This window comes from Talpa occidentalis, unplaced genomic scaffold (genome assembly GCF_014898055.3).
Source record: "Talpa occidentalis isolate TD23 unplaced genomic scaffold, MPIMG_talOcc4v2.1 talOcc4.4, whole genome shotgun sequence".
Taxonomy (NCBI): domain Eukaryota; kingdom Metazoa; phylum Chordata; class Mammalia; order Eulipotyphla; family Talpidae; genus Talpa; species Talpa occidentalis.
This window is the reverse complement of record NW_023604295.1, coordinates 25,260,643-25,332,731: the sequence shown is the minus strand read 5'-3', so window position 1 is coordinate 25,332,731 and position 72,089 is coordinate 25,260,643.

Sequence of the window (72,089 nt, the reverse complement as noted above, 5' to 3'; positions counted from 1 at the left end):
AATCATAGGGCAGATCCATTTATAGTATTTTAAGAAATCTCCACAGAGCAGTCCATAGAGGCTGGACCAGTCAACATTCCTCCCAACAGTGAAAGAGGATTCCTTTCTCTCCATACCCTCAACAGCACTTGTAGTTTCTTTTTTTTTTTTAATTTGAGCCATTTTCACAGGTGTAAGGTGGTATCTTGTTGTTTTGATTTGCATTTTCCTGGTGATAAGTGATGATGAACATTTTTTCATGTGCTTGTTGGCCATCTGCCTTTGTTATAAAAGTTCCCATTTAGCTTTTCTGCCCACTTTTTGATTTGGGTTGTTTGTTTTCTTTTTGTTGATTTGTATGAGCTTAGATCTTTGATCTCAGTCCTTTGTCATATATGGTGAGCCATATATATTTTCTCCCATTCTATAAAGTGTCTCTTTGTTCTGGTTACTGTCTCTCACTGTACAGAAGCTTCTCCATTTAATGTAGTTCCAGTTATTAATATTCTCTTTGCTTTCCTTGCTGCTGGGGATGAATCTGCAAAGACATTTCTGAAGTTTAAGTCACAGAGTGTTTTCCCTATGTTTTCTTCCATCTAGATTATGGTTTCAGGTCTTACATCCATGGTGAGTTGATTTTATCCATTTTGAATATATTTTGCATTTTGGGTTGCACTGTGAAATGGTGGTCTAGTTTCATTTTTTTGCATGTTGCAGTCCAATTTTCCCAACACCATTTATTGAAGAGGCTTTCCTTGTTCCAGTGTATAGTCTGGTTGTCATAGATTATTTGTCCATATACATGTGGTTTTATCTCTGGGTTCTCAATTCTATTCCATTGATCTGTGTCTGTTTTGTTCCAATACCATGCTGCTTTAATTATTGTGACTTAAGTTTGAAGTCTGGAATGTAATACTACCATTTCTCCCCTTTTAGCCAGGTGAGATTTGGCTCTTTGGGGTCTTTTGTGTTTCCATATGAATTTGTTCCAATTCTTTGAAGAAGGCAAGAATGAGAATTTTCGAAAAGGAAAAAGTTGGAAACTTATTTCTCTGTCATTCACTTCTTCAAATTTTGGCTACCTTCCACAATATGCCTGCTTTCACTAAGTTTTCAGATACTTGATCTTTATAATTTATCATAAATATTAGTTGTAATCACTAATATAGAGAAAGACTACTCCACGTTGGCCAGGAGCAGAATTCAACGAATTGGTTGCTGTTTTATTTCAAATCTTCCTATGCATTTTTCTTTTTGTCTTATTCTCTCATTTTATTTCCTATTTATTCTCTTTATCTCACTAATTATTTAAAACAAAATTATTTTGTAACTTTATCACAAGGTCCTCTGATATCAAGTTATTTGAAATATTACCTTGCCTGTTTATAGTTTTGTACTGTGAGCTCATCTGCAATGAAAATCTTCTGGAATCCTTTCAAGCTGAACTGCAAACATGGTTCTTTAGAGTGGTTCTGCATGTGCTTCTCCAGTGGTCTCTGGTAACACACTAGCCAGAGATAAATTTATATAAAATTTCTCAGTGTCATGATTTCTAAACCACACAGAAAATGTAATTTGGAGTCAAGGCCAGTGATATATAGTTGGATGTTAATTTGTAAAGAGGATTGGTTTGGTTTTGTCTTTCCCGCAAGAGTTCAGGCAAATACAAACTTTCTTGCCATCTCCCTGGGCCAATAAGCGCTTTGTCTAATTTTTTCCTCACAAGGGATATAGCCAGTTAACAGAGTAGAATAGTGAACAAGTAGAAAGTGGATTTGAAAGCAAGACCCAACAGCCTGTGGATCACCTTAAATATTTTAAGCGGGTCTTACGAACTTGACTTTTCTTACTGTCTTTCTACATTTGCTCCTACCAACCTATCATTTAGGGTATTTTTTTCCCCCTCAAACCAACCAAAGAGTAAATATCCTCTTCCATCAACTGGAATGAATTGCCTACTCTGCTAATTTCACAGTATCACTTGCAATGGGGCTGCTCAGAGTATCAACAGTAACCACCAGGTCCCCAAACCAAGTTGGAAAGACTGACAGACTTGAACTAAAGGGAAACAGAACTTACAAAAAAAAAATCTTTGCTGCTTCACCCTAAACTTCAACCTAGAGGACAAAATAAGCATGTACAAGTTATGGTTTTACTTGTATTTGTGGTTATATATCAAATTTACACATTTATCTCTACTTTCCCCAAAACATACTAAGATGTCATTGACCTTAGATCATTGATCAGCCATTAACAGTTGTTTTGCAATCTTTTTTGGATCCTCTGAAGAGTGGGAGATTAATGGGATAAAATTTTCCATAGATTGCTCAAGATTTCTACACATCATATAGGCAAGCTACTGTCTGTCCTTTGTTCTGAACAATCTTTTCAAGCATTTTTGTACAGGAAAACTTCTACCAGCATCCTTAAAATTGTAGCAGGCTAACCTGTCCACTTGCATATAGAGTAAAATCTCAAGACCTTCAGAGTTCTTACCAATTATATGTCTTTTTATGCCTACCCAAACTTTCCATAGTATTTATATCTCCTCCAAAGGTGGGATGTTTGCCATGTCTTTGTATATCATATAAGTACATGCCAATTTAACAGATGTTCTTAGGGTTCAATCCCATACCTGTACTTATTAACACATTTATAAACATTCCACAAGGGTCGCTGGTTTCTTGTTTCATCCTTACAGGTATGCATCTTTCTCTTTGTTATGTATATACTCTACTAATTAACACATTCAACAATGTGTACACTCTATTTATTTCAATAGCTACCAGCAAAAGCAAAACACGTCATATCACTATAGTCTATGACCACTGTATACCTCTATTTCAAGTCTATATAAATCCATTAATAAACCTACTTAAGATTAAGTATACTTTAAGATTAAAGTATACTTTAATCCTACTTTAAGATTAAAGGTATAAATGTCCCATGTAAGACTATCAATAAACACATATTATTTTGCTATTATGAGCTTCCATGAGAGCTAAGGTCGGATACCACTGAGCTATCTATTAGAATTTCCTCATTCCTCAAAAGAACTTAAGTGTAATTCAGTGAGCATTCAGCTAAATTTTTTGTTGGAGACCAATAAAACAAAAGGTTATTTCTCTGTCAAAGGCTGAAAGGGACCAGGGACCATATTTAATCTGTTGATATAAAGTACCATTGTGTTCGCCATGTTTTGGCTGGATTTTAAGTTACTTGGTTGTATTTGGATACTAAATTGTTAGATTTCAGAACTGACTCTTGATTGGGTCTACTTGGTCTAGCAACACATTAAAATAATGAACAGGAAATAAGTTACATAAATTACCCGGCCAACTTATTTTTCTTTTGTATTGTTTTCATGCTATCAAATCTATTCTAGTTACTATAGAGGCATAATAAATTACTCTCCAAACTCAGTGGCATAAGTCAGCAATGAATCATGCTCACTGATACTGTGGATCAGGAAATTGGATGAGGCACAGTTGGGACAGCTGGTCTCTGCTCTGTGATAGCTGGGGCCTCAGAGAGAAGTCTCAAAGCCTGGGAGCTGGAATTATCTGAACACATCTTCATTCATGTCTGGTATTTGTTGGTGACTGTCAGCTGGAGGTCTTGGGTGTTCTACACATTGACCTCTCCATGTGAGATACTTTATGCTTCCTCACAGCATGGTAGCTGAGTTCTAAGGGCAAGTGTCCTGAGAGAGGAACAGATGGAAGCTGTAACCTTTTCATGACCTCGACTTGGGAGTCACACATTCCTTCTGCTTCTTCTATTGATCAGAGAAGTCAAGGTTTCCCAGATTCAAGCAGAGACAACAGAGATCTCACCATTCAGTGGGAAGATGTCAGTCACAATTTAAGAAATGCATGTGGGATTGAGATATGTATATTGGTGTGGCCATCTTTGGAAAATACAATCTGCCAGAGTAGGTATTTGTGGTGAATTCTCACAATAATCCTACAAAGCAGATGCTTTCATATTCTCATCATACAGATGGAAAATGGAATTCAGGCACATTAAACAACTTGGCCAAGATAATGCAGTCATTGATGAGCCAGTGCCCGCCCTCAACACACGTCATGCTTAGACACCTGATTGTAAGAAGACTCATTAGAAAAGTTACCCACATTCCAGCTTTATTTAAGCAAAGATTCCCTCCTCCCATAAATAAGGAGGATTTCCAGTCTCACCTGGAGTCACTGTTTTCAGGATCCTGCTGACCTTTCTAGTTGACCTGGCCAAGATCTCTGAGGTATTGATGTCTAATATCAGGAGCAAGACTTAAAGACCTGCTGTCTTTAAAATTTCCTTATTTCAACTTCTCCTGGAATTGTATTGGCAGTAAGATCAGAAAGAAGGTGACACAGCACAGTGAGTAACATCAATAAGTTTTGGAGGCTTATAAGCACAGGCTTAAATCCTAGCTCTCCACTTCAGTTTTGATGCCGTAATCATGTTAATTTTACTAGGTCTCAGTTTCTTGACTACAAATGGGGTCAAGAATATGCTTTAGAACCCAGTACAGGAAGAGCAGTTAGCAGAAATAAGCAAAATATCACTGATACCCATCCCCATTCTATGGCCTCCCTAAGGACCTTCATCTAATTGTAACAAGTTATCAGGTTGAGTTGCATAGACGTTCATAAGCGAAGTCAGCATGCCAAGTGCCCACCTTAGGCTTCCTCTTCTGATGCAGACCCCTCTTGATGTAAGGCCTCACGAAGTCACCTCTGGTGACTCATCACTACTTTAGTTACAGATGCATCCCCATGAAATGTTTTTTCCTAATGAGATAGAGCAGCAATCCCTCAGAATGCCTGAGAGGCAGAATATTCAGTTTACCTCTGGGAGGACTACCCTCTCCACCATCCCACCAGAGTCATCTAGAAAAAGTTTTAGCTTTTGCTATAATTTTTTTCTCCAGAGGGCTTGCACATTCGTCTGAAACCAGTAGAGAACATATACCCTCTGCCCTCCACCATAACCGTCACCCCTCCTCATCCAAACTTTCTTTCCACTTTTTTCAGCCAAAAGCAAGAACACATACAACTTGTACAGTCCCTTCGCAGACCTGCCCACAGTTTTACATGCTTGCCTGGCCTGCAATATCACTATGGTTTATGTTTGCTCTCCTCTGCACTTTCTCTCTGGTTTTGTGCCCCAGTTAGCTTCTCTTAACCCTTACGTTTCCTTTCATCCTTTTCTCTTATAAATCATGGCACCTCCAGATAAGAACTAGCTTTATTAAGTTGTTTTCTGTCAGGAGACTATTGTCCTGGTTTGCCTACGGTAACTATTCCAATTTTTATTATTTAGATCCTCACAGTGAAACAAACATATGTAATATTATCAGAAGGGGTCCTTCACTGCTGAGTTCAGGGGGAAATATTTTTTAAAAAAAAAAAAAGGTATATTAAGAAAGATTCAAACACCACAGTGTAGATAATTCACATGCCAATAACAAAAGTTGAATTAAATGTACAGTAAGCTGCTAATAATGCTCAATGGAGAGCGATGGTAACTTACAATCACTCATTGCTAAGAGATTTTCAAACCCTGTAGACAGATGTGGGGGAGGGAAGTGTCTCTTCCCTGCTCCTATTTATGTGTGCTTCCTGTGTCTCTCAGAGCCAGCTCTTCCTTCTAATGCTGAGTCCCTCTCTGTCTGTCTCACACCATCTGGGTTGAAGTGGCCACTGTCCTATATCAAGGCTTTTAGTGCCTATTATTTAATGCCCTCTCTCTATCTATAATTCTCCAACCTCACTTTTAATTCAAACTCTTCAACAGTTTCATTTGTCAGAGCTTGCTTTCTCCAAATACATGCTGCAAACTGCCATCTTTGGCGGCTTGCTGCCATAAATAGCATTCAGTCTATATATCCTGTGCCTCTGCAAAGAAGCCTTGTATAGCCCCAGGCTTCTGGTGGAAGGGAGCTACTTCCAGTTTGGATACTACAAGAAAAGCTCCTCTTGTTTCCCAAATCTCCCATACTTCCTGTGTTTCCATGGCAAACTTCCCTCCTGGACGCAGCTGCTGGGGAGGGTTGGTGAGAAGAGAACTATTTAACTGTTTTGTTCCCAGCACATACATTTTACTCTGCTTTCTTCCATTTCCCCTGCACACTACATTTTTCTTTCTATCTTTATTCCCTTTTTAAATGCCTTCCCCTGCCCCTGCCTCAGTATACATACAATATTTTTCAGTTCTCCATATGTGAGATTATTCACTTACCTCTGAAAATCCTCTTTAAGGGCAAGAAAATATTGGATTCATAGCAGTGATACTAGAAAAGCATATTTTTTTAAAATAATTCCTCCATACATAACCCATCTCAGTTCTATGAGAGGAGTCCCACTGATGCCACCAGATCCTTGAATGCCCCAAACCAGGGCTGCTGATCATCCAAGAAGTGACCTACAGCAGTAAAACCCAGTGCATGTGATGTGGATAGCATCATGGTCATCCAAGCTTAGCCCAAGGTTTATTGCTGCAAGAAATAAGGTGTCAGTGATCATCCTTGAGTCACAAATTGACTTTCAGAAATCCACATCAACACAATAGTGATGAAAGACAAGCCTTGGAAAGAGGGGCTTCACCTAATTTAACACAGGAAGAGGCAGGCCTGGTCCAACAGGGGAGTCTCAGGACATGCCTGGAGGTGGGAGAATTCAAGACATAATATAGAAATGATCCTCGTGGTTTCCTCCTTATCCCATCCCTCCCAATCCCTCCCCCCAAGACCTGGATGTAATCCTAGAATAAGGTTTACACAGGTTGAGAGGAAAGTCAAGTGACGAGGTGCTTTGCTTTAAGACTCAGAACAGGCTACCTCAGAATAGCTGCATCAAAGGCACAGTGATGGTACAATGTAATGGCGGGTAGTGGGGAGAGTGTTCAATTTGGGGTTCCAGAGGTTCCTGTGGCCTCATGTGATATCAAAAATATCTAGAAGTTTCCACATGCCTTGAGAAAGGAAGCAGTCTATATCAGATGTTGCTGGGTGGAGAGTTAAGCAGAGTATCACCGCCGGGCACCATGAGGGAGGCCTACTGGGCTAGAGGACCATGTAGGAGGAATAGCCTGTACTAAAGAATAGAAATGATATCAAATCATCAGCAGAGTGGACAGCCAAACCCATCTCAACCAAGAGATACAGAGCATGAGTCCACCAACTGCCAACTTCAGCTGTTGACAGCAGAGCAAGCCATCTCCAAGAGTAAAAACATAGCAGTGCAGACCGCAGCACAAGTTCGATCCCCAGCCAGGGAGCTACCCACATGGTGCAGCAGACCTCTCCTGTCTCACCCGCAGCTCCCCTCAGCAGTGTATTTCAGTCAGTCTGCCTGTTCTGTTCCCCACCCTGTCTCTGGTGAATCCTCTCACCTCCCGCACCTCTGGCCTGTACCCCAGTTCTTGTATACATAAATAAATCTTTATATATATATAAAAAAAAGATAGCAGGGCAGAAAGCAGAGGAGCCAGGGCAATATGGACATGATTCTGAGCCCCTCTTCTTCCCTGCCATGAGGTCAGTCAGCTTCTATTTACCACTGAGAAAAGGAAAAGGGGAGGAAACGAAATTCTAACTGACTATTCAAAAAATTGCTGTTATTACTTTTGCCAAATTGGGCTAAATTTAGTTTATTCTCCTTGTAGTAGGTAACTTCTAAGATGTCTCCCAAGATGCCTTGTATAATCTACTCCCTTTGGGTATGATTTGGACCTCATGACTTACTTCTAACAAACAGAACACACAAAAAATGTTGGGAGGTGACTTTGGAGATTGTGTTGAAAAAGGACTCTGGTTTTTTATCTACTCACCTCTCTTATTCTCTCCTTTGCTTGCTCTGATGAATCAAACCACCATGTTGTAAGTTGCCCAGTGGAGAGGTCCCCAGGGAAAGGAACTGAGGGAGGTTTCTACCCAACAGCCTGGAAAGAACTGGACAATCAGCCCAACAATTTATGAGAAACTTAATCCTACCACATACAATGGGTGGACTTGGAAGATTGTCTCTCTACCTAGACTGCAGATGAAATCCAGTTAAAGGTATCAATCCATCCCAATTCTCCCAGGGTTTTCCCAGTGTTCCCACTAAAGGTTTCGCATCTCAGAAATCACTCAGTCTTCAACAACCAAAGACAGTTGGTCATCCTAGAACTACCCAAATGCGGCCTATATCTAAGAGATGCTGAGCCAGAGAACCAAACGGTGCCAGACCTTGATTCCTGAACTAGAAATTATAAGATAATAAATATTTGTTGATTTAAGCTGCTAAACTTTGCAGTAACTTGTTATGCAGCAATGGAGAACTAAAACATCCTCATTACCGAACAGATTAAAAGTTCAAAAGAAAAATCAAAACAACTATAGAAAAATAAAGAGGCTGCATTTTCCTTCTCATCTCCAGGTAGTGTGAGTTAAATTAGCAGCCTCACTAGAAGTGCACTATGCTTCTAGACAACTGATTCAAGGAGCATCTTTTCCAAAAGAATGAAAATAAGAATGTCCCTTATCTTCAAGGAATCTAAAAGCATATCAAGAAATCCAATAACTTGACAGATCAAAAATTGCTGTCACAAACTTAATCTCCCTTCTGGAGCATCTATTCATAAATTAAAGGAACTTTTCAACTCATGCAATGAATCTGTCCTGTAGGTAAGACCAGAACCAAGATTTTTCCCTATCTCAGGAAGCAAATATATCATCAAGCCAATATAGAATGGGGGAAAGGGAACTCTTCAGACTTTCTCCCGTCACAGAAAAGTAGGCTTCATTTACCCAATCCACTACACAGAGGTCAGCTCCATATCATGCAGATTAGCACTTACTACTACTTCATGATTACGAAACTACAACACAGCACATTAACATCCTGCATATTGTCAGTGCTTAGTCTCCAACTCTCATAGGCAGTAGTCAAACGATTAATTCCAGACCCAGGAAAACACACCATACAAATACTACAGTTCAATGAGATAAAAAATAACAATAGCCATAGCTATTATGGCTCCAGAAGACTTGTACGTACTTGAAGGTAATTCTTTCAGTTCAACTCTGAAACACATCTAGGGCTGAAAGAATTCGTATTCTCATTTTACAAATGAGAAAAATCAAAACTAGGAAGATTTAAATGATTTTTCCAAAGTCACTGCCCTGGGATTTCAACCCAGACATTTCCCAATAGCAAAGACTATTCTTTTCCCTCCCCTCAGCAGAGAGAAAGTGGAAATATTCATGAAATATCCAGAATCCTACTTTCAATGGGAAATGCTCTAGTAAGCACTGTGGAAGGCAAAGAGGACCTATAAAGTATATTTATGGAAACAGTTATGCATTACTGGGGAGTTTCCACCAAATCCTGGAGTCCCTGAAACATAATAATGACCATTTAGCTCCAGACGTAGAATAAGTTTTTAGTTGACGTATCATATGAATAGAAAAATCCAGAATTAACTGAAAAACACACGGCAAAATTACATTCTGGCAAGCACCCTGAAGAAGGCTAATGTTCAACTCAGCTCAACATACAATGATTGTGACTACTTCAGATAAGCTATGGAGATACGCTATTCCAGAATTGTGCTCTCTGATACAGTAGCCATAGTCACACACGGGTATTTAAACTAATTAAAACTAAGTAAATTTAAAAGATAGTTCCCATCATTCTAGCAACATTTCAAGGCACCCAATAACCATAGGGGGCTAGCGGTTAGACAAAGAACATTGTCATTATCACAAAGAGTTCTACTAAATAATGGGTCTCCCTGGTGGTGCAGGGGTTAAAGACACAGCGCTATCAATCAAGCTATCACCAGGCACTGCAACATGAGTTCTATCCCGGGGCAGGGAGCTGACCCACATGGTGCAGCAGACATCTCCTGTCTTGCCTGTTGCTCCCCTCAGTCTATTTCAGTAGATCCACCTGTTCTGCTCCCCACTCTGTCTCTGGTGAATCCTCTCAACCCCTCCCCACCTCTGGCCTACTCCCCAGTTCTTGTATGCATAAATAAATCTTTAAGAGAGAGAGAGAGTTCTACTAAATAAGGCAATTAGATTTCTGAGAAGAAATAACCAAGCACTTCCAAAGTGGCTCTGATGGAGGGAACATTCTACTCCACACATACTCAAAAATATAGGAAAGACTGGTCAAGCTCTCCAATTGTGCCTTATGACAAGTAACACTGAACTTGTACAATCACTCCACATAGGAACAAGCTATAGAGCTTTCTTGCATCCCTTAAAGATGCATTATGTCATGCCTTCTTTTTTTCTCATCTTACCAACATTCCATGGGATTGCCACACTAGAAGTAACATAAGAAACTAGATATCCCGTAGGGAAAGCGTATTTCCTGTGCACAACCACCTAGAGAATGTACCAATCACCACAGCAGCCACAGAATAGTAACCTCTGAGAAAGGTCTGTCAGATTCCCAGAGCTCAATTGTTGACCCAGTCTCCGTTGGGTGTGCCTGAGAACAGGAGGATCAACGAAGGTGTAGGAGCAAGTAGTAACATGACGTAAGGAACCAGTGATCTGAATAGTGGTGTGTCATAACAGTGAGCTCTCAGGACCTGCCCTTCCAAGTTTGGGGCCCTAGCCTCGAGCAGGTCTGGTCTCAGCCGGATGTCAGCAGAGCTATCTGACATACAGCTCAGAGAATTCCCCAGCCACTCACTCACCCACACAGACCCAGCATGATTGTCCATTCAAGGCAAGCTCTTCCCCACCTTTGAAGTGTCTCTGGAGAACTAGACAGAAATTGTCCTGAGAGTGGGTCCAGATCATAAGATAAGGAGGGAAACTTGAAAATCATCCATCCCAGGACCTCCCTGGTGGTGCAAGGGATTAAGACACAACTTATGAAGCTATCTGCAGCCACAGCAGTACGAGTTCGATCCCAGCCAGCCAGGGAGCTATCCACATGATGAGGTAGACCTCTCCTGACTTGCCCACTGCTCCCCTCAGCAGTGTATTTCAGTCAGTCTGCCTGTTCTGTTCCCCACTCTGTCTCTGCTGAATCCTACTAACCCCCCACACCTCTGGCCTGTACCCCAGTTCTTTTAGACATAAATCTTTTTACAAAAAGAAAATCATCCATCCAACACCCTGAATATTATAATAAGTTGAAGGAATTGAGAGACACAGATCACCAGAGTAAAACTCTAAGATTCTGCATCTGTCAAATGGAGGTAATACTGTTTCCATACAGAGATCTCATGGCAGCAACCACACCAGGAAAATTGTCACCACCTTTGTGTTCCTTTGCTCTCCCAGCCACCCTGTCATGAATGATAGCAACACTTACCTGTTCTGCAGGTCTAGTCTTTGATTACTGCCTGTGTTTTAACCAATGAACAACTCATTCCTTTTTGGTCTTTGTAGGGTCAGGAAAGCACAGTGCAGGATCTCAGTGATCTGAGCAGACGGGTAGAGAGTCCTGGAGCCCTCGGTAGCTTTTCAGGCTTTAATGAGCTTTTACCAGGTACACGGCAGGCAGGGGTGCCGGGAGGCCAGGAGGCTTGCAGGCCTCCCAGCCCCAGACGAATCTTCAATCTTTCTGGGCTCTCTGGTGTTCTTGTTCGTCTCTCATTCTGTTGCTCTTCTCTTTCTTCTGTCTCTCTTTTCTCTCTACTGGCGTCCCCATGACACTGCCCTTATAAACTCAGTCTCAACCCAGGTGTACCCACCTATGTATGCCCACACCCCACTCCAGGTGCCCGCCATCAGGCATGCATTCAGGACCGCAGGGATCCATCATTAATGCTAATGGCGGGAGGGCAGAAAAACCTGATAATCACTTACCCTACAGTCATTCTTCACAGGAAATATACTAACAGAAGCCTATAGTAGGTATCGGTGCCAACAGTTCAATCAATTCAATTTGGGAAAAAAGGATCAAGACCTATTGACCCAAATACTGTATCTCATAAAATCCCTGTTTTCATAAAACTGAACAGTCCAGGTCATCCTGCCATTATAGCTTCACTCTTCAGGATCTTAAAATAGTCCCAAATTTCAGTCACAAGAGCTTCAGACATGCATACCTAACCCATAATGAATTATAAATACCTTAATATGGTTTAGGGTAGCGCTACCCTGTAGGGTAAGGTAAAAGTATCAGGCTTTTCTGCCCTCCCGCCATCAGGATAGATGACAGAACCCTGCAGTCCTGAATGCATGCCTGATGGCGGGCACCTGGAGTAGGGTGTGGGCATAGGTAGATGGGATTCACCTGGGCTGAGACTGGGCTTTTAAGGGTGGCGTCATGGGGACGCCAGCAGAAGCAGAGAAGCATGAAGAACCACGAGGGCAGCAAAGATCACCGGAGAGCCCAGACAGAGTGAAGACTTGCTCGGGGCTGGGAGGCCTGACAGTCTCCCTGCCCCCCAGCACCCCTGCCTATTGTGTACCTGGTAAATCCCAATAAAAGCCTGCAAAAGCCACTGAGGGCTCCAGGACTCTCCTTCACCCGTCTGCTCCAGTCATAGAGATCCTGCTTTGGGCCTGTAGGGTAAGGAAAAATGTATCAGGCTTTTCTGCCCTCCCGCCATCAGGAGAGATGATGGATCCTTGCTGTCCTGAATGCATGCCTGGTGGCGGGCACCTGGAGTAGGGTGTGGGCATAGGTAGATGGGATTCACCTGGGCTAAGACGGTGCTCGGGGCTTTTAAGGGCGGCGTCACGGGGATGCCAGCAGAAGCTGAGAAGAACAGAAGCTGAAAGAGAAGCCGAGAAGCAGCAGAAGCCGAGAGGGAAGCAGAGAACACCAGAGAGCCCAGATAGAGTGAAGACTTGCTGGGGGCTGGGAGGCCTGCCAGCCTCCCGGCCCCCCAGCACCCCTGCCTGCTGTGTACCAGGTAAATCCCAATAAAAAACCTGCAAAAACCACTGAGGACTCTGACTCCTCCTTTACCCGGTCTGCTGGATCCTAGAAAACCTGCTCAGTGGTCATTCCTGCCCTTACAGTGCCCATTCCTGCCCTTATACATTATAGCTTCACTCTCCAGGATCTTAAAATAGTCCCAAATTTCAGTCACAAGAGCTTCAGACATGCATATCTAACCCATAATGAATTATAAACACCTTAATAAGGTTTAGGGTACAGCTACCCACATTAAAAACAGGATACCACATAAAATCTGCAGATTTAACTCCCTAGGGGTAGAAAGAGCCCCACTAGAAGAAATTTAGGACCAAAGATAAAATTTAACCTACATTGAAGTTTGTGTAGAGGGCAGGCCTCAGATCTAATGGTGAAAAGATGAAGCTCTTTCAGTAATAACTCACTGGCTCTTTAAATCACAATCTCAAAAAATCAGCCACCAAACTAGGTTATGGATCTGTGGGCACAGCACAGTGAAACATTTAATCAGGGAACAGAAAACTTTCTGGAATAAATAAGTCAAATGAATGCCTAGAAGTGGAAATGTTAACTAACACAGTAAGTTCAGAGCACAGCTGTGGCCAAATGAGTAGAGCTCCTGGCCCAGCGAGAAAAGTCTTTAAACGATACACATTTATACTGTTTTTCCTAAACCCCAACAGTGGACTTTTGCCATGTTAATTCAGAGTTTCTGGGATAAGATAGGGTAAATTAAGAAAGCAAAATGGAATGGCTTTAAAATAGTTCCTAGGTTACTGTGTTGAGGGAACAGGGCTGTAATTTTTTTTTTTCTTTTGGCAAAGGAACAAGCAGATTCTAACATCTTCAGGAGATATGCCTGAGATTTATTTCAATGACCTTATAGTCTGAGTATGATGGCACCAAAAGTACACTGAGTTTATTAGTTAATATCTAATGAATCACATTTTATGTGTGTGTTTTAAGGCAATTCATAAGTTCTTCTGCTTCATTTGGGCCACAGGACATCACGGAACAAACCACAACTTTAGTGCCTGCATCTGCCACTCTGCGCTCATGGGGGTAGAACGAATCCAAGAACCAGGCACAGTGTTGCTTTTGCCAAACTAATCACCACAATTATCCAGCAATATGATAAAGATGTCAAAGTAACAGTCATTACTGACACAGGTTTCAGTTAGAGATTAATCAGTTTAACTGGCTCTGATTAAAACTTTTATTTACAACAACTTACCTTTGTCAAACACAAAGTGCTTCAAATATATTTTCTTGTCAATACCCTATAGGATAGGCACTATTATTCTCCCCATTTTATATTTGATTAGGCATTTTTTTTTTAATTACTCAGTTATTTCTGGAATGGCAGCCTCAGGGCCTCCAGGAGAGAACTGGAATGCCTGTATCAGGGTATGGATCAATTGGGCAAAGGGGGTCAATTTTATGGTGAAGAATAGAATTGGATCTTTAGTGTTTAAATACAGTAGTATATACAGATGTTGATTTAAATAATGCACTTGAAACTTAAATAATGTTGTAATGCAAGGTTACTTCAACAAAAAGGATTATTTTGAGCCTCCCCGGTGGCTCAGGGGGTTCAGTGCAGCACCGTGAAGCTGTCTGCAGCCTCTGCAGTGCCAGTTCAATTCACAGCCAGCCAGGGAGATTCCCACATGGCATGGCAGATCTCTCCTGTCTCTCCCGCTGCTCCCCTCAGCAGTGTATTTCAGTCTGTCTGCCTGTTCTGCTCCCCACTCTGTCTCCGGTGAATCCTCTCACCCTCCCATGACTCTGACCTATACCCCAGCTCTTGTATAAATAAAATAAATCTTTTTTTAAAAGTCAGAGACAGCCTGCTGCTCCCATTTAGGTAAGAAATAATGAGACTGGGGACTTACTGGCGTCCAGTCCACCAGAATGGTTTTCTGCCTTTTTATTTCTCTTGCCAAGTCTTCCCTTTTCTAATATTATTCATAAGTAAATGAATGAAAAAGAAAAGGAGAACATGAAGCTACACTAAATTAGTTCTCAGTTGAATTGCGGGGGAGAAATTACCAGGTCAAATAATCAGCAAACAGTACAAAATTGCAATAAAATATTGAATAGTGGAAAAGAGATTCTAAAATGAGAGATATTCAGCAAAAAGCCAAATCCAGGCTGGAAAATTTGCAGCAGAAGGTCCAATATGAGTTGGGCTTTGCAATGGCTGTGATGGACCCAGGAAGGAGCAAAGGACAAAGGAAGAAGAGATTAGAAGGCATGGGTCAAGGAAGAGGCCAGCCTGAGCAGATGGTGCAGGAAGGAAATAGTTAAGTCCTTTTAGGTTTATTTCCCGAACTTTCAAGCTCAGCAGGAAATCAAAGGGTGCAGAGATTTACCCAAGCATGCATACTGGCAGGTCAGTTAAGAAATTGGTCTGGAGGGCCTCCCCAGTGGCACAGTGGTTGAGCGCTGGGTTGCAAAGCTGCCCACAGCCTCTGCAGCGCCTGTTCGATCCCCGGCTGCTCCCCGGCCACCGGAGGAGGGTCCCACATGGCACGCACACCTCTCCTGCCGCCCGCTGCTCCCCTCAGCAGTGTACTTCGTCAGTCTACCTGCTCTACCCTCCGCTCTGACTCTGGTGAATTCTCTCACCCTCCCACGCTTCTGACTGTATCCAATGCTTGTATAAAATAAAAATAAATAAATCTTTAAAAAAAAAAAAAAGAAATTGGTCTGGAGTCTCCACTACCCAATCTACAATGTTTCCCATGAACTGCTATGCAGATAGCCTGTGCGCCATAATCCTTATTCTATATACGACTGACTGAACACCTCTCATGGGCCAGGTACTCATGATAAAACCTCATCAAGTGCACAAATACCTGTGGAATGAGTAGGCCTGGGGAGGATGCAACAATAGACAAATTGAGCATTAAAAGGACAAAGGAAGGAAAACATCTCTCTTGAGGCAGAAAAGACTTCTGAACAGGGGCATTTGATAAGGGCCTTGCAAAAGGAGTGAACTGTGATAGCTAGAGAGGGTAGGTGAAAGAAACAGGAGGAACATTTGCCTGTATGGATGAAAGGAACTTACATATGCTATTAGAAGGGAAAGACGCCCAACAGAGCTGGAGCCAAGCAAAGATTCAAGATGTGTGAGCTGGGATGGCTGAGCCAACTGGAACATCAAATGATTGGGGTGAGGGGTAACATAAGGAATCTGAACGTAATTGACAAGTCCTGGAAAGAACTTGGACATCACTAGGAGATTATTTAATCTCTAGTTGAAGATGAAAATCTGGCAGCAAATTAAAGAACGAATGTGTGAGAGATGAAATAAAGGTTTTTACTATTCATGAAGGTGATGATGGCATGATGGATGTCTGAAGTCAGGAGATGGTAACAGACAAGGATTCCTGAGGCCTGTTAGAGGTAGATCAGCCAGGCTTGGTAACTGAAAAATAATTACAATTTCTAATAGTAGCGACTTGGTCGATGGGGGTGTAGGTAGGTAGGATGCAGGCATTAAGACCAAAGCTATGAGGAGGTAAATGCTACTTGAACTAGAAAAATAGTAATAATTCTGAACGTATGCAGGTGGCATCTTAAACAAGACTAGGTGATGCTATTTTCTAAAACGTCTGTGTAGCCTGCCATGCCAGGTGGCTCAGCGGGTGATACTAGGGACAGAGAGACCTCCAGGTCACCAGTTCAAAGTCATAGCCCTCAAGTGTCCAAAACTTGTTCACATCCCAGACAGCTGCTCAACGACTTATGTGAAAGGAATTAGAGTTCTCAGTGCAGGTTCTAGCAAGACAGGTGTTCCTCTTTACAACTGACACCTTTGTTGAAAAGAAGAGCACACATTTTGGTTATTCTGTTTTAAACAATTAAACCAATCCTGGTCCTTTGGTTGCCCGCTGAGATGTTTTTGGGCTAATCAGAGTTCTTGTGTCCCAAGAGTATTCAACCATGACATAAGCTGATTTGTTTGAAGTGTTTAAAATTGTTTTAAATCAAAGATAGTATTTGGCAAGCAGAATGATAAAGTAAGCATGTAATATATGCTTGCTTTCTGCTTCTATCCATCCTTCCTTATTCTTTCAGTGGCAGCTCCAAAACGTTACATGCCACTTTACAAGTCTCCATTCCTTTCACTTTTTTATCTACATTTGGATCCAAATGAAAACATTCAGCCTGACGTAATAGATCGCTCTCCCTTTGGAAGGTAGCACAGCAGCACCATGGCCTTTTGAAATATAATCTCTTTTTTAAATATGCTTCATTTCCTTGGAACCCAAATTTCCAAGTGGAGGATAAGAGGCATGAAGTGAGACGCTCAGCCTGTTCCCAAAGGCCTCCAAGGCTGGGGACTCCTGGAACTACAGGAAATCCAGGACCGCCTCAGCCCTGTGTTTGTTTACCCTGTCCCAGTGTGTCCACTGGCCTGTGGCAAACCACCATAAAAGAATGAAGTCTCATAAGAACTGTGCTTGAGTTTGTGCATTCCTTGGTGTCGGCTAAAGCCACAGGAACTTTGGCAGTGTTTTTAAGTTACACCCATTCCCATTGCAATGCAGGTCTGTGAAATCATGCCCTCACTCTGCCAAAAGCCACAGTGATTATCAACAGTGTAAGTAATCAAGTAAAAGCACTTTTCCACAACCCACTGACCAGATTGTCAAGAAAGCAAAATGTAGTACCAAAAGTTGATTGCCATTTGCAAAGATAATTTCTATCTGAATTTATATTATTGTAGAGCAACGGGGTGATGCATGATGTGTGCCTGGCATCTTTGCAGTAAACATTTTAGGTTTAATTTAGAAATCTCTGAGTCATTAGAAAAGTTCTTTCTCATTATGATGAAGAGGCCACCGTGGACTCAGCACTATTACAGTCTGACAAGGGAGAGGGAATAAACAGGCCAGCTACACAGGCAGAAAGAATTTCCACTGGGCTGAATTAATGGGAAGAAATTCAAATTACAGATAGCTGCTTACTATTGAATTGTTAATACAAGCAACATTGTTTTACATAAGCAGCTTGAGTATTTTCAACGTTCTAATATAAAATGATAGGGTCATTGATTTGTTGTTGTTGTTGTTGTTTTAAATGCTTCATTTCTATGAGGGAAATAAGGCTGTACATCGCAGGAAACAGGGCCAAATAGATCAACTGAGCTAGAGCTCCCGCCTCTCACAGATAGCCCCTACGCTGCTTCTTCAATCACGGCTGGCATTGGGATTCAATAACTCAGGCTGGAGAGATGTGCAACCCTATGCCACTGGAAAATCTTATTTAAATTGAATTTTTCACTATTCAACTTTTAATGTCAGAACCAGGAAGATGTCTGGCAAAAAGCATCAGGCCTTACTGGAAATTAATGTAGCATAAATACAATAAACTTAAGCCTTAGGCCTCCTCCCAAGATTAGTAGGTGTGAATCAGTGGTTTGAAACCTGGCTGCATATTAGAGAGACCTAAAGGCTTTTGTAAAATACTGGTGTTTTCTGAAGCGGCATGGCCCTATACCTCTGAATCACATACTGTGCTGTGAAACAATATTACCTCTATAAAATAATACTGATATTTGAGCAGACCCTTTCAGGGACCATTTAATAAAAAATAACAGGTCTCAGTCTGTTTGTGCACCCCTGCCCCCACATAGGTGTCTTAATGTACAATGGGTTGTATCACTGTTTCATGCTCTGCTTTTCTCTGCGAAACTTTGTGAGTTTTACCTAGAATTACTTGCAACTGTCTACACTAAGAGCCAGTGGCTCCAACTCATGTGTCCACTGGAGATACATGGGGAATTATAAGAATGATGATACCTGGGTCTCACCCCCAGGGATTCTGTAGTTCTGTGAGTAGACGAGGACTTTCACTTCCAGGCAATTCCAATGAACCACTGCTTTACAGCTATGAAATTCTTGAGGACTGAGTGTGAGGACATCCACTTTGAGCATTTACAATATAGGACTCTCCTAAAAATTAGGCATTAGGCATTCTCCTAAAAATAAGGAATCCCTCCTGTGTCAGAATTATCAGATGCTGATGTCTAGACTGTGCAGAATAAGCACATAAATGAGTGTCTATTTTGAGTAATAAGATGGAGTTGTTTCCATAGAAACAACTGACTAATAATTATAATGGCTAACTGGTTAAGTGATTTCCAAAACCTATTTGGATAATAACTAAAGTAATAAACTTCAAGCTTCTAAAGGCATTTTTTTCTTACCTTTCTTAAAGTCAAAGGTTGGCCCTCAAGTCAATAAAGCCAGATTTTTAAACATGACCATGTCAAGAAGAACACAGAGTGAAGAAACCCAGGGAGCTTGGGTTTTAGAGTCAAACATCGAAATCTGGGTCCTGTGCTCTACTATAAGTAGCCAGCCTCAGCATACAGCCAAAGCTTCCTACCCTTGCTTTCTCCAGAGTAAATTGGAGGCGCTGCTGCCCATCCACAGCACTCTTGTGAGGATTTGCAATGAATCATTTCCCTATCAAAATGCTTTGTTCACACTTAGCTAATACCAAAACCATCATCATAACTACTATTTGAATCATCATTGTCTGAATTGAGGGGAGACCTGTTAACATGATACCAGAGTTAAACCCCTTGGACAGGATGATGATATACAAAGGTAAAGTAAACAAGCCGTCACTGCTGTCATCTCCTTACAATGCTCTTGTGGCAATAGAGCCAATTGCTCTGTTTTCCAGCACATCTGAAGATTTTTTTTTTTTTTTTTTTGGTGTAATGAGCGAAATATTTGGTGGTTCTTCCTGGTACTATTACCCTTCTGGGTCACACTGGTTTCCTTGGGCTTTCCCATGTGTGAATGACTGGCCTGTCGTCTATTTCTGCTTCCATGCAACTACAAAATCTCTGACAAACAAGTCTCTGAGCTTGATAGCACAGAGGACACCACCATCAATCTTATTTCCTCAGCTAATCAAACACGCCCATGTGATGTTCTCAGAACCTTCTGTCCCTCCCCTCCTTGCCAAAGTCAGTAGCCTATAGCTGAGAAAGGTGCAAGTTCATTTGCTCTGATCCCCTTGTTTCATGCTTAGATGTAGTTTAGTAACTACCTCAGCAGATTCTAACTGACTTATGTGTTTTTTGCATACTTGGTACATCTTGGCAACCCTGAGCGAGACATTGTCCTAGATGAGCAAATGGAAATCCAGAAAAGATGGACTTTCCTGCAGTTTCATCATTTCCATGGCTGGCAGACCTGGAATGAGAGTGAAAGCTCCCCTGGTTCCTAGTTCCATTCTGTGTATGAGGCAAGTTTGCTGCTTTCCAGGCTTTTCTCAGACTGAATATAGCACCACCATAGTGAAAGTATCATCCATCTATAACAGAGGTGAAGTGATACTAATTTTTCCCTCAGAGACATTCTACCAAATAAATGTTTCATGGCCAAGGGCATGACTGGCAGCATTCAGCAGTCTAGTCAGGTCCCACACAGTGAAACAAAATAAAGCAGTCGTAGGAGGTTCCCTATCTCCTCCCCTACACTGACACTGCAAAATATATTACAAAGGATTTCCTCATGTGCTTGCTCCGTAGGCCCCCTGTTCAGCATTTCAAGAAGTTCCAGTGCCTGGGTGCAGCACGCACTGGACATCCAGCTCTGAATGGAAAACCAGAGGAGGAGGTGGCATTCCTTTGAGCGACCATTTGCCTTGGGATTGACACCTCAATAAGCTGCTACTGGTGTGAGTGAGAGTGTACCAAAGGCAGAAGATAAGATTGAATAGCAGCTGGTTAGGGGCCTGTTAGCCCTCTGGTCCAGTCTAAGAAACTCTACATAGCGCAGTTGCCTAAAACTGGTACCCGTCCTCTGGTGTTTCAAATATTTTAGAAGGTTCAGGTACTGAAATTTTTTTTTTAATTGTTTGAGTTTTTTAAAAATGTGAAAATATACAGCCAACATATTAAACCCATGCTTTCAAGTCCATTATTGCTTAAGATGAGGCTAAATTTATTTAATTAGAAAAAAATGTTGACTTAAAGAAAAATATTGAACAAATATTGAACAAAGTGTCAGCAGTATGTGACTGGTAAAAATAGTGAAGCAGATACTAAAATGACTGATGTTGATGTTGGCAAACATCAACATACAGGTTATAAGCACCATGGGCTTTGGGTTAGAAGAACTGGGTCTGCTCTCTCATAAATGGGTGAGACTCAGGTCTGTTTCCTCATCTATGAAATGAGGATAATGAGATCAACCTCATAGGACAGAATAAAAGATTCAACTAAAGGAAATACTGTGGGTTAAAGAGCCTGGCCTGCCTACCAAGTGACTATCACTATTATTACAACTGCCTGCATAGATTCAATAAGTTGAATAAAACCAGTCCTATCAATCTAAATTTGCTGATGCCATTTTGAGAAGTATCGCGGTTAGATGCTAAACGAAGGAGGTGAATCAGACCTGTTATCCTGTCATAGTTCCAGGACTGCTGTGACCTCCCTGGGTAGCTTGCTCACAGCTAGCCGAGAGTTCATCGGCTGGTGGGAGGCAGCGCTCCGCAAGAGAGACATAACTGTCACACAGAGGTGCTAATGTGCTCCAGGTATGGATGCTGACACTCTGCAAAGGTGTCTTCTTGAGCAGCATGGATGTGTAACTGCACATTTGTATTCCAGGCACACAGCTGGCAAGTCTGCTCCACCGCTAGGCCAGAAAAGCCTGCATCCCCACCACAATCAGAAACTCGAGGTGTCTCGCTAAGGGCTGCCACAGTCTGTCTAGCCTTGCTGCTCAAGCACGGCATTCTCTGAGGATTTCTTCAAGAACCCTGTGCTGGCAGGCAGCTAAGAAGTGGAGCAGCCATTGACTCCCGAAGAGAAAGTTCTGAACAGATGCATCATCTGCCTATGAAGCTGGGCAGCAAGGCTGATGTCACTGGGAGGAGATTAAGAGCACCCATGTCACTGGGCAGGTCCAGGCTCATGTAGAGTAGCGTCACTTTCTTATCATAAACATCACAAGTCCTCAGTGTCAAAAATTTAGACAATACAAAACAAAAACAAAATTTCCTTAATGCCTCAGCACAACAAAAGGTATTAATGTTTTCACATTTCCTTTCAGACTTTTCTTATGAAATATTTTTACAGCTGTAATTGTGCTATTAATCAGTTAACATTATATCAGAATTTCCCGATATCATTAAGTTTTCAAAGTGCTTTTCCTAATGGCTAGCTCATTGCATCATATAGAAATAGCATAATGTGTTTAACCAACCCCCTATTTATTAGATATTTATATGTTCATCTTTATTATAAATAATTCTGCAGTAAATATCTGTGGGCATGCATCTTTGTCCATATTTCAGATTATTTCCTTAGGAGAGTTTCTATTTCTAGATGTGGAGTTACTGGGCTGCAGAGTGTAAATGTTTCAAGGTTCTCGATATATGCTGTTAAATGGCTTTCAGAAAAGATATCACATACAGGCTTACAACGGGCATATGAGCTCGCCATCTCAAATTCTTACCAGTGTATTTATCCTTTATAATTCTTTGCCAATTTAACAGACCAAAAAAAAAAAAACATGTCTTGTTTTCCTCTGCATTTCCCTATGCTTTCCATTTTGCACATCCTTTAGTCATTTGTTTGGCCTCTTTTGTGAACATTCTGATCATGTCCTTTGCCCTTTTATCCTTTGAATTATTTTTGCTAAGATCTATAATTAACAGTATTCTCACTTCACTTCCACTCTGCTAATTCATTATAACTAATTTTTCCTCCCACTGAAAGAACAGAACATTACCTTTTGTGTCAAGGTAAAAAAAAAAAAAAATGGTTCATCTGTCACTTTATTCCTGTGTAAGTGGAATATATAAACTTTTCTTTGTGGGATGCAATCTGATACTTCAACTTGTTTAGGAAAATATGCAATGGGTTATGCTTATTTTAAATTGCCTTGTGTTTATTGTTCTTTCGGAGTATTTTACTTCATGAATTTTAATTTGGTAGACTGATATAGTTTTGCTTTAAAGTACAAGACTAATTTGGTTTAAAGTACAAGACCTATTTCCCCCCACAATGTTCATAAAAGAAACATCTATAGACAGAGAGCTCAGGTCGAATATCTCTTCCAGGAAGTCTTCTCAGAATTCACCACACAGAATTCCTCTCTCCCTCTCAGGAGGCCAAAACCTGATAGTTTATGCCCCATTGATACTAGCCACTGATATCTACCTTCAATTTAGGGTATATGTATATGTACACATTTCTCTATCAATGGGACTTATTTCTAGAGAACAGGGGCAATGTTTTGCTGATCTGTGTACCCACTTGTGACCCCCCCAATACAATAAATGCTCTGAAAACATCCATTGGATTGAACTGAACTTTAAATCCTTGAGACTACTGGGAATAATAGAACCCACATAGGTTTTTGCATCAGACTGAATCAGCTTGAAATCCGCCTCTGACACGTACCAGCTGTGAGACCTCCCCCTAGCAAGTTAACATAGACTCCTAAATTGCTCTGCCATTTAACATGGTATTAACTGTGGCAGACCCAGGGTCAACTAGTCCAATGCCCATTTCCAACCTATTTCACCCTAGCTTTCCTCCACTATGAAGACGAGAAAGCTAAATGCTCAATTTCCCTCCTTCTTTCAGTTGGAAAGGTCCTAGGTCATAGTTCTTGTCAGTGAAACAAAATCAGAAATAGCTGAGAAGCCTCTAGCACAATGGAAGGTATCTAGGCACTGGATAAAGTGTCTCCCACACCCAGATAAAGTGAGATGTTGATGTGAAGCCCGAAGGTAGAGCACCCACTTTGTAGTCATGAGGTCAAAATATGAAGACCATTGCCAAAGGCTAAGGAAGATGGAGGGAGGAGCCATAAAGAGTCTTGGGTTAGTAACAACCCAGTCAAAAAATGGGCAGAAGAGATAAAAAGACTTCTCCAAAGAGGAAATGCAAATGGTCAACAGACATGTGAAAAAATGTTCAATATCACTCATAATCAGGGAAATGCAAATCAAAACCACAATGAGATACCATTTTACACCAGTAAGAATGGCACATATCAAAAAACCTAGCAACAAATGTTGGCAAGGATGTGGAGAAAAAGGAACTCTCCTACATTACTGGTGGGAGTACAAACTGATCCAACCACTTTGGAAAGCAGAGGTTCCTTAAACTGCTAAAAATGGAGCTTCCATATGATCCAGCAATTCCACTCCTAGGTATCTACACAGAGGACACAAAAACATTCATTCAAAAGGACACCTGCACCCCTATGTTTATTTCAGCACTATGGAAACAACCCACATGCCCAAAAATAGATGATTGGATCAAGAAGATATGGTACATATACACCATGGAACATTACTCAGCAATCAAAAAAGATAAACTCATGCCATTCACAGAAAAATGGATGAAGCTGGAAGGGCTCATGTTCAGTGAGATAAGCCAGAAAGAAAAAGAAAAATATTGGGCCGTTTCACTTATAGGAGGAATGTAGAGGATCTAAATACGGGAGCAGGGGGGAAAAGTTATTAAGTGAAAATCAAAATCAACAAGCAACTATAAATCAGAGACATTCTGCAGCAGGGGAGAAGGGAGTAGGATCAAAACAGGGGTGTGAAGAGCACAAGAGACAATGGTGATGGTACACGGGTGAATTGGTGGTGGGAATTTCACAGGGTCTATAACAAAGATTAGAAAGCATACATTGTAAAAAAATGAAGAACGATGTAAAAAATATATAAAATTTAAAATAATAATAATAACGATAAAAGTCTAGGGTCTTTGGTGGCATCAGTAAAACCAACTAAGCAATTTTTCTTTCTGTACTTTTTTATATAGAAGTAATTTCATTTTGATTTCACTCATATATAGAATATTTAAAAAATAAGAAAAGGAACAGACAAAACTAAATCAAAATATACCCTAAAAATCTGACTGTAGAACTGAGGCTACCACAGGGGGAGGGCCTGTGGTAAAGTGAGGAAGAGGCCCAATGGACTAAGGAGGAGGATTATGGGTGCTTTAATGGTGGATTCGATGTGGCAACACATCAGAAGACGTATCAACCTAGTCCCCTAAACCACATACAGTGTTGTAAGGCAACATAACCTCCATTTAAAAAAACACAATTTAAAAAAAAATTCATCCTGGGTCTCCCTGGTGGCGCAAGGGGTTAAGCACCACACTATGAAGCAATCCACAGCCTCTGCAGCACAAGTTCGATCCCCATCCGGCCAGAGAGAAACCCACATGGCTGAACAGACCTTTCCTGTCTTGCCTGCTGCTCCCCTCAGCAGTGTATTTCAATCAGTCTGCCTGTTCTGCTCCCCTCTCTGTCTCTGGTGAATCCTCTCACCCCCCTGCATCTCTGGCCTGTACCCCAGCTCTTGTATGCATAAATAAATCTTTTTAAAAAATTCATCCACATTTGCTTAAGTCACTGTTTTCATGGTTTATTATTTACCTCCAAGCATATTCCTAAATGACTCCTCTACATTACAGAATTACTATAAACCATAAACATAAATCGTTTATGTCAAATGTTTATCACAGACCCCAATACATGTCAGCACTGGATAAGTGCTTGCTTATTGGTACATGGTAGCATAGCAGATGGCAAGGAGTTCTGGAGCATAAAGCTGTGTGACACTTTGAATAAGACACTGGAGGAGAAAGCAGGGAACAGAACAGGAAGGATTTTGTTGGCCACAATGAGGCTAGAAATCTGTCCTGAGATCAGTGCACCCGGAGCCCATCAAGGAGAATGAAACCAGATTTGCTTACTGGCTCTTGTTCTCAGGGCTACTAGAGGTAGGGAATCTTCTTCCTCAGGGATCCCCTCACCTCAACCCTACCCCACAGGATGGGACATGCTTCAAAGTCTGATTCCACACCTTGTAAGAACAGAACTCCCATGCAAATTGTTCCCAGGCTGGGCTTCTATTAATAGTCCACTCTGACCTTAACACACCAACCTCTGACAGCACTGTCTCACCTGGATGCATTCCCCTTAAAGATACTCCTGATGCTGTGTCCCCAGCATTTCTCCCAGTTGTTAAGGAGGACCTGTCTCATTCCCCTTGGGTACCCACCATGGACATTAATCAGCAGCCCAGAGCTTCATAACATATAAAGCAAAATTATATCACAATCAATAGTCAGAAAATATTAAGGTAAATAGAGTGTAATGGGTTTCCTTCTTATATGATTGTCAGAACTTCTGTAATACTATTGTGACCACACACACACACACACACACACATACACACACACACAGACTACCATTTAATGGTACTTTCCACACTTGTTTGTTTACTCCTATCTCTATACTCCAAGAGAACCTTGCAATTATTTCTGTTACAGTATTTATTATGTTGGTTATAGTTATGGGCTCACCTTCCTTTCTCTCTGAGCAGATTATTAATTCTTCAAGTAGTGTTTGTCCATAAATCTGCTCCAAGTAACTAATCAGGCTATCTTGAGTAAATGTAGGTTTTATGAATGAATGAACAATGACTATCTTGAAGTCCACAGAGACTTGCCTTTATGTCTTTCCAAGGGTGCTATGAATTACTTGTCAGACTGATTACCACTGCAGTTACCAAAGTTCCACAACAAGTACAGGGAACAAGATCAGGATGTCAGGTAACATTTACAGTGCCCCATTACATTTTTGCCTTTAAGGGGAAATAATTTTTTATTTAATGGCTAACAAAGTAGACCAAGAAATATCAGGGATTTTTTAATTGGAATTTCATTTATTTATTTTTATTATTTTTTTATTTTATACATTTTTACATCATTTTTCATTTTTGCACAATGTATGCATTTTCATCGGTTATAGTCCCCATACAATTCCCACCCCCATTGTTTTGATCCTACTCCCTCCTCCCTGCCCTATAGTGTGTCTCTGGCTTATAGTTGCTTGTTGCTTGTTGATTTTGGTTTTTACTTTACTATAATTAGGTTTCTTCCTGATCTATTATTTAGGTTTTCTAAATTCCTACTATGAGTGAGACCATCTGCTAAGCTATGGAAACAACCCAAATGCCCAAAAATAGATGACTGGATCCAGAAGATGTGGTACATATACACAATGGAATATTACTCAGCAATCAAAAAGTTAAACTCATGCAATTTGTAGCAACATGGATGGAGCTGGAAGGGATCATGCTCAGCAAAATAAGCCAGAAAGAAATATCAGTTTTAATACAAAATTATAGCCCTAATAGTCCATCAATATTTTATGTACTTTATGAGTGGTAAGGTTTAGGTTGGCCATGGTCATCCCCTGCAGGCTGGCCTCCCAGAAGATGAGCTGGCCACTCCCATGTATCCATGGATACCAGGCACTATTGAGCACTTAAAGCAATCAGTTCCAGTCAACTGCAACATTTGGACCCCAGTCTCACCTGCTACACCATGGAAGGGGGGAAGGAAGCTTCCCCAACCATGCACACTGTGTTAAGTCATGTTTTAAGTTCACCAGACCATACCAAATTCACCTGGTGGTTTGGACCCCTGTCTCCTAGTCCTGGCTAGGATGGAGCTAATGCTTCCCCAATCATAGGCCCTGGGTTGGCAGGATAAGCATGGAGTCAAAGTCCTGCCAAGTCATTTTGCTATCAAACCCTGATTCTTGAGCATGCCAGGGGCTGGGACTTCCAATTTGTGTAACTGAAAAGTCCACAGTGCCAGAATCTGTTTCCTCTCCCAGACAGGATTCTCCGCCCTGCTGGATGGAAGATTGCTGCCCCCGAGTGCCACGGCAGTGGGGACTGCAGCACCTGGAGATGTGTTATCTGGCCATTTGCCCTCATCTGCCCAATAAAATGTTGTAACAACTTGTTGTTTATTTAGAGAGGAGGAAAATTGGGTTTGTTGGGTTGGCTGATTGTTCCTCTCTGTTTTGGGTGAGAAAAGTGCAAGGAACACTGAGGAACTGGTAGCATCCCTTCCTCTGACAAAGATACTATAGGCTGCAGGGACAATGCACTCAGGTAGCCATCTCACCTGATGAGTCAGGGACTTCATTGACTGCTTCCACATCACATTTAACTTACTCTTGCTAGCGAACCGACATCTCTAACCACCAGGGAAAGCAGACCACAACAGGACACAGCTGAACTGGATTGTCTTTCAGAAATTGACAAATCATGCAGATTAAAACTACAATGATATACCACTCATACCCCTGAGAATGGCACCGATCCAAAAGACCCCCAACAAGAAGTGCTGGAGAGAATTCAGAAAAAAAGGAATCCTATTATACTGTTGGTGGGAATGTGAACTGGTGAAACCATTATAGAAAGCAAGTTAGATATACCTTGAAAAAATTTAAAATTATAGAAATATCATATAATCCCAATCTTGGAAATACATTTACAGAATATGAAATCATCAACCCCCCCCAAAAAAAAAACCCATGTTCTACAATATTCACAGCAGCATTATTTACAATAGCTAGGCCACGGAAGTAGCCTAAAACTTGTTCAGTGGACAAATGGATCAAAAATATGTGGTATCAGGAGATCATGGAATACTGCATAACCAGAGGAAAGGGTGAAACTCTGTCATTTTCAACAAAATGGAGAGAATTTGAAAAAATGATATGCTGCAAAACAAGTCAGAACAATAAAAACAAATGTTGAATATTCACATTTGGCAACAATTTGATGATGTAAAACATTTTCAAAAACTACTGGACAACAACAAACACCCCAAAGAGTCTGAGGGTTAAGAGGGAAGGAGGGGAAGGGACAGGGGATACATGGATGACGGTGAGGGGAAAGCTTTAAACAAAAGAAGACATCAGTGTAGAAAATAGTAACAGTACAAAACACAACAAAGCAAAAACAGACAATCATAAATCAGAGACATCCTGCAGGGGAGGAGGAGGGAGAGGGATCACAGGGAGGGAGGGAGGAGCACAGGGGACTGAGGTGATGGTGCACAGGTGCATTGGGGAAGGAAACTCTATGGGGACTACACCTGAGGGGGTGGGGGGAAGCAAATATTGTTTAAAAGTGAACAATGATGGGGCCTCCCCCGTGGCGCAGCGGTTGAGCGCTGCAGCACAGGTTCCATCCCTGGCCACCGGAGGAGGGTCCCACATGGCGCGCACACCTCTCCTGCCGCCCGCTGCTCCCCTCAGCAGTGTACTTCGGTCCTTCTGCCTGCTCTGCTCCCCGCTCTAGCTCTGGTGAATTCTCTCACCCTCCCGCGCTTCTGACTGTACCCAGTGCTTGTATAAATAAATAAAAATAAATCTTTAAAAAAAAAAAAGTGAACAATGATGTAAAAAATAAAAAAATAAATTAAATAATTTAAAAAATAAAAATAAATTTAAAAAATTAAGAAACTGAAGTGTTTTATTTTTTGTGTGTGTAATATACTTTTATTTATTTTTTTTTAATTTTTTAATAAATTTTACTTTTATATTCCCCATACAATTGCAATCCCCTTATTTTGACCCCAATCCCTCCCCTCCCAGCCCCCACTCCCCCATAGAGTGTCTCTGGTTCATAGTTTTTTGTTGATATTGATTTTCACTTTCTTATAGTTATTCATTTTCCTGGTCCCTTATTTAAGTTTTCTAGATTCCTGCTATGAGTGAGACCATCCAGTATTTTTCTTCTTCTTTCTGGCTTATTTCGCTGAGCATGATCCCTTCCAGCTCCATCCATGTTGCTGCAAATGGCATGTGTTTATCCTTTTTGATTGCTGAGTAATATTCCATTGGGTATATGTACCACATCTTCTTGATCCAGTCATCTATTTTTGGGCATTTGGGCTTTTCCAAAGCTTAGCTATTGTAAATAGTGCTGCTATAAACATAGGGGTGCAGGGGCTCTTTGGAATTGATGTTTCTGTGTCTTTTGGGTAAATACCTAGGAGTGGAATTGCTGGATCATATGGAAGCTCTGTGTTTAGTAGGTCCAGAAATCTCCACACAGCTCGAAACTGAAGTGTTTTAAATGCATAGTGAAATATAAATGTATTCGGTTCTTAAAAATAAATGTTCTCAATAGAAAAAGAAAAAAAAACTGACAAGTCAGGAAAATATCTAAACATTTTTCAGGGAATGAGTTGAATCACTGGAAATGCCAGATTGTACTTCTAGACTTTCTGCTCTTGTTCACAAAGAGAAGGATTGTGCTTTTTTATTCTGAAGACTAATTCGTACCTCAGACTATGAAGGTAGAACCTCTGGGGGCCATATATTCAGTGCCTAAGCAAAATAATACTATTGAGGAAATGAGGTAGCAAAACAATAATTTAAAAAATCATTTATTCAGCATCTGTTGTATTCTAGCTACTGTACTTAATATTACCAAGTGTTATTTAACCCCAAAATACCACTTAGGTATTTCTTTTCCATTTTATGAATGGGCAAACTAAGCTCAGTGAAGCTAAGTTATCAGTTCAAAGTTAAAACAGCAGTGAGCTGAAACATTAAAACTCACAAATGTCTGAATCCAAAACTCCACAAGTCTCTGTGAAATTGTAGCTGCTCATATTAAAAGTCATAGTCAACTTATTATGAAACCTGAGCTTTGGGGAAGTGGGCAAACCACAAAGTACAAATAACTAAATATCAGCCAGAGGCAAAAAAACTAAACTTAATCATTTTCCAGTTGACTTTTCATATTGGAAATTTCTGTATATCCTTTCCATAATTTACATGACCTGTGAATCAAACTGCCTACTTAACCTTTTTTTTTTTCCAGCATGAAATTTTTATCAGTGTTGTCTTTTTTTTTTCCTGGTTGTAATCCTATCCTCCCTATTGGTAAAAACTGATAATGTACATCTAAATAGGAACAGCAGCAAGAAATAAAGAAAGAACAATAGTAAAGGCAACCAGAACATCTACGAAACGAGAGAAACTGGACTTCAAAAGCATGTGAAATATTTAATTAAAAATGAATGAAAACTTCTACTTCAAGATAGATAAACCATCTCTGCTGACGACTCTTGCCAACATAACATGTTTACAACTCAGTGTTCTGGTTCATGCAGTATGTTCAATCTATCTTTCTTCACTCAACAAGCTCTTACACATCCTTTAAAACATAACTCAATTATCGCCCACATTTCTAGATCGGGTGACTTCTACTGCTCTGCATTTCTGTAGCTCCCTAAGCATAACAGGGTCACTGCGATGACCTTCAAGACTTCAGATGCAGAGGTCAGGGCCTAGGTTTTCACTCTCTTTATTCCTTTCCAGGCATCCAACACTCAACAACATGCAGCAAAAACTGGATTGCCCAAAATAATTTTTGCAGTTTTACAAGTAAGTGCAGAGCCTATTTACAATAGGTAAAACCTGGAAACAACCCAAACGCCCAAAAATAGATGACTGGATCAAGATGTGGATGTGGTACATATACACAATGGAATATTATTCAGCAATCAAAAAAGATAAACTCATGCCATTCACAGCTAGAAGGAATTATGCTCAGTGAAATAAGCCAGAAAGAAAAAGAAAAATATCAGATGGTTTCACTTATAGCAGGAATAAAAGGGAAACAAGTAAGACATCAGTGTAAAAATAACAGTACAATACACAACAAAGCAAAAACAGAAATAATAATAAATCAGAGACATCCTGCAGGGGAGGAGGAGGGAGAGGGATCAGAGGGAGAAAGGGAGGAGCACAGGGGACTGAGGTGATGATGGTGCACGGGTGCACTGGTGAAGGAAATTCTATGGGGACTACACCTGAGGGGGTGGGGGGAAGCAAATATTGTTTAAAAATGAACAATGATATAAAAAATTAAAAAATAAACAAGTCCATAGATAAGTGGTATGAAAAGTTGTGATGTAAGATCCTGAATTAGTTAAAGTTTTAATCTATCTGCAGCAAACTACACATTTGCAGATAACAATACCCAACTACAAGAAGGGCCCAACCCCAAATTATGTAAATTAAGGCCAATAACATTGAATCAACTCTCTATCTAATTCCTACCTAAGAGAGTTAATTCTGTTGCCTTTCTGTAGGTCATCAAACAAAAATTCTCAAGTCCTAGAACTTTCTGAAATGATGTCAATGGTTGGTGTCATTCTAACCAGTTAGACATTCAGTCTCTGTCTTTCATTTTAAACAATCCTAAATAATTCTAACCTCACCACTTCCTAACTGGTGTCCTTTTTTCCCAGTTTCTCCTGAAATGTGTTTTTAAGATCTGGGCCTTCTCCATAGCTGAATGATTTTAAGTAACTATTTCACACGACTGAACCTCAGTCTTCTCTGTCTGGCCAACTATAAAGCCTGCCGTCATGGCTTCACGTGAGAACACATAGAAATTCAGAGCGTGCCAAGACAGAGCTTGGCAAGACTTACACTGGGATGATCCAGGCAATAGCATCCAGCTTTGAAGATTCCAAATATGATTCATGTGTGGACCAGGGAGTATTTCATTGTTGAATGGTAAATAAGTCTCTATGGGGTGGTTGAAAATAATGTGTCAAATGTGGAGCAATCATAAAAGAACCAATTTATTATTAAGATAAATAAAGAGTGTGGCTATAAGATTAGATTAGACTCTACTGCAAATCTTACCATACATAAGTAAACATGAAGCAGGAAGGAAACAAAGGACAAGGAATTCAGAAGGGAAGGATCTATTGGTGGGGAATTCCTAGCACTTAACTCTGAGGGGGAGAAGACACTTGGGGGGATCCAGGTAACATGCTAGGGTACCTCCTGAAGCCTGGTTTTGCTGAATCAGTGCACAAGTTACTTCTGAGAACATCCTGTAAGAGTTTCTTTCCCATTAGTTCATTTATTTTCCCGAAGCTGCAGAAGAATGTCAAAACACCAGCAATTATTTCAAGGCCTGAACGTTTCAAATAACAGATCTTGCTGCCACATCCATTCTCTCGAAACATGAATTTTATCACGTCATCCTCTGCTCAAGGACTCACTCTTGCTCTCAGATCAATCAGCTCGTGTTATTGAGCATCCTGTTTAGTGTACAACCCTCTATCACATCCAAGAATCACCAAGTAATTCATTTTTTATTCACTTAAAAAATGCTTATTGTTATAACTGCAAAGTGGTCAGTGCCATGCTGGGCACTTGAGGGGATGCACAGGTGAATAAAGCATGGTCCCTGCCCTAGAGAAACGCAGAATTTCCTGGAGCTGGCAAATGGGTGAACAATAGTTATGATGCACTATGCAAATTCTGTGAGTCTAAAAGAAGGCATGACAGAACAGATGACACATGTCCTGAACTTCCAGGGGTGAGCATGCATTTACCAGAGGACTGAAGAGAAAGGATGCCTCAGGCTGAGGGCACAGCATGTGCTGTGTTGCTCTAAGTAGAACACAGAAGAAATGAGAAAGAGCAGACTATGACTATTATAAGTTGGCATTTTATTATGCGCTAGAGATTATGTAAGTTTTAATAGAGATCAAAAAGGCAGTCTTTGCTCACGTTATCCCACTACTTTCTCCAGGTAAGAATGGAGGCAGAAAAACACAAATCTGGGAGGAAGATCTGAGCCAGAAGAGCCGCTCCACTGACAACTGTATTGTAGCCAGATGAAGGCAGAAATGTTCAGTCTTTTCCAACCCATTCATTAAAAACAGATTCTAGCTGTCTTCCTTCCCACTAATCCAAGGAAAGTCTTACTCTTTAGGAGCACTCTTTGGGGCTTTGGAATGCAGAGTCAAGACAGAGTCCCATAAACTAGGTCAAGAGCACTGAGATAAACAAAGTGCAGGATGAGATCACAAAAATTTGTAGGGATTCACCACCATTGCATTCTAGAAATCCAAGAAAAGAAATTCAATTATTCTAAAACTGATTTCTTGCTGTACATTAATGAGTTGTCTGTTTTGTTCTTTTCTGATTTTTTAATTTAAATACCACCTGAGACTGGGCTCTATGAGCCATGGCTTTATAAGAATCCTACTAGCTATGTTAGAACCACGTTCCCTGTTAAAGAAAGACTTTATTTCAGCCTCTTCACTTTCCTTACAAAATGTTAACATACATATCTGAGAGTTTTTATGATGAAATTTTTTTCATGATTAATGATTAATGTGAAATTCTGATAATCAAAGAGCATGCTTTTCCATTCCTATGCATACCCTTTCATTTTACTGTTTACTCATTCAATTCATGTTTTGATCACATGCTATGGACACACCATCTTAAACTCTCTTCATTTATACAAATCCCACTCATCCTGTTTCAGTCTGCCCAGCATACACTGCCCACCTTTTTGCCCCCATCTTAGATATAATTGACATAACGTTGTATACATTTAATGTGCACAATATTATTTGATACATGTATATATTACAAAATGTTTACCACAATATGGTTAGCTAACCTCACCTACTTAACCATTTTTGATCATTGTTGTTATAAGAACATTTAAAATCTACATGCTTGGGCCTCCCCGGTGGTGCAGCAGTTGAGCACTGGGTTGCGAAGCTGCCTGCGGCCTCTGTGGCGCCAGTTCGATCCCCGGCCACCAGAGGAGGGTCCCACATGGCGCGCAGACCTCTCCTGCCGCCCGCTGCTCCCCTCAGCAGTGTACTTCGGTCCTTCTGCCTGCTCTGCTTCCTGCTCTGGCTCTGGTGAATTCTTTCACCCTCCCGTGCTTCTGACTGTACCCAGTGCATGTATAAACAAAACAAACAAACAAACAAATAAATAAAAACATGCCTTAAAAATAAATAAATAAATAAATAAATAAATGAAATCTACATGCTTAGCAACTTTCAAGTATACAATACACTCTTGTTAACTCTAATCCCCATACTGTACATTAGATTCCCAGAACTAATTCCTCTTGTAGCTGGAAGTTTACTTCCTTTGACCACCATGTCCATATTCCCCCCACCCCACCCCCAGTCTTTAGTAACCACCATTCTACTCTGTTTCCATAAGTTTAGCTTTTTTAGATTCCACGCATAAATGACCCCTTTTTCCTATTCTTAAGTTAAAGATTTCCCTGTTGTCCAAAAATAGGACAGACGTGTTCCACTTTCAGATAGTAGGGGAAACTGCAGCATCTCCAGCACCTCCCCCTACCCACCCCCCATACCCAGAGGTGTGCACACTTGACACAAACTGGGCTATGGTGGTTTCTTCTCATGGCCAAAGCTGCTGCACATGCAGACCCCTCCCCCCTCCCAGGGGGGAGCACTCTTCAGAGTGCTGCTTGGGAATTTTCAAACTTGAGCTGGGAGAGAAGTTTTTACCTCTAAAGTTAAGACTTTAAAGATAGAAACCTAAGAATCTAATTTCAGACGGCACCTTAGAGAATTCTGACAGAATGAAGCCAACCCATAGAAAAAGGAAAACAGATGAAAAAAGAGAAATAGAACCCCTGTTCCACCTAGGAGCTGACTGTAGGAGTGAATAAGTGTAATTCCATTTGCTAAGCTAATTTTAGGTTGCTTTCTCTCAGGCACGTATCAGAATCTGGCTAACACTGAGACTTCACCCAATTCCCTCCCTTCCTATTCTGTGGGCCATCCTGACTTCTCTTATACCTACAGCACTGTTAACTACATTACAAAACTTGCCTCTGATAATGTATGTTCACCATTGTTGTGTGATTCTTTTTCTCCAAACATTCTGTTTCTTAATGCCAGGGTGTGTGCCCAATAAATGAACTGAACTCAACTGAATAGTCTCATGAACTAATAGAGAAGTGGTTTTGGAGAATCATCAGTTGGAAATTCTTCAAAAACTCAGAAATGAATAGAGAGTTTATCTTTCTGCAATAGTGTTCCTGAGAGAAGACAGGAAGATGGTCATGTAAATGTACAATGCAATTCTTCCTGAGTAATCACCAAATGGCGTCAGATCAAAACTTCCATCTCCTAAGTGTGTATGTGTATAAATGCACCCAGACATACCATGTTATAAGGGAGTATTCAAGCTCAGAGTTGCTGAGTCCAACTGAAATTCACTGACACCAAATTCTATCATACAATTTAAACTTAATGTGAATTCAGCAATAGATATAAAGCACTTTAGAAACATGTACCACTTGTGAGCTAGCAATTCTGCTCTGGGTAATTTACCCAAAGACAAGAATTTGAAAATGTTTAGAGATTTAACCATGAGGATTTTCATTAAACATTGAAAAGTTGCAAGAGATTGAAAAGTTTCAGAGCAGCTATTCATGAGGCATTGCTTAGGGAAATTGACACCCTACCAACTTTCATTGATTCCATTGGGATTCCATTTTTTTAAATCCTCTGGCAAACAGATGTTCACACTACTGCAGTGGAAAGTAAGTGGGAAGCAAGAGGGTATGTATATGGAATGGCCCCATTTCTTGAATAAATATACTTAAATTCACCTAGCTATATACATATGTGAACATGAAAAGGCTGGGAGAATATACTTCAAAAAGTTAATTTTGTGTATCTTTGTATTAGAGCATTATATGCTTTACTTTCCCTTTTCTGCTATCTTTGTTTTATTTATGTGTGTATGTGTAATTAGAAGAAAAAATAGAGCTATTTTTTAAATATATAGGAAAATGTTCTTAGAAAATACCTAGTCCAGAACTCCTCATGTTGCAGAGAAGGAAACTGAGGCCAGAGAAGTTGTGCAGCATGCCCAAACTACTACAGTTAGCAAATTGAAAATTTACCACCCAGGCGCAGGACAGAGTTGCTTCCACGAGGCCAGTTAACCACCATTATGGGCATTCCAACTCATTTCATTTAACTCTGCATTGAAAAACAACCTCTGAACACAAGCACAGTTATATATGAGAGCAGCAGCAAACAGAAATGGCACCTTGATTTCATCTCACACATTGGCTTCATTGCTTAAAAAATAGCGCTGACATTACCTTCTGGCATTGTATTATAGGATGGGATTTATTGTGGAACTGGGACCAAATGCTTCAATTAATAGGCAGAACAAAGGTTTAATATTAGTGGAGTCATACTTTTGCAGCTGTTCTAGTTTTCAATTTTTCCAAGCTTAATTTCCTACCTTTGTGATTTTAACAAATGGAAAGATTATGTATGTTCATTTATAATAATTGGCTATATGCTTCCACTAACTTACAAAGATTCAATGATTTTCAGGAATCATAACAGACCATGACCTATAAATTCAATTTCCAATGGTAAAAATCCCCTGGCCAAAGTGGATGTTGATGACGAACTAATGTGCTCTGTAACAATTTGTTTTGAGCACTGAATTGACCTGTAAGTGTTCCAGATACTGCCTGACGAAAATGGGTTTTATTATTTTCCATTAGCAGCTGCTACAGCAAAATGAACGGCCAGTCCACAAGGGAAATAAAAGTGCTTCCCTCTTTGCAGTAGCCTCTGCTGCAAATGTAAACAAAGCCAGCTCCTCCTCCACTTTCCCTCCCTCCACCCTCCCCACACTGAACTTTCCACACCCAAGGGCCATGACTGCAAATCCTAAACCCATGGGATAGAATTAAAGCTTCATGGTATTTACATAAAATATTCACAGAACACCTACTATGTGCTCAGCATTTTCCTGATATTGGAATAAGGGAAAGTGAGGAGACAACACAGGGAAAGTAAAACATTGGAAACAGTGGCCCCAACCTGAAAACTCATTGAGCCGTCCTCATTAAACTATCAAGTGCCTTTGCTGTTAATACTTTATATACATATCTCTCTCATATGCCAGCAGCCTTACGAAACAGTATCACTATCCCTATTCTATGCATGTTAGGAAGAAAAGGAGGGAGAGAAGGACAGAGGGGGTCAAAAAAAAGGGAGAGGAAAGAAACCTAAAGAGGGAAAGGAATGGACACAGCTAATAAATGATAGAGTTTAAAACCCAGGTTTGGCACTGACGTCCATACCCTTAAAGATGCCCTGAATTGATCAAGTCCACAAGCCATAGCTAATGAAAGCTAGTGTGAAGTGTTTGGAAAGCTGAGATTCTAATCCCAGCCCATGCACCTGGGAGCTCCTTTTGATTTGAGACAGCTGTCCAAACCTCAGTTTACCTCTAAAAGGGGATGATAACAGTTTCTTCATATAGATGAACTTTAAATGAGATTTAATGAAATCATATAGATAAAAAAAATTCCTAATACATAGTAGTACCAAAAAATGTCACCTACATTTGCACCATAAAAAGTGCTCTAGAGATGGGGGAGTTGGAATGGTCAAAACGTGTATTTAAAACTAGATTTAAGCACCTGAAAATAGTCCCTGGCTAACTGCCTGACAGCACTGAGCTTGCAAAAAATCTGTTTGGCCATTGTAATGGTCTGCTTTATCCTCGGCTGCTGATTGCATTTATGAGAAGTCATTCAGTGCTATCTGTGTTTCTACAAGTTAACCACAAGCCTCTCACAATCTTAATGAAACAGGCTATAGCTGTGCTCCAGAGCCACAGGGCAGTGCCAACATAGAGGACAGGTCACTGTCTATGGGCTCTCATCCATGCGTTCAACTGCAAGACCACTAAAACTCAGGGAACACCAGCAATGGGATTTATTTAGCAAACAAGGGAAACAAAGAATTTCTAAGACTACAAGTGGCCACTATCGTGCCCCAGATAGTGCCCACAGTGTTCAGAAGTCCCAAACTGTGCAAGATGATGCTGTCCTGTCAGCAGGGGCCTAGAACTCATGCCACACTGGCAAGCAGTGGGCCAGGATCCAACTCGCAGTAACAAATGGAGGTGCTCAGGGGGGCCACTGAGATGACACAGCATCAGCCCACAGGAATAGTCTAAAGGCTGGGCTGGATGGCACCAGAGACTGGACCACACAGCAATGGGGCAACAGCACCAGGAGGCGGTGCCAGATGATCAGAAGCAGTGGAAAGTTCTCAAAGATGACCAGGACACAGAGTGCCAGTCATCTGTCAATACTGCTGGACAGCACTGGCCAGAAATGCTGGTCACCACAGGTCACCAGGACATAGTGTCAGACATACCAGTGTTAACATTTCTTTATGAGCTAGCAGAATGAACCAATAGCACAACAGCTCTTTGAAACACCAGGTTGAGGCCTGTGGTGCTCCTTCAGGCAATGTCGAAGGCAGGTGCAGCAGCCAGGTCTCTGAGATCTTCAGCTTCTCTTTCTTCAGGGGGCTCCTGACCTGCCTTATATGCTCTTTCAGGGTCCCCTTCCCTGCAGGCCTGATTGGACCATTTTTAATCCTAAGCAACTGACTGGACCATTTAGCACTAATCAGCTCATTTCCCATTTTCAATCTGAATAATTAACTAATGAGCTGAGCTTGAACCTGATTGGTTCATTTAGCTCACACCTGATTGGTCCATTGTACCATCCAGGCACCAAATTCTTAGGAACCCAAAGCACTGGAGCTGGCCCAGTGGGCTCCTCCCTACAGCTTGAACCAGGGGCCTTGGGGTTTGCTATTGCTTCCTCTGCTGGAGTTTGCTCTGGCACAGAGCAACCTTGCCACTGCAGCCCCCTTGGGCATGCCCACAGTGTAGCAGGGAAACCACTGCCACCCCCCTCACTGCCAGCCTCTGTAGGGTAAAACGCCCACCACTCACTGCCACACACCAGTTCTGCTGCCCACAAGCAGCTCACTTCGGGGGCCAGGCACCAGCCCAAACCACTGAGGTGGGCCTCCATGTAACCGTCCTACAGCCTCCCACTGCAAGGCAGTGTGGGTGCTGTCCAGAGGCAATGCTTTCCCTGGAGCATTAGGGTCCCAAGTGCTCAGAACTGGCTTGCACTGGGACAGGGGCCATCCACAAAGAGCATGCTCTGTCAGGGGCAAGAACTCCCACCACTGCCACTGCTGCCCCTTCCAGAGCAGCTGGAGAAGCAGGGTGGGAAATCGCCACGGCTGCTGCCAACCGCTTTAGGCTGCCTGCACCAGCCAGCCCTCCATCTGTACTCACTGGGGACCCTGTTGGCACCAACAAAGCCGGCACATCCCGCCTATTAGGTGTCAGGAAAGAGCCAGTTTTGCCCCATGGCTTGTGCTGCTGGGATCCGGTTTCATTTCAGCATTTGCTTCCTGCAAATTAATCCCTTTTCTGGCAAATGCATACTTACAGTCACAGCAGTGAGATACCTGACCATTTAAAGAAATCATTTCTTAAAGAATTTATTTTCTTTCCAGAGAGACAGAGAAAAATCTCTAAGGTGTTAAAAAAAAAAAAAAAAAAAAAAAAAAAAAAAAGGAAGAAGAAAAAGAAATAACACCCTCTCCTCTGCTGGCTTTTTTCCCTCTTGCCTGCTAAACGAAAGTTTGACCCAAAGTGCTTTTCTCTGACCTCTCTTCCCTCACTACTGTCTCCCTTGGTGATCCCATCTAATTCCATGGCTTCAACACCCACCTAGTACATGTGATCCCTAATCTTCCTCTAATCATGACCTCTCTTCCTCAGCTCCTATTCTGCATTCTTAGCTGCTGCCCACCAGCACTACCCAGACACATGGCTGACGCCCAAGCTGAGAACATTTCCAAAGCCTGTGTGTCCCCCTGTGTCCCTGGTTTGCTCAAGGTCCCACCATCTTCCCAATCTAGATCAAAACTAGCAGCCACCTTTACTCTTCCTTCTTTGGTGCCCTCTGTTTACAAGGTTATTGATTTTCTCTGAGCCACTTCACTGACAGCTGCCCCTTCCGCTCCATCATTTCTGCCAAGGTCCCAGTCAAATGCTTATTGTAGCTCATGTGGATTCCCACCATCACCTCCAAACTGACTTTCCTGCCTCTAGTCTCTCTACTCCAATTCATTTTAGACTTTGCTGATGGATTAATATAATTCCTAAAATACAGTTCTGCTCATGTCTTCCCACTACTCAGAAACTGCCATTGTCTACTGACAGAAGAAAACAGGAATTTACGCAAGGTCCTCCAGAGTTCACTTGCTACTAACCTTGCCAGCTCTATGGCCACCCCTCTCCTGCCCATTCTCAGGTTTCAACCAAACAAGGCTATTTGCATTTCAAATAATGTCTTTCATGCTATTTCCTTACCCCAAAGACCCTTCTTCCTAATAAGAGGTTTTTAGAACACTTCTTCACATCTAGGTGCTGCGCAAATATCATTTTCCTCTGATAACTTTTCTGGTATTTGCATCCCTGTAGAAGTGCTTGTTGCACTGGAGCAAGATCTGCCATGATAACGCACCACTTCACCTCCCAGGAAGGATTTGCCAACAGTGTGCTTCCATTTCTTTCTTCCCAGCTTCCATGTCATCTTGTCAGATATTTTACTTCCACGTATGTTACAAAGCCAAAACATAACGATTAGTCTTATTGTAAATATTTTGGACAACTTTTAAAGACACATAAATTTTTTAAAAGTGAGGATTTACATTGAGCACAATGTGACTTCCGGTGCATTTAACCTCAGTCCCGTTTTACCCCACCATGCAGGCACGTCTGTCTGAGGACTACCTGGTGCCCCGTGAGTCATGAGGTGTTCCTGTGTGGCTGCCTGGAACAGGAACAACTCCCAGGCCTGTAGGGCCCTTGAGGACTGGTTCTTCTGCTCCTTTGAGTGGTTGTCTCCCACCCAGAAGATCATCCTCTCACCATATGCACCCTTCAGTATGCAGCTGAAACCTCCGGGAGGGCCTTTGTCAGAGCTCTAGGAGCCTCACTCTGCTCAACTCTCACCTCTGCTGTCACCCAAGCTGCAAATTCCAGCTGCCTTGGCCTCCTCAGACTGAATCAGATCTTCAAGGCCACCGCCAAACTTTGCCTCACTGTCCTCTCACTCTCCAGGCAATCACAGAGCTCACTCCTCACCTGCTTCCCATCTCTCAGGGACCACTGCCCTTTTCATTTTTTGTATTATTTTTTATTGAGATAATTTTGGTTTACAATGCTCTATGTTTCTTAGGAGACTAGGTTCTGACCTCTTTAGATGAACGTTACTGCACCACACCCACCACCAAAACACCCATAATCCTCCCTTTCTTAATTCAGTTTTCAAAACTGGTTTTCTTTTTTCATGTTTGAGCTGTCTTTTCAGTTGTTTCAGGCAGCAGAGTAAATACAATTCCTGTATTCCCTCGTGACCAACAGCAGTAGTTCCATACAACCCCAATTTAAAGATTCCTACCAACTATTATTTGGAGGAAGTTTCTGAGCCAGTTGAATTAATTGACAATTGCAAAAATGATTCAGGTGCAAGGCCTAAGTAGCCTGCCTTATCGACAGTGTCAAAACAAGGGCCAGTCATGCCTGGGAAGTTCACAGTTAAATTTTCACTTGCAATTTTCTCCAAGAAAATAGTTCAAGACCAAAAATAAAGAACTCTGGAGAAATATCTGGAAGAGAATCTTCAATACCAAATCTGTGAGATGAATCCTCTGAATTATCTGAGGAGTGACAGATTCACTTCTTTAATTACAATGGACTTTTACAACCAACTGGTTATCTCAACTCACTTTTCAAACATGAGTATACCAGGCTACCATATTTCCAATGCATATGTTTACCGATAAACCAAAAACCCAGGTCGACATACATATCTATGTAATAAAGGGCCTTCCCTCATCCCTTTCCTAATTCCCTTACTTCGTTTTTTTATTGTTATATTTTGTATTCGCATCTCATTCAAACACTCTAACTCCTTAACTCTTTCCCCAGGTACAGCCTAGGGCTGTCATAGTAAGTGACTTGTACAAACACAGCTTCTCAGGGTGTTCATCTCTTTGGCAAGTTTCAAACCCAAGTAAAACTATGGAAAACCATGTTCTCCTAGTTCTCATCGACTGCTTTCATTCTGTGAATCTAAACAAAAAGTACCGTGATTGGCACTTGGAGGGCTACGAATACACACCAGAGGGATGACAAAGCATAACAAAAAGAGGTAGCCAGCAGGAAAAGACAGCCAACAGGGCTGTACAAATTAAACTGCTCTAGGGCTTAAGAGCAGGGATGAGGAATTTTATAGGTGAGGAATTTGGGACTAAAAATAAAGTTGAGAACCTCCCCAATGGTAACACACAGTCAGCGTCAAAAGTAAGATTCCAGCCCAATTTAGTTGGTGGCCATAGACCGTACAGTCCCCAAACTGGCCATTTCTACTCTAGTTTGTACAATTCCAGATGGTGTCGATTTCCAGAGCCCCCATATGTTTATGAATGACAGTTGTAAAGACTGAATACTTTAGGTGCCCAATATGGATCCTCTGAGGACTTTCAGAATTTTTCTTTTCTTTTTGAGTTTTTGTGGCGGCAGTGGTAGCAGTGGAGATGTGTTCCTGGGAACCTCTGTTTGGGGTAGTAGTCATAGTTCTGACTAAAGGGTACTCATCTGGAGGGACTGCTTCCCAGTTATTTAGCAATTATTCATAAATAATGACATCATCCTAAGATATCACCTGAAGGCTGTCAGACTCAGTCAGGAATGCAGGTCTAAGAACTAGGAGAGAGGAGACGTTTCTACCAAAATTCATTACAGTAGCTGTTTATTCATACTCACTTGATTAGATCCACGCTTCAGTTTTGCTATACAGTTTGTTGACTTTTAAAGAGAGAGGGCAGAAGAAAGAGAGAGTGAAAAGAAATATTCCTAGTTAAGCATTCAGAATAAAAGGGAAAATCCCTAGCATCACAGCCAATTGTCATGGGAGAAATTTTTCTTTCTGATCTATTTTTGGCAGTGAGTTCAACTTCATGCATCATTGTTTTACTTATGGCATGTACAGTAGCCAGAGAGAAACCCGTAATATCTTTTCTGTCTGGTGGGAATCTTATATTCCTATGCACAGTGACAAATGACCTGATCACAACAATTTTTTTTCTCCAGGCATCACAGTGTTTTAAGTATCTCTGAATCTGTGGAACGCATTTAAAAGGCAGAGGACTTTTACAATTTCTAAGACACAGAGACCATGGTACAAATTAATAGAGGGCATGAAACAGTTGGAGCAGCATCATTTTTACAGAGGCTGTCAATGAAAACAAAGTGCTGGAGTGTGAGGCATAGGAAAGAACAAAGGCTACAGACATCCTCTTTCAGGAATTTTTTTTTCCTCTTAAAGTTAGAATAGTACCTCAAATATTTTAGCCAGGGCAGAAAATTAGATTTACTCATGGGAAAAAAATAATTACAAATGGCTTAAGTCAGCTTAACATTTTCACCACATTACCCTTTATTTTCATTTTAACCCTCTGGAAACTCGGTGTTTTGTGGTAGTAGCTTTTGAATCACAGTAATTCAATGTTTCAGTTGTTTTCATCCTTTAGTGGAGATTTTTTCAAAAAACGTGAACTCTTCACAGGAAAATCTCTGCAACATTAGAAACTGACTCACGTTTCCTAGTTTTTCATGAAACAATGACATTTTTTCCCTTTGATGCTCTCATCTAACTCCACAGGAAATTTTACTACCGAGCTGCTTTCATCTCTTTCCTGGTTTGAAGATAAATGATCCTTGGTCTCCTTTAGACCTGCATAAATCACAAAGCAATCTACTAAGAGATGCCTGTGGCAAGCAGCTTCAACCAGAATCAAAAGGACAGTCAGAAATACCCACACTGCTTACACAAGGAGTAACTGAAGCAGAGTAATCCAAATACTGAATTCCCTTTTCTTATACATACAAAGCTTGGCACACTGGGGGTTGTTGAGAAATATGAATTAGCTCCTCTCTGACATAAAGCCCCCATGGCTGCAGTTACAGGCCACTTAAGTTCTCGGCTCTTTCTCAGCAAGAACATGGCCATCTAGAAAACAAATCCTTACAAGAAATAGATTGATCAAGATTCATTTCGTTGGGGGGTTTTAATTATTGTTGATTTCATTTCTTATTACACAGATAACATGAATGGAATACCATGTGGAAAGGGAAAAAAGTTATCACCCATAATCCTGCCATCTAATGAGTTAAAGAATTCCATTTGCCTGTGTACATGCATCATTTTTCAAAGAGCCTATTGGGGCAGAGATAGAATTTTCCATCACACTCTTCTTTTTTTCATTTAACAAAGGTATTTTCTTTGTAGCACAGATAATCTTCCTATTTCCCAAGGGATAAAATTATTTCAGGTGATTGTGCCCTTCATTTACTTAACTTGCATCCTGTTGGACCATGAGATTGTAAATGACAACAACAAAGAAATGGTTCCTAGCCCAAGGCACTGCAGATAAACTGGGTTTGAGTTCTGTCTTCTGGGCCAGGCCCTCCAGCTAATTACTCTTTGTCTCTAGGTCTCCAATTTTTTCTTTATATAGAAATGAGAACAATGCTAACATCTCCTTTAAAAGGTTATTGTGAGAACTCAATGAGACAGAGCATGTAAAATCCATAGGATCTTACCAAGTTCACAGCAAGCAGGCGGTAGATGTTGGCTTTATTAATAACAAAGATCTTCTTTAGCCGGTACAATTATGCTAGATAAAAGAAAATATCCTTTAATTTACTCAAGGGGGTGAAATCTGATCTTCAATTTTTCCCATTGTTACGCAATTTCCCCATCCATATCCTCTCTTCTCGAACACAAGTTAAAAGCCAAAGTGCCTGCCCCAGGGTGCCCTGTACTTTGATCTAATATTGAGATAGGGGTTGGCTGTTGACCTAGTCATCCAGAACTGTAGCACAGAGGAAAGACTTAGATGTTGGCCAAATCCAACTGCCACATTGTGTCAAAAGGAAAGGAGACCTAAAGAATTGATTTGTTCAAAGTTGCAGTGAACTAGACTGGCCCAATGTCTCCCAACTTACTTGCCTTTGTTCATTGCTTCCTTCTGCTGCAAGTCTGGCCCTGTTAACAAAATACTGAAGATATCTACGGGAATCGATGTCATGAACTTAACTTCCTAGCCTCCTTGCTTCTATGATGAGGTCACCTTTCCTGGAAATATCTATAATTTCTTTCATAAGCCCTAAGCCATGTGTGTGGCAATGAGATCAGCACCACCAAAAGTAATGATCCCCTGTTAAAGAGAGTAAGTGAACTTGTTGAGCTCAATTAAACCACATTCAAATCAAGAAAGCCAATTTCTTATACTTCAAAAATTGGAAAACAGAGTGTTCTCTATTTACTCTCTGTTCCTTCCTATCCCCACTTACTTCAATATCTGTGTGTGTATTTACTCTTCCCTTTACTCTGTCACTAGAAGGACCCAAACTGTTCCAACAGATCTTTTCAAATAGTTACATTTAGATCTAAAACAGGAAGGGCTCACTATTTCATAGAATGGAAATCAATTCTCAAGAAAACAATCATAACATACCAAGAAGGTTTCATTAAAAGTATGAATAAGCATCTGATTTCCAGTTTATCAGTACTGTTAATCAGAGAGAAACACACACACACACTTCTTATAAAGTTTGTCACCTAAAGTTATCTTTACAAAAACTCCACACTATCTATTGGCTCTAATCTGTAGATGTCTGTAGCTTTGTTTTTACCCATCAGCATGTTTAAAAAAAAAATTTTTTTAAGACTGTTCTTTTTGACAGGGAAATTTCAAGCTGTCTGAACATAAAATTTGTTCAGGATTTTAAGGAAAGATCGCTTTAGAAGTTTCTAATATCCTACATCTACTAATTCAAATTACCTTAGCTGGGTGTTGTGAAATAGAGAGAAGTAAATAAAAATTGTTGTGCCACTAACCAATTTTAATATGAAAATCATTGCTTCAAAAATGTTAGCAAATACTTGGTTCTCCTGAAGAGGTTAAATGATGTAATAAAATCTTATTTCTCATGATTGCTCTTGAGAAATATGCCCAATATTCTCTACCATGCACTCACATATCAATTGTCATCTCTAACTCATAGACATGGGAGTGAAGCCCTGCCCTGCATATTATAGTTAAATAAAACCTTATTTACCACGCAACCACTGTGTACCCCATACAACAGAGTGACTGTGGAAAATGAAAAGACCTGGACCTGAATCCAAGTTCACAATATACATCATATTTCCTTCTTTAAAAAAAAAATATTTATTTATTTATTCATACAAGAACCGGGGTACAGGCCAGAGGTGCGGGGGTGGGGTGAGTGGACTCACCAGAGACAGAACCGGGAGCAGAACAGGCAGATCGACTGAAATACACTGCTGAGGGGAGCAGCGGATGAGACAGGAAAGGTCTGCCACACCATGTGGGTAGCTCCCCAGCAGGCCGGGATAGAACCCATGCTGCGGAGGCTGCAGACAGCTTCACAGCACTGCGCTCAACCTGTGGAACCACCAGGGAGGCCCCATATTTCCTTTTGATCCTGGTAAATGAAGCCCAGTGAGCTCAGTGAAGGGGCCATTAGGGGTGACAGCCTAAAAACAATCACTGGCTCTTTGCCAGGCTCACGTTAAAAGAGCTGGAGCAGGCCAGGGCAGGACCTCATTTTGAAAAGCCAATTTCCATATCTTTTACTTAAGCAACTCCCACTCGTAGCTACTACTATTTACTGAGCTCTTGCTTTGGGCCACATTGAGGACATTCAGTCTTTACAACAACCCTATAAAGCAGGTATTGTTATTTCCATTTCACAAACATGGAAACGGGATGAGACACTTCAAGTTTTGAAGAATATGCCCAGAACAGATTTTGGGCTAAGGTCAATAAAGGTTCTGCAGGCTAAAGGAAACTTCTGCCACTCCCTTAGCTACCTAGAGGAATAACAGAGTATTACCCAGAATTAGGATTTTTACCAGAATTAACCTTTCTCTCAACAAAACCTATCTACATAGCAGGGCAAATCTAACTACAGAGCACCTGGTCTTTGCCTTATGAGTCATCCCTCCTCATCAGGTGAGTTTCCCTCCTTTCTCCTTAAAATGCCAGGCCCCCTTCCCACTCTTTAGCTCAGGATCTATACCCTCAACTTGTCCCATTGACTTTAGAGCATGCATCCATGCACATGCTCTACACGTATGTAATTAATTTCATGTTTTTTTCTCCTACTCATTTATTTGAAGTTCATTTGATTGCTCAATTCATCTCAGAAGAACCCAAAGAAGTAGGGGAAATTTTTCTCTCCATCCTTACATTGTTTTAATGTTAAATAGTATTTTAAAATGGCAAAGCAGGACTCTGAAATCAGGACTAACACTACGCCAAACTTCCCAGTCAGATGGTAATCACCTACTGTGCCAGTATTTTTACCTAGCACCTCCACCTTTCTGTGCCTCCAAAGTCCTTCTATCCAGGAAAATTGGGCTCATTATAAAGAAACAGAAAGAAAAAGCTTTAAGCCAGAATCTAAACATAGGTTATAACCATCAACAACTTCTCTTTACTATACTATTATTATTGCACGAAGCTATATAACATGAAACATTGTTGCCCAGAGTTGTACTAAAGATATATTGACTAAATATAAAAACAGCCCATTAACTTTTAAGAATTTTCTTCTCCAAATTCCATATGGAATATGCAAATTAATTAAGCTTGCACTATAAACTGAAGATAATCCGTCTTAACCAGCTAAAGAGCCTCTATGTCATCCAATATTCAGAAAACCACCAAATTAAGCACATTTCTGATATAAAAGGGCACATAAACATTTTATTATAAAATAACAGTGCATTCATCCAAATAGCTAAATAAAGATTGCTGCCTGAGTTTCAATATTTTTCAACACAGAAAGATGTGTAGAATTAATGCCAGGTTCCCAGAGCCTTTCATTTCCTTCGCTACCGAAAAGGCTGGTGATAGAATGTCAGGGAACATACTTGCCAACTTGGTTTTAAAAATCTATTCCTTTTAAAACAATATTACTCTTTTCATTTTGCTTAGTAGTTAAGAGGTTATTTTGTTTTTCAACGAACGTGGGTTTATGTCAGCTCTACATTGTCGTCAATTATTTAACCTCTCCAAGCTTCATCTGTAAACTGGGGGCAATAAGGACTTTCTCACAGGGTCATTATAAAAGTCAGTTAAGGTACTGCACTTGGCACAATGCCTGGTACACAGTGGGAAATATTCAATAAAGGGTAACTATTATTTGGAAGTGTGATGGGAAAGAGCAAAAAGTCAGTGGGGATTAAGACCTGGGTTCCTTGGGAGGACAAGGATTGGCTTGATATTTTTAATTTCTTTCAGAGGTACTTTTCAGTATCTCATCCATTATAATCCCATGCACACATTGGAGGCCATTAACACATATGGTTCCGGCTCTTCTAAGCGAATAGGGATGGATTGCTCAATAGGAATGGCTGTGTTTTTATGTTTTAAGTGCTATTTTTCCCTGAGGCTTTCAGCATGCCACTCTATTTCAAAAACAAGTGGCTCACATGTCTAGAAAACCATGTGCTGAGGCTCACTGTCAGGGATTCTGTTTATTCACGTAAAGGTCATCAACTTGGAGACAACCTTATTTTTATTCCAAGCTGGTGTGCCTAACTACAAAGAGTCTGGGTGCTTTATGGTATACTTATTGCCAAACCATCTCAGGGTGAGCTATCTTTTCACCATTAATTCATAGGAGTAACATGAATTGTGGCATGTTACACAGGAAACTCCTTTTGATTCCCTAAATATATTTATATAGTGCCACAGGACATGTAACTGAAATACTGAAGGAAATATTCTTTTTTTCAATATTTTATTTTATATAATTCTTACATCATTTTTCATTTTTGCACAATGTATGCATTTTCATTTTGGTTATATTCCCCATACAATTGCACCCCTCCTTATTTTGACCCTAATCCTTCCCCTCACCACGACCCCCCCCACCCCCACCGCAGTACATCTCTGGCCCATAGTTGCTTGTTGATTTTGATTTTTACTTTGTATTAATTAATCTTTTTCCTGGTCCCTTATTTAAGTTTTCTAAATTCCTGCTATGAGTGAAACCATCCAGTATTTTTCTTTTTCTTTCTGACTTATTTCGCTGTGCATAATCCTGAAGGAAATATTCTTGTGTGTGATTCCATCAGGAAGGACCCGTGATTTTGCATTTGGTCTCTTGATTGCCGTTAAGAAGGTCTCTTTTTGCTTTGCCTTGCAGAGTCTGCCAAACTAATCATTCGGGTGAATAATGACTCCCTGAGGCATGCACCAGCCTGGGTACAAGGAGATTCTGGTGTTCCAGCCAAGCTTGCCACTGCTTTAGTGAGGGAGCTGTAAATTTGCCCAAGCTGTCCCTCAGCCTCAATTTCCCTATTCATAAAACAACAACAAAACCAAAAATTGCATTACCTTTAAGATACTTCATTCCATCTCTATTGGTCTATAATTCCACTACTATCTTTCTTTTTTAAATTTACTTACTTTTCAAGTATTTGATTTCTCTGTTGATGAATAGTATGGAATAGAAATAATAATGATACTGAGAAGATATAATTAGGTTCATATATTATTTTCTATAATTAATATGCAAGAGATTTCAATTTTATTCATACTTACTAATTTCAGGCTTAAAATACCTGTGTATTCAGGAGGAATGTTATACCATTTCTATGGCCTCTTCTTTTATATTAATAAGCTAACACAAAAAAAGAGTACCCATACAGATGACCAGCCTCTTTCTACCATCATAATGTATATTTAGCAAATTAAAGAGCTGGACTTACATTTATATTCTTGAGGTTTTGTCCTCATTTAGGTAAAGCTCATGGGCTAAATCACAGTGGTTATAATAAGAACATGTAAATAAGAACATGCCTTTCAAAATTGTATTTATATTTTCCATTTTCCTTTTTCCAATAAGAAGACTAGGTTTTATTTACACTTTGATTTACTAATATTTCTCTTAAATAATATCTTCTGAAAATATGTATATTGTGTGCTCTGTGTGTGTGTGATGCATGAAGTTTTGCCCCCTACAAACATTAACTTATAGTTAGTCTTTGCTGGTAATGTGTAAATACAGCTATCATTGCTTTTGATTTAAAGAATTTTATACTTTCCCTACTACCTTAAAGAAATAGTCTTTGAAAAAAAAGTTACAGCCTTTACCTTGGTTTCCCTGCATGTCTCTGGAATAATAGGATATAGAAAACAGTTTCAGAAGCAGCACTCTAGAAAATATAGGAAATTCTGAAATAATGGGGAGACACAACTTCTGGGGATGACAGTCCCTCAGATCCAATGGTCATCTGGCCAATTATGAGACATAAAAGTATTGTGGCTGGATAGACACATTGGATCATACAGATTGTAGCTCAAATCCTAGCTCTGACAGTTACTAGTGATATGACACTGGCAATCATTTAATTTTTATAAGTTTCCATTTCTTCTTTGTAAAATAGAGGAAACATTGTCTACTGTACAGGATTCATGCAAAAATTAAATAAGATAATGTATACAACCTGCAGGCACATAATGATCACCCAAGAAATTATGGCAGTTACTGTTATTATTCTTATTATCATTGCTATTTCTATTATTACTGTTATTAAATCAAAAAGAATGTGACCCTGGGGGCGAGTGTGCAACATGGTTTCAACCATAACATTCAGGCAGAAGCACTTTCCCTCAGAGGGTCCTGCTGTGCCCAGGGCAGGGGAATTGAAGCTCAAAGATGTAAAGAAAACTGACAGCATCGAAGACCTCTACAGAGGCATGAGACAGTCTTCCCAGCTCTGCCTGAGGCTGCATGACTGCCAACCATGCTTTTTTCTAGCCTCAGGCATTTATTCCACGTCCATTGCCTTGCAAGCCTTCCTAACTTACTTTTGTCCCTGCAAAGCTAATCATCATAACACTCCAGCTTAGTGACATGTAAGTTAAATAACTCCTATCAGGTCTCTGCCTCTTCTGTTGGAAGAAGAAGGAGGTTTAGGACATGGGAGCCCAATAGAGAATAAGGGCTGAACTCAGCAAGTCACGCACACGCAGACACAATCTCCATTACTTGACTGCAAAATTAATTTAGTAGATTAATGTGCAGTAACTGCTATCCTGAAAGAGAATAGAAAATATCAGTATACTCCACAAAATATTTCATTAAATTTTTCAGTTACATGTATATGTATTATTTGTGTGTATCATGTGTATAAGCTGGATTACAATATAAAACTTTCTTCTTTTCGTCCCAGTTCGGAATTGAAGACCTTGCAGTTCCCTTTTAACTAGCAAGCCATGTCCAGTAACTCCCCAAAATCTGTACAACTGAAATATGAAGTGGCAGGAGTTATTGAGCCTTTGGTTTAGTTGCTCTGTATTTTCCCCATATGAAAAGGAATTAAGAAATCAGCAAACAAATGCATTAAAAGAATATAATTAGGATCTACACTGATGCCCCCAAAAGATGAAAGGTATGCTGGGAATTAGATTATGATATAAAGTGAGCACTCAGATCTGAGCTTGCAACATGCTTTGGACTCTGACCCACTTTTGCACACAGTATTTCATCTGTGGGAAGTGAACCTGACTGTGAAGAGCTGCAGCGGGGAGAGGAAACTCCTGAGGAGAACGGGAGGTTCCGTCCCAGCTAGGACATGCGCAGGAGCTACCCTCACTTAAGCACATACCAAGAAGCCAGAAGCTCTAAGATGGATCTAGGCATCGGTCAAGCTTCCAGAGGCCAGTGGCATTATGTTGTGGGTCAGTGACAGAGCAAGTCCGGTATTCCAAAGACTTCTGAAGACTGTTTTTCACCCTGCTTCTCTTTGGCACAGAATAAGTGACTTCATTCTCCCCTTGACCCAGACAGTAAATTAATTTATGTTGAGAACTCTAACTGCCAAGGTGATCACAGTCCAATGACGGTCGGTGCAGATCACAGTCCAATGATGGTCAGTGCAGAAGCTTAACTAGGAAATTTTTTTTATAATCAGAAAATGCTTTGTTAACATAAAAACAGAGCAAGGGGATAAGCAGGGAAGAATCTTTTGTTCTCCAAGCAGGCACAATAGGCGGGACCAAACAGCCAATGCTGCTGTTACAACTCAGGCCCTCTCTCCCTCTTTTGGTCTCCTTGGCTACCATATTTTATTAGTACTTCAGGAAATGCAAATCAAAACTACAATGAGGTACCATTTTACCCCAGTGAGAATGGCACATATTAAAAAAACTAGCAACAACAAATGTTGGCGAGGATGTGGAGAAAAAGGAACTCTCCTGCAATGCTGGTGGGAGTGCAAACTGGTCCAACCACTATGGAGAGCTGTGTGGAGATTTCTTGACCTACTAAACATAGAGCTTCCATATGATCCAGCAATTCCACTCCTAGGTATTTACACAAAGGACACAGAAACATTAATTCCAAAGAACACCTGCACCTCTATGTTTATAGCAGCACTATTTATAATAGCTAAGCTATGAAAACAAACCAAATGCCCAAAAATAGATGACTGGATCAAGAAGATGTGATACATACACATAATGGAATATTACTCGGCAATCAAAAAGGAAAAACACATGAAGTTTGCAGCAACATAGATGGAGCTAGAAGGGATCATGCTCAGCAAAATAAGTCAGAAAGAAAAAGAAAAATACTGGATGGTCTCACTCATAGCAGGAATTTAGAAAGCCTAAATAAGGGACCAGGAAAAAGATTAATTAATACAAAGTAAAAATCAAAATCAACAAGCAACTATGGGCCAGAGATGCACTGCAGTGGCGGGGGGGGGGGCAGGGAGAGGAAGATTAGGGTCAAAATAAGGGGGGGTGCAATTGTATGGGGAATATAACCAAAATGAAAATGCATACATTGTGAAAAAATGAAAAATGATGTAAGAATTATATAAAATAAAATATTTTTTTAAAAAAAGACATTAGTACTTCAGATAATGAAAATGTGGCCAACTTAATTTAAGTTACCAGAATCCATTGTCATACAGAGAACACACTCAGCCAGCTGGACTATCCTGGAGGTTCCAGAGGCAAGTCCTCTAGACCATTAGCCCCATCAGCATTAATGAACTTTCTATCTCAATCCCCAGAGAAGCACAAAGTTCCAAGGACAACTTACCTTTACCAGTAAGTATAAATTCAAAGCCAAGAAAGAGATCCCCATGTTCAACATCCTCTTTTTATTCTAGTTGGTTTTGTGCATCGGGTTGATATTAAGGTGACTGCTTGCTCATTGTATTATTTACTTGCTATTCTAGGTTATTTTCCATTTAAATGATGTATTAGTAATTTGAACATGTGCCCTGAGAGAGTTTTACAATTGGAACAATTTTTAAATCAAAGAAATAAACACTATAAACAAAGTATAGCTTTTCAAGTAGCTTTCCAAGGCTTGTTGCAATTACTCACAGAATGAGGAATGCAACAGCACTATCATTCTATTGCAAATGAGTCATATATGCTTTGTGGCCATCATTTCAAGAATAAATACATCGCACCTTCCTTTGTATGTCTGTAGTATTGGCGAAATCCTCTACTTCGGGAATTTTAATTACTGATACGATAGCCATCATTTACAAATCAAAACTCTAGACACACTTAACCAGATTAAATTTGTTCTGATTTTATGAATACTTATAAAATGTCTTGTCCGGTCAAATTTTCACATTTATTTCGATGTTAAAATAGACATTTCAAAGTAAAACATTCCCTCTGAAATAATTTCCAGCTCTTCTAAAATTACCTAACAGCATTCACTGGCACTTAAGAAGATTCTGTCTCCCACTCCCACTGCAGTCCATGACCTGTGTATTGCCCCCAGTTTGGCAAGAAGTTATATGCATAAAATTCTCCAGCTTTACAGCAAAAATAACAACACATGCATGCTCACAATAGCATTGAATGCGAGCTAGCATGTACACGTGCCCTCATAAATCTCTGAATTCCTCCAGCTGGTGGCTCAATTTTGGTGACACATATGTTTTTATTGTATTACTGTCCTGAGTCATTCAGTTACTATTTATCAAATACTGGGATTTCTCAATGATTTTATTGATTTGTGGAGACAATGGGTCAGGATATTTGAAATTGAGGCTGTCTCAGAAAAAGAGACATATGGTTCGGGAACAAGGCAGACGTCCCTCCGCAGGGGCGAAGGCAGGACAGAAGGTGTGCCGAGGGCACTGTGTCCTGAGCATCTGAGCATCAGGCAGGCCTGGAGCAGCTGTCAATTCAAAGAGGGAGATTCCAGTCATCACCATCACAATCACATTTCTTGAGTATTTACTGTGTTCTGGTATCATGCCAAGTGCTTTCTGTGAACAATCTTATTTAACACTCATCAGAGCCCTGACAGCAGCCTTTATTAACCCTGTTTTACAGATGAAGGAAACAGCTTAGAGATAACACTTTGAACTGCTGAAATCTGGATCTGAATCCAAGTCTTCTGATTCTGTGAGAACGTGCTCCTAGACCCAAAGGCATGCCCATCCGACCTTTGAGAGCTTGAGAGCTTCTGAGTGCCATTCCTGCCCAAGTCCTCAAGTTGGAGTTGGTAATGTTCCCATCTGTCTCTCAAAGAAACACATCCTCTGGGTTCAAGAACCAAGATAATGTCTGCATTGGGATGGCATTTTTTTTTTTTTTACTTTTTCCTTTAAATAATTCTCATAACTAAAGTAATTTACCATTCCTGACTCCTCACACTTTCCCCCTCAATATGTTCCTTTTTGATTATTTATTATTATCATAATTAACATTTATTGGACACATCACTGCAAAATATGGAGGAAGACAGACTCCCCCACCCTTTTGGCTTATGATCCAAATATTTAGATTGTAAACACAATATTTTTGGCAGGTTAATTCTGTATGAAGAAACAGAGCATTTGCAGGAAATGTCAGATGCTTATTTTATGATCAGTGCAAGGATTAATTTACCCCACACAAAGATTTGGACTTGGCAAGCAAGCCCTGTCTACCTACCCACTTGTGAGGAAGGCAGGAAAAATGCTTCTTTCTTGCCACAATTTTTAGGAAAGGGGCATTTTTATTTGTATTTACTTTTTCTGGAAAGGGGCATTTTTAATCCTCAGTAAAAAGCAGTGGCAAAAAGAGGCAAGGCATTTCGACAAAAGACATTAATAGAAGGCTTTGCTCACCACTCCCTAGAGTAATGGATAAATCCGGGCCAATTCTTTAGTGCTCAATGTTTTTAAAAGACACACAAGAAGTGGCAAAAGTAGTCTACTTTTTCCTCTTTTGCAATCTTCAGAATAAGTCTGGCAGCACATGAAGGAGATAACTCACTCCAGCATGCAGGCGGTAAAACTTTCTGCCCATGTGGCATTTTTCCTTTAGAGATCCAGTCTGAAGCCAGACAAGCAGTGTTTTCCATTTAAAATACTGTGCCAATTTCATATGACATGATATTGAAGACTATGAAATGGAAAAGTACACTAAATACATGGCCTGATAAAATGTTTTACTTAATAGTACTCAGCCACCAAATATATAGTGCCCGTGAAGGTAGGAGAATGTCACATCTCTGGAGTGACATTGTATAACAATAGCAAATTTCCACAGAGAGGACTCTATGTACTTCTTTCACAGTTCAGAAAGCTGGAAGGTTTTATTGGTGATCTATGAGCAGGCAAGAGTGTTAAGTCAAAATGGACCACGAACAGAAAGGAATTTTCTGAAGACCCAATACCTTTATTCTATAGTGAAGTGAAAGATCACATATATCATCTACCACCATGCAACTGATATGTAGCAAAGTTGGCACATGAACACAGATTCTTTGGATCATTCAATATAGAGCTCTTGGCAATGTTCCACATAGTCCCTGTTTTTATAAACTATGACATAAAAATATACAGGAATGTTTGAATATTTGAATAATCTGAGAAATCCCCAGATTCTGACTCATCTGAGCATCTTCAATACTTGGTAGACCCAGAGACGAGGATTCCTAACCATTGATTATGGATAGTCCCCCACAAATTCCAAGACATGGCAACAGAAGATACTTCCACCAGGGCTTATATTCAGCCTGTGAGTAAAGCATCCCAGCCAGGGCCCAATCTGATTGGTCAAAACCTGTACCTTACTAGATGCTAAATATTTTTTTATCATCCCTGCTTATAGAGAGATACTGAAGCTACCAGAGCATCATTGAATTTTTATATATCACTTCTATTATACTTACAGGAGGCACATTTACAGCTTATTAAGCACAAATTATTCAGGTAATAAGAGAAAATGTTGAAATTACTATGAAGGAAGCAATGGAGCCATACTTTTAACTGCCTTAATTTTTCCCATAGCTCTAAATTCTGACCACATAAGAAACAAGAACCCTGACAAAGGTAGCCTTTTTTATTTTTATAATTTAAAAGACACAAACTTTATTTGTACTAAGTTTAAAAATAAAGTTTGTTACAATCGATCACAAGGAATCCCAAAAAGTTAGATGCTGCTTTAGTCATCTTGATAAGACAGGGTATATTTAAATGCCTTCCAAATACAAGATAGTCAAAACTGACAAATTCCTACCTACTACGAAGTGTATATTGTTATTTCAAGCACACTAAAACATGGGCTATGTGTATATAAATTGCTGACCAGTTTTTAGAAGTACAATGAATATTTTTACTATAGTTTACAATGCCAGAAGGTAATATATCTCAAAACAGAACACAAGACCCCAGGCATGCTTTATAAAATAACAAATTTAATTCCTGAATTGAAGTGAGACAGGAGTGAAGTAATTAGGAAATGTTTCTTTAACCTGGAGGATATGCATACTACAGCACAAATGTTAATCCAGATTTCTGCGATCCCCACCTTGAACTGAGAGGCGGTGGGAAAAGTACAGCCCAAAAAACAGGATTGGCCAAAGAATACCCTTATAAATGCTGATATTTTAGTCTGCGGTAACTAGCTCACCCACTATAGGAAGTCATTAAAAGGGATACTCTTACCATCCTGTTCATCACAGAATCCTGGTATCTTTTGTACTACTAACTGGAAGAATGCAAAGAGAGGGGTCCACTGGGCTATCCCTCGCGTGATATAGATTTCCATTATTGTAAAGCAGTGGTTCGGCTGGGTAAACAAAAAGTCATCTAATCATGCAGGCTATTGATGAAATAACAAACTCCCATTGTTCTATAATAAATATTGTATGTGTCAATTTGGGTTATAAGAGGGCTTGGAATTTTGCCTCTTGGTATCTGGCATGATACAGCAGACTCAAGTTTCCTCATCTCATTTTGCTGTAGCAAAACTGTAGTGTTGTAATCCAAGGACCAAAAGTTTTTAATTAGCCTTTAGGAACACACCCACAACATTGGCAACTGCCTCTAATCGCAGGGGCCTTTAAAGATAATGCCATATTGGGAGGGGAGGGATTGGGGTCAGAATGGGGGGGTTGCAATTGTATGGGGAATATAAAAATAAAATTTATTATTAAAAAAAAAGATAATACCATATTTTGCATGGGGAAAGATTCATTTCTGCTGTGACATGGTACTTCTGCTATGACATTTAGGTGATTTTTAAAAGTGACTATGACATAGCTTTAGCAGACTATGACTTGTACCATAGCTTTGAACATAAAGTTCTCTTTTTCGTCACATCTTTGGTGTTTCACTAATTTTTTTTAAGATTTTTTTTTTTTTTTAATTTATACAAGCACTGGGTACAGTCAGAAGCACAGGAGGGTGAGAGAATTCACCAGAGTCAGAGTGGGGAGCAGAACAGACAGACTGATGAAATACACTGCTGAGGGGAGCAGCGGGCGGCAGGAGAGGTCTGCGCGCCACGTGGGACCCTGACCTGGTGGCCGGGGATGGAACTGTCGCTGCAGAGGCTGCAGGCAGATTTGCAACCCAGTGCTCAACTGCTGCGCCACCGGGGAGGCCCTTCACTAATTTTTTTAATGAGCTTTTATTACTGACTTTTTTGATTGATTAATAAATGTCATGTCTTTGGGCCTCCCCTGGTGGCACAGCAGTTGAGCGCTGGGCTGTGAAGCTGCCCGCAGCCTCTGCAGTGCTGGTTCGATCCCTGGCTTCCGGAGAGGGTCCCACATGGCGCGACAGACCTCTCCTGCTGCGCCCGCTGCTCCCCTCAGCAGCGTATTTCCTTACTCTGTCTGTTCTATTTCCCACTCTGGCTCTGGTGAATTCTCTCACCCTCCCACGCTTCTGACTGTACCCAGTGCTTGTACAAATAAATAAATAAATCTTTAAAAAAATAATAAATAAATAAAAATAAATGTCATGTCTTCTTGGCACATTTGTGAGTAAATGGAGGAAAGTCTATCCCTTCTGAGTTAGTTACCATGTGGCCCTGGAGGAGGATTAGCGCTGCTCAAGAGTGAACATAAAACTTCTCTAAAAGGCAGCCTGGCCTTTTGTACCACGCCCTGATACGAAGTTCATAAGTGTTCATTCCCCATTTCAATTAGCTAATTCTATTCGCAAATTTACTCCATTTTTGAACAGGTCTGCTAAAAAAAATATATATATATATATGATGACACTTCAGATTTTCAATCCATATTCTATTTAAAATTAGTAACATTGCACCATTTTTTATTCCCGATAGCTATCAAAGCAATCCTTGAGAGAATGGCCCAGGAAAAGACAATCTAAAATTCATTTCAGAAAGGTCAAATGTGGTATTTCAGTGTTGCTGTCTAGTCTGGGAGTCTGAAGCATCGTTGCTAACAAAATATGAGCAGAATATTGCACAATTTGCTTTGGTTATTTTCTAGCTAAATAATAGTCTGATTTCACCCAACAATTTGGGCCTAAAGATCAAAGTGAGACCCAAAGAGCAACCAAAATACATTCCTGAGTAAGGGGAAAGGAAGAGAAGAAAAGCAGGAAAACCTGGCTAGCTTTACACTTTTTAAGAAAACGTTAATATTAGCAAGAGTAGGTTTATGTGTTGGAAAAAATGAAACAGCTGAGTGATGTCAATGGCAAGTGAAAGGGTGTGGCCTTTTGGCAGCAGGGCTGGATTAAGAGCCCAGAGATCTGGTCTCGGTCCCTCCACTAACTAGCTCCACCATGCTGGGCAAGTTATTTCCCTTTTTGAAGCTCAATTTTCTCATCTGTGAAATGATGAAACTGGCCATGGTTCCCTGAAGTCCCATTCAACTCTAGCATGTTGAAGCTGAGAGTCTATAAAAGATTTGAGATGGCTAATATAAGAGAAAGAGGCAGATGGTATATTGGGCTCAAGAGCTCTGACTGGGAAGAGTAATATGAGTCAAGAACTGGAAAAAAAAAGCAACAAAATTCTATTAAAAACAAATTGAAAAGACCTGGAAAAGTAACTAAAAGTAGCAACTAATAGCAAATCCATTTCCAAAGGTGTGGGAAGTATAATTGAAAACAAAACAAAGAAATACGAGAAAAGGAACATGGCCAAAGATGAAGTGTTGATCATTAGTATGAGTAGTAAAAAGAAATGGATTATCCAGTGAAAAATTCTGGTCATCGTAAATTCATACTGTCACATTCATCTGTTTGTCTTTGATTTCAGCCATGCTGGGACCTTGGTCTTATATGACTTGTAATTGGGGATCACTGTTACCTAATAAAATATCTCCTATCACTGCTATATACTTAGTGCTTGTGTCCTCCCCAAAATCCATTTGTCGGAATCCTAACCCTATTGTAATGCTATTGGCAGGTGATACAGTTGGGAGGATGGAGCCCTTGTGAGTGGGAGTAGTGCCCTTAGTGCCCTTATTGAAGAGACAGCAGAGAGCTCCCATGCTGCTTTGGATGCAGAAAGAAGTGGACAGTCCTCATTAGGAAAACTCTAATGGCTCTCAGCAGAATTGGCCATGTTGGTATGAAAATTAATATATAGAAACACTATTTAAATGAGGCCAGGAGGCTAGAAGAGAGTGCCCATGTGTGCCCAATCAGCAAACTACAAAAGCCAAAAAGCCTTGCAACTGAAAGGAAGTAATGTCCCTTTCTGTCCCAAAGGAAAAAGAACGAACAAGGTCCTCTTTACCCAGCAGAACCACCCCAAAGACTACCTAAGGGGGTGCTAGCGTTGGGTGTAGGGAAGTTACTTGTATCTGGCTATGAGACTGTACATTCCCAACTACCTCTTTGAATTTTATCTTATGAATTAATTTTATTTGTTGTTTCCAAATAAACCCAATTTGTTGGGGAAGTAACTGATTGCTTTTTGTTTAAGATTGGCACTGGCATCCTGACCTTGGATTTCCAGCCTCCGGAAGTATGAGAAATAAATGTTTGTTCTTTATACTACCAAGCCTATGGCATTTTGTTATAGCAGCTCAAATGGAATAAGACAAACAGAAAAGTTAAATGAATTACCCAAAGTTACAACGCAAGTACAAGACAGAGTCAAGAATTCAGACGTGAGCCATCTGATTCTAGAGTCTCTTTCCTCCCTCTTTGACACAAACAAAGTCTTTACTATTAATTAAGAAAAGTGCTGCAAAAGGAAGTAACCCAGTTGAGGGGGTCAGGAAGGACCCCCTTCCTGAACTTTTTAATGTTCCTGAGGAAGGAACATTAAAGATGAGACCTGAAAATGAACAGAAGTTCAGCAGGCCCGAGAGGCCAGCTGCCAAAGGTGGCAAAGCCCCTCCAGATTATAATTAATTAAATAATGACATTTACTTTTATTCACAAAGGCCATTGTGCTATTACTAATACAGATGCCTAAAATAGATGTACGCATACTTTTAAATAATTATTTTAGTAATTCCAGTGAGACACAGAATTATCTTTTTATGTAAATTCAGGATTCGACAACCATTTCTATTTAAGCTGTTTTACAGAAATTTCTGAGAATCGTTCCTGGGTGGCAGTACCAAAAAGCCAGAGATGCCCTCACTTATAAATGCCAGGAGCAGAGTAGCAGGGAGACAGGGTTTCCAAGGTGTTGGATTGCTGGATATCAAGACAGCCCAAGTTCTATGAAAGGATAATAAGAAACCACTCATCTCCGATATCCCCCCCAATCATTCTGTGGGCACTAACAGAGGGTGGGCAGGATTCCCCGTTTTGGGGCTAGAGGTTCTTAAGGGGATGGAGCCATTCGTACTCACCATGGGTTATGGCATATTTCTAACCTTAAGGTGACTTTTTAAAAGGATAAAATGGTCATCTTAGCTCATGTCCCTAGAAAATTCTCCTTTTGCAAGTTATTTTTTTAATCACAACCTCTACTTCCAGCAATGAGTCCAGCTGTGACCTGTGTGGAAGGGTGTTACGTAACAACCCTGTAAAATAGAAGGATTCTACACATATTTTCCACTGGCCTACCCTTAGGAAGCAATTTGGTGCTGGAATACTGGGGGAGGAAGGAAAGGAAACTCATACTTATTAACACACATTTTGTAACTGACACTTTCACATACACAACTGAGTTTTCACATCCACCCCACTGATCCAAAGGGGCTCCCATTTTACAGGGCAGGAAACAGGTTCAGAGACACCACCTTCACATGATTCCCCCTTGTTAAGCAATTTTAACATGTGTGCATCAAGAAAGGCAGGCAGGGGTACTGAGTAATGTGACCACCTCTTTCATGGGCCCCACATAGACTTCACATGCATCCAATGAGGTTCACAGAAGTGGTGCCGATGTACACTGAAGCCAGTCCTCTCTGAGGAAACACAGGCTGTTGACTAGATTGTGAAATGTCTGAGTACACAGACATACTCATACAATGCTCAGGTCTCCTCAGTGTATGTACCCACCATTAAGCAGCAAGTTCTGGAAATTTCTTGAAAGGTAGAGGAGACTTAGATAAAGACAGGAAGTGGCTAAGTTAGTCAGTGATGGAGCATAAAGGGCACATGGCAAAGAGTGAGGAACATTGTCCCAGATGGACTGGACTGAGGTCACCACTTCCCTTCAGACAATGAAGCAAGTTTGGAGAGAAAGTTAACGGAACCAAGTTTTCCGAAGGAAAAGTATAGAATGTTTTTACTGTCCTATGACTTAATAATGAAGAACAACCATTTATTTGTTTCACTTCCCAAAGATAAATAAATAAGAGCCCTGTCAAGCCTCATGGAGCTGAACTTGGCCTCATATTCCCCTTTACCGATAGATTCCAGTCTCTTACTCCTTTTTTCATTAATTTTTTGGTTACTAAAGTGTTACCCAAATAATACCTAGCTTGTGAAAACAAAGCATTTGCAAGCAATGAAAGTTAGTTATGATTACTTTTTTAAGTATATTCATATGCAACATTTGCCTTACTTCAACATTTTCTTTCTAGTTAAGAACACAATACCTTTTTTTTTTCTTTTAAGAAGAAACACACACATTCTGAAAGGTTATGCCTATTTTTTATCTCCTTGGACATGGGTGGCAGTGCCAACAACAGAAATCAGCATGAGGTTCCAAGATTCCCCTCTTCAACAGGATCATAAACATGTTACAAGTAAATGCTGAAATAATGACTTTCTTTGGACATCTTTTCTAATTAGAGCTGAAAGTGTCTAGAAAAAATAATAACCACCTGGCAAGCTAGCTCCTCTTTGAAAACTGAATTAAAATCAAATGAGAGAAATAATTAGGACAGCTGGAAATAATAAAAACAATAGATGCCAGACACATCTTTGACAAAACACAACAAACCAAAGAGACATTACATTGTAAAATCTTTATCTTGTCAGAGCTCACTAAATCTCTCCCTTTTTCCCCTCTCAGTTCTTAATCACAATGAAAAACACTGTATATCAATATGCAAAGCCAAAAAAGCAGCAACAATGTTATAGCCTGGATGGGTCTGACAATAGATAGAGGTAGCCATTGTAGATTATTGTATCTAAATAGACACAATACTGTAATCTGAATGAATTATTGTTTCTTCCTTTTTGCCCCTTGTATGGCGTGCTAATTTTTACTTCTTACAAGTTTTAGGCATCCAGTCTTAAATTTGATTTTTCAAATATGGGACTTATTTGGATTTTATTCTAATTTTAATTCTATTTAGAATTATTCCTATAATATTGATGGTCTAGATTAAAAAAAAAAAAGTCACCTGAGATGAATTATGTCACTCCTATAGCACACAGGCACAGCTAAATAGCATTTTTTTCTTTTTCTTCTGCAGGGGGGTAGGGACAGCCCTACGCCACAATGCTAACAGTTGCTTTCTTCGAGAAATTGAATTACAGGAATTTTTTATTTGTATTTTTGCTCTTTCCTGTATTTTCTAAATTTCTCATAGTGTAAAAAGCCAAACATAACTTGATGTTAATCCTTCAGTGTTGATGTATTGAGGAAGAGGGAAATAACCCAGAAACACATTAACAATATCTACTCCGAGAGCGTTAAATATCAGCTATAGGCAATGGGAATGGAACGTACAGGAATGAAGTTCACAGACTTTGCAATTCCATTAAAGTGCAAATTGCTTGCACTTTAAATTAACTGCGATGTAGGGAAGGGTCCCAGAGTAAATCAGCACTGTTACTGACTGCACAGAGTGGAGCAGATAGCTCAGCATGGATCTGGAAATCAGGTTATCTAGATATTCAGTGAATGACATCCTACATGGTGGTGTGAAAGCCACTTAATCTCCTCAGTCTCTTTGCCATCGGAATATCTTCTTTTCCACAGGCAAAGCTTCTGCTTAAAGTTAATGGAAACTGAGAGAACTGGGACATTTCTCCCTGTACTTTTTCTCCCTGTTAAACCAAGATAAAGGTTTTATCCAAACTTTTTATTTGAAAAGGAATGGCACTGAATGAAATTTGGTGCTGATCAGAAATCTTAAGAATTAGAAATTTCCCAGACACCCACCTACACGATACAATGCCTTGAAGAATGAGAGGGGAAATTATCCTGAACAAAAACATTGCTATATAGGCAGTCTTCCTTAAAAATAAAAAGGTTTTCCACTACATGTATTTATGAAAGTAATGTCTACTAGGAAAGTGAAAGAAATTTTAAATTATAGATATAATTTAATCATTCAGTTTCTTATATTTTATACTCTGGCAAATGCAATTTCTTTAAATTTGAATAGCACTGGATAGTTCAACCTTTTTTTTTTTTTCCTGGAGGTTTAATTTGACCATGACCCCTTCTTTGAAAAATTCAATTTAAAGCCTTGCTTCTACATGTTTTATAATTGGGTTTAATCTCCCACAATCTATCCAATTTGAAAGGCAAAGGGTATGTGTAGACAGAATACTGATTTTTTTACACAATACAGCAATTAAATAACTAAAATTAATTAGTAATCTTGGATGAACCACATAATGGTGTTCACCAATGAATGAATGAATGATTGATACTTCTCAGTCTGTCAGTAGATGGCTTGCTCTTACCTTCTATGTGTCTCCTGTGAAACTAAATGCACAGTTTCCCAAAATAAGCCAGCCAATGATTACCAAGTCTCCAAGCAGCATCAGACTATGATAAAATTTTCAAGAGTTTGTACACAGTGAAGAAAATATGTAAGGACAATATAGTTGGTTTCTCATAAACCTAAATGTGTTCAATTGAAAAGATTCGCCTATAGTCTGAGGGTAAGTGTTTTGTATTTCTTTTCTTTCAGGAAATGGCTTTTAAAAATTAGTAAATATTGGGCTTTTATGCTCTTTACTGGACAATGTATATAAAGTCCACAACCATAAGTCATAATTTTACTGTACTGTAAACCTGAAAAGTCTAAAAACTGCTTACAGAGGGCCTCCCCTGGTGGCACAGCGGTTGAGTGCTGGGCTGCGGGGCTGCCCGCAGCCTCTGCACCGCCGGTTCATTCCCCGGCCCCCGGCAAGGGCCCCATAAAAAAAAAAAAAAAAAAAAAAACACCTGCTTACAGAATGTACATCACATCAGGTACTAGAAAAGAGTTTTCTCTTTTCCCATCCCTAAATGTCTCTCTCCTGGAGAAAAGAGAATATATTAGCTACTTCTTTATAACAAATTCTCCCTTTTCCCGCCATATTATCCTCTAAAATGCAAAGGGGTAGCCAATCAACCACTTCCTGTACACTCACTGTCTATTATAAAGAGAAATAATGTGCAAAAACATTTCATTCACTGTCTCTCTCCTAGTCATTTCTAGAAAACTGTCATACATCAAGTTCTAGTAAAGACATCTAAGCCAAGTCCAGCCAAGTCATTTTCTAACCAATTACCAAAAAGACCTATTCTATTCAAATCAGAGCCAACAGGACTTAAAAACAGTCTGTGGTAGGTATTAGACCTGAGGGGACTTGATGCAAAGTTAGGACTACAGGATTCACATGGTAGCACCTGACAGACAAGTGAGCAAGGGTAGCTGGTGAAGAAGAACATCAGAGAGGACTAAAAGATAAACCAAATAACAGCAAAGTAGCTTCATTTTTCTATTTCCAATTTCCAAATCTAATTGGATTCCATGAGTATCTCTTTTAACCCCGTCCTTCATCATCTCCTTTATTGTATTTGAGCTGGTGGGTATTTTTTCCTTGGCTGAAAGTATATTGTCCAGAATTGAAAATTCATGCATTCTCAGAAGAGTGACTTCTTATTCTTTTGTGCCCATATTTTTGCTAAGCATTTTCTCTCCCTTTTATAAGAGCAATAATATATAAACCATCAGTCATACCTCCTTCCTATGCTCCCTTTAAATGCTGTGCAAAAAACACTTTCCATGCAAGGAAAAGCCCAGCTGTCAGTCTTTCTCCTCACCTTGTATCCACTCACCTCCATCATCGCCATAATCTAGATGCAATCATGTGGTCAGCCACAGCCAGGTCCCTGCTTAGGGTGCATATCCAGGAAGGCACAGCTCATACCCACAGTTCCTTGGTCCCATGGGGAGCACTACAGCAATACCATTGAGTACAATTCACCATCGCTGTCATTTTTCTATTGATCCACTATCCAAAGAGGTGAAGTGCCAATATAATGTCACACAGGGAGGAGAAGGGGAATGATAATTTTATTGAGTCTTTTCAACTACCCTAAAATACAAATGTTTTCCCCCTTTCCTGCAAAAGAAAACTGAACCTTGTAAGTTTTTCTGTCATCACATAGTAAGAGCCAAGACCTGGCTGTGACTGAAACTATTAAAACTGCAAGGTTGATAATGCAGTTAATAATACATCCTTCTGCCTCCAAATTTTTAGTGGCCAAACTACACTTAAACACAAAACGCATGAGTCCTCACTCCTAAATAAGTACTCTCGTATTAATTATTTTGCAGTTATCCAAGAACAGAAGAAGAAGTAGAGATGTGGCATCAGGTAGGCAAATGGGTAGGGCAGTTGAGAGCACTCTTACTGCCTCAGTCTTCTCCCAACTTTTTCTCTGGTCTTCATCAATCAAGGACGCTATTCCAAAGCCAACTTGAGTTCGGCTCCTACATCACTGCCCCTACTACTCAGTAGCAGCCACTAAGGTAGCTGTCAATACCCCCACCTGCAGACACTCACACTCTTATGTGGCACTTCCTCTTTGTTCCTGGGTTGGTCTGGACAGCAGCATGTGACAGAGTAAGGGTCCCTTACTCGGGGGCAGCCAGCTGGCCTGTCATGAGGACACTGAGGTAGCCTATTGACAGTTTCATGTGGTGAGAAACCTGTCTCCAGCCAACAGCAGCAAGGAAACAAAGCCTGTCAAGAACCACATGAGTGAGCTTAGAAAAGAAAAGAATCGGGCCTCCCCTGGTGGTGCAGGCCGTTGAGCACAGCGCTGTGAAGCTGTCCGCAGCCTCTGTAGTGCCTGTTTGATCCTGACTGGCCATCAAGGGTCCCACATGGTGCTGCAGACCTCTCCTGTCGCACCCGCTGCTCCCCTCAGCAGTGTTTTTCGTCAGTCTGCCTGTTCTGTTCCCCGCTCTGTCTCTGGTGAATCCTCTCACCCTCCTGTGCATCTGGTCTGTACCCCAGTTGTTGTATAAATAAATAAATAAATCTTTAAAAAAAAAAAAGAAAGAAAGAAAAGAAAAGAATTGTCCAGGTGAGTGTTCAAATGAGACGTCAGCCCTAAATAATAGCTTGGGAGCAAGCTCGTGAGAGATCTTGAACCAGAATGACCCAACTAAACTGCTCCCAGATTCCTAATTCACAGAGGGGGAAAAGCATTAAGCTACTACTACATTTGGGTGTAATTGTCTCTACTGCAATAGATAACAAATCCAAGTCTTGAGACTTTTCCCCATGTATTAAATATTTCTCCTATCTCGGCCAACTCAGATTGCTCCCAGTGAGGGAAGAACAATTGTCCTTTGCCCCCCATAAACAAGTTGTTTGTGTCTGCACAGATCCCCCTCTCTGGCTGGGGAGTGAGCTCTGTGACTATTTCACAAACATCTTCACTTGAAATATGTATGTGGTTCTGGACAGTGAAATCTTCAGAAAGCCACTACTGTTTCTCTTTCTTTTCTTCAATCATTTTTATATTCACTTTAGCTTGGGGAATTTTTCTCATACAAGTTAGTCAATAGAAACCAGAGAATTTTAAGGAAGAGTTTGACTCCTCTCCTGGGCAGAATATTTAAGTCAGACATTATTGTTTGTTTTCAGGCAAGCCAGTACAATTATGCAACATAAATTCTTTTAAAGCATCTGGGACTTCAGTCCAATTTAAAATCCTGTGGGGTTTATTACCAGAATGAATGATTATCAAATATATGCATGCAAATGAAGTGATAAAAAAATTAAAGAGCATATGAAATTTAATGCACGCTACTTACAATTCCATGCCAAATTGTTGCAAAAGAGAGTAGCTCTGCAGTACCATGCAAAAATGTGGTTTATAATATTTACGACTTGTGAATGTGATTTAAATATTCTATTGTCATGAATATACATTATAAAACATAGCAGAGACCTATTTTATGGTGTTAATATGAGGGGGAGGGGAAGGAGGGTTTACTCAAAGATGTCTTTAGTATTACTGCCAAAATGAAGAATGCTGCTTTGATGGAGGGGATGCAACCCAGTAGTGCACCACAGTGAAAACAGAAATTCTCTGTTCTCTGTGTGTTTTTGTCCTAAGAGCTTCTTTCGGGACAATCTAATTCAATCAATATTTATTAAGTGTCAAAAATGTGAAAGTTAGTATTTGGAGACTCTCGGGTGGTGGAAACGAATAGAGTAAAAATGGATCCTTACAATCCCTTTCCTTGAGGAGATCACAATCAAGAGAAATGGGTGACTGTGCATAAAGAATCCGAGTCAGGAAGGTTGCAAGAGCCAAACAACAGGCTCCCACCTCCAGGCTCCTCTAATCCATTATCCACACTGCTTCCTGAGTTAGTTAAGCAAATAAAGAGCCACCTATTTCACTTCCCTGCATAAGTCTCTCCGTTGCTTAGAAAATACAGTCCAGATCCCTTAGTAGAAGACCCATAAACATTTGGTCTGAAGCTACTTTTCCATTTTCAACTAACACTCAAAAGAACAATGGATAAGAAAGAAGTTAGATCCACTTGAAAAGACTTAGGCTTTAAATATAGTTTTTCAAACTGTTTCTGGATGGTCACTATTTCTGTGGGAATCATCCCTTCCTTATTTTTGCCTCCAACAAGAACTAACTTCAAAAGAAGGATGGAGTCAAGATAACTAGGAAGTATCTGGGGCATTGTCTTAAAATAAAGGGTGTGTTATTAGGAAATAAATTAATCGATATTAGCATCTAACCTCACCCACCTCCCCAAAGGGAGAGAATTGTGCTTTAAATGTCTCAGGTCTCCTATACTTCACATAGGAAGAAAAGCTGTGATACAGAGAAGGTAATAAGAATTGGAGATGAGAAAATTGCTTGGAATTTTTCAGACTAAGACAGTAAGATCTAACACTGTGGAGACAGGAGTTGAGGAGGATACAATGGAAAGGATTTTTCCCTCTGAACTAGAGTTTTCAGTGGGAGGAAGGAGTATATGCACAGTGTAGCAGGAGGCCATTCTTTCATGCATCATTCTAAATCCCATAAAATGCCTATAAAGGGGAGCACTCCAAGAGCACAGCAGAGGTGGGGCACCAGCAATCAGTAAAGAGCAAACTGCTTGAACTCCCACTATACCCAGAGATCTGCCACAAAACCAGCACAGTAGAAAGAGCAGTAATGGGAACCTTCTTCACTGTGCCCATAAGCATCCAATAAACCCAATTTCTGGTGTGATCCAAAGAAAGAGTAAACAGGGACTGAGTCTTCCACCAGTGAAATACGAAGATCAGAGCAGTTTGCATTTTATTTCGAGATGTAAGGAATGTCCCTTATATCATGTTCTACACACTTTATATGTTAGACATCGTTTAGGAGCCACTTCCAGTTAAGACTACTCAAGACTGAGCCTCCCTGGTGGCACAAGGGGTTACGCACAGAACTGTGAAGCTATCCACAACCTCTGCAGCACGAGTCCAATCCCCCAGCCAGCCAGGGAGCTACCCATGTGGCACAGCAGACCTCTGTCTCGCCCGCTGCTCCCCTCAGCAGTGTATTTCAGTCAGTCTGCCTTTCTGTTCCCCACTCTGTCTCTGGTGATTCCTCTCACCCCCCACACCTCTGGCCTGTACCCCAGCTCTTGTATGCATAAATAAATAAATTTTTTAAAAAAGAAAAAGACTACTCAAGACTACTGTGTTTTTAGACATCTGCAAACCATTTTGCATGGCAGACAGCATGTGCATGGACCACGTTACATGTTACAGAAAACCCCATTTCTCCATCCGGTCCCCCTTCTTTCTTTAGGCCACTGGCCAATTTCAGTCTGCTTTCTATTTTTGTACAGCCATGAATAGTTTGTACATTTTTGATTGGTTGCAAAAATCAAAAGAAGAATAACAATTTGTTTTACATGAAATTCAAATTTCCAGCATCCTTGAAGTCTTATGGACGCACCATGACTATCTGTTCACTTATTATGTGCTCCCCTTTTAGTGCCTGTGGTTGCTTTCGCTATAATGGTAGAGCTGAGTAGCTGAGACAGAGACCACATGGCCCACAAAGTCTAAGACCTTTATTATCTGGCTCTTTATAGAAATGTTTGCATACCATTATTTTGTTTGTGTGGGAAAAGAAGTGACTTATAATATTGGGAGCCAAGTGGGGGGATGTGACTTCATTAATAAGCCATGTGCCTAATTGAGGGACAGGAAGAAAGTAGAAAATTCTAGCCCTCGTCTCAAGCCTTCTCCTCCATCCAGTGCTAAGAGGGTGGGGGCGCAGTGAGAACAGCAACCCCACCCCAATCTTTCTGGCTAGAGAGCTTCTTTCCCCAGGTAAGAATTTAGAAATGAGCAGAAAATGGAACAGAAAGAGCAGAGACACCCAAAGAAACTAGAAAGGGACGAGAAAATTTCCAGGTCTGCAGCCTCCACCTGTAACAACTGTTCACTGTAACAACACATCTAAAAAAAGGTGAGTAGCAGAAGGGTGGGTGGGGGTGTCAGTCAGCCTGGACTGGAAGGAGCCCTCCAGCTGCCAGCCCCTTAAAGCTCACCTCCCTCTTGCCACACAGTTGTGGAGGTGGGAAAAGAGAACCTTGTTAGAAGGCCAAAAAAGAAAAAAAGATATCTTGACTAAACAATTGGGGAGGAACACAAGAGGAGAAACAATCTCCTCCCAGAGAACCCCAGAGTGCTTTCCAGAACTGAAACAGGCAAGGGAGAAATTCCCATGGACATGCCTCCAGCATGGAGCCCACGCTGAGCCCTGACTTTGTTGATGCTCCTCAGTAATGACATTCTACTGAGAGAGCAGCTATTTTAAATATTGGGGAGGGGGGAGACAGAAATGATCTGGCAATTAAATTAGATGCCTCAAGAAATTGTTTGCCCCAAATGTTTAACTTTCTCCTCTTAACTGAAAATATTAGAAATCGATAGGCATTCTCGCTGTCATATTCCACACACTTTCTTGACCATCTTTTGTTTTAAACTGAATTAGGCAAGCTGCTGATTCAGAACAACACCTAATTGTTTTTGTATTCCTTTCATTCTACAAACATTTATTAAGCACTTATTAGTTGCAAGGCACTGTGCCAAGTATAAAGCAGGAGAAAGCAAAATGAATAGAATAAAGTCCCAGTCCCAGAGAGGTTTGCAGTTCAGTAGGAGAGATATAAAAAATGATTAAAAATAACAAATATTTCATATGGGGTAGAAACCACATGGGTGTGTGTGCATGGTAAATGTAAATCTGCTGAGATGTTCAGGCTGCTCAAGTGAAAAGCTGAGCCTGTACACCCCAGGTTGAACTTCCCCTCTGTGCGCTCTGGTGAAAGGGGGTTTCCAAGCCAATTGCCTTAGTCAGGGTTTTTCAAACTCTGGCAGGAAGAGCGCCCCCATCAGAATAGCCTGCACGTTTGCTAGAAGGCAGAGTCCTGTGAATCAGGATCCCCATGGCAGAAGCCAGAACCCTGTGGGTTTACAAGCTGCCCAGGGAGTTAGTTCCCAGGACACTCCGCACGAGCATAGACTCGCGGGCAGGCTCTTAAACGCTGCTGTTCATACAGTCACCTGCACCTCAAACCAATGAAATTCTAATAGCCATGGTGAGTTCATTGTCAGCAGCAGGTAACA